General features: G+C 44.8%; 1 protein-coding gene and 1 pseudogene across 2 annotated transcripts; one reads left to right on the top strand and one right to left on the bottom strand.

Moving 5' to 3' along the window:
• LOC125364002 overlaps positions 1-5,039 on the top strand; it is an 11,134-nt pseudogene extending 6,095 nt beyond the window's left edge.
• Positions 5,040-13,494: 8,455 nt separating this feature from the next.
• Gata6 (GATA binding protein 6) lies at positions 13,495-42,493 on the bottom strand. 2 transcript variants are annotated; one of them, XM_048363487.1, is made up of 7 exons: positions 42,249-42,487; positions 39,856-41,003; positions 35,608-35,774; positions 32,021-32,146; positions 31,017-31,104; positions 30,815-30,918; positions 13,495-14,829 (listed from the first exon to the last, which is right to left on the bottom strand). In XM_048363487.1, exons 2-7 carry the CDS (start codon positions 40,964-40,966, stop codon positions 14,662-14,664), a joined length of 1,764 nt encoding a protein of 587 aa, XP_048219444.1. In that variant the 5' UTR covers positions 40,967-41,003; positions 42,249-42,487; the 3' UTR covers positions 13,495-14,661. The 2 variants fall into 2 exon arrangements, with proteins under 2 accessions (XP_048219444.1, XP_048219445.1); XM_048363488.1 differs by lacking the exon at positions 13,495-14,829 and adding an exon at positions 29,192-29,633 and having other exon boundaries at positions 42,249-42,493.
• Positions 42,494-71,883: the final 29,390 nt, after the last annotated feature.

Below are 71,883 nucleotides of genomic sequence, written 5' to 3'. Positions count from 1 at the left end.
AAAATAAATAAATAAATAAAGTACCTAGGGATCAACCTAACCAAGGACATGACGGACCTATTTAATGAGAGCTATAAAAATCTAATGAGGGAAATCAAAGAAGACACAAGGAGATGGAAAGACCTCCCATGCTCATGGGTAGGCAGAATCAATATAGTGAAAATGGCCATATTGCCCAAATTGTTATACAAATTCAATGCAATCCCTATCAAAATCCCAGTTACATTCTTCACTGAAATAGAGAAAGCAACCCATAAATTCATATGGAACAGCAAAAGACCTAGAATAGCCAAAGCAATTCTAGGCAAAAAAAAGCAGTGCAGGAGGTATCACAATACCAGACTTCAAGCTCTACTACAGAGCCATCATAACAAAAACAGCCTGGTATTGGTATAAAAACAGATCGGAAGACCAATGGATTGCAATTGGAGATCCAGAAATAAAACCCCACTCTTACAGTCAGCTGATATTCGACAAAGGAGCTAAAGACATACAATGGAATAAACATAGCCTCTTCAACTACTGGTGCTGGGAGAACTGGGCAGCCATATGCAGAAAACTCAAAGTAGACCCAAGCCTATCACCATGCAACAAGATCAACTCAAAATGGATCAAGGACCTCAATATCAGACCTGAATCCTTGAAACTACTGAAGGACAGAGTAGGAAAGACACTAGAACTTATAGGCACAGGAAGGAAATTCCTGAATAGAGTCCCAGGGGTACAACAAATCGGGGAGAGACTTGACAAATGGGACTACTACAAATTAAAAAGTTTCTGCACAGCTAAGGACATAGCCACCAAAATAGAAAGACAGTCAACCATATGGGAAAGGATCTTTACCAGCACAGCAACAGACAAAGGCCTAATATCTCATCTACAGAGAACTCAAAAAACTAAGCCCCTCCAAGCCCAGTAAACCAATTAAGAAATGGGCAAAGGAGCTAAAGAGAGACTTCACAAGAGAAAAGATAAAAATGGCAAAGAAACTTATGAGGAAATGTTCACCATCCCTGGTAGTAAAGGAAATGCAAATAAAAACAACCCTGAGATACCACCTCACTCCAGTTAGAATGGCCTATACTCTGAACTCAGGAAACAACAAATGCTGGAGGGGGTGTGGGGAAAGAGGAACCCTTCTCCATTGTTGGTGGGAGTGAAAATTAGTACAACTACTTTGGAGAACAGTATGGAGGTTTCTCAAAAAGCTCAATATAGACCTACCCTATGACCCAGCCATACCACTCCTAGGCATCTATCCTGAACAGCAGGTCCCAAGATATCAAAAAGACATTTGCACTTCCATGTTTATCGCTGCACAATTCACAATAGCCAAAATATGGAATCAACCCAGACGCCCCTCCACAGATGAATGGATCCAAAAAATATGGTACCTATACACAATGGAATACTACATAGCCATTAGGAATGGTGAAATATTGGTATTCGCAGGGAAATGGTCAGAACTCGAACAAATAATGTTGAGCGAGACAAGCCTAGAACACAGAAAACAAAGGGGCATGATCTCCCTGTTATATGACTGTTAAGATGGGGTGAAGGGGAAACAGTAGAGACCAGGTCTGTGAAACAAAAAAACTTCTTGTCAAATGGTATTTCCCACAGGATTGGGTCAGCGACCCAACATCATGTAACTAAAACCAAACAACTACTCAACATATAAAGGTCAAAAATTGACCTCTCAGTGGAATACAATAGCTCAAAAGCTATGTATGTACGTTCGTATAAGACTACTGTCAACATATTGTCTAATGTCGACATTACATTTAAATCCATAGGCGAATTTTCTTGGGCGTAGGGCATGTGGCTACTGTATATGTTCTTGGTACATTGTGTATTGTATATATGTCTACCTGACCTAGGGAAGGGAAAGAAAAACAGGGTGTAAGATATCACAAGAAATGTACACACTGCCCTACTATGTAACTGTGCCCTTTTTGCACAACACCTTGCCAAAAAATTTGTGTTTAATTAATAAATAAATTACAAAAAAAATTCTAAGCATGCCCCAAAGCTTGTGCACAATTGTCTGTATGTCTGCCTGTCTATCTGTTGGTAAAACATGTAAAAACTGGCATCATGGTTTCAAAATTACTTGCTTTTGACTACTATTTTAACTTACTTTAAGTCTTCTGTTAAACTTTCCTTTGCAGCCTGTGGGTGGAGTCACAGTGCACCAGACTCCAAGCCAAAAGAAAAAACCCAGGTTTTAAACCCAAACTGATCATGTTCTGGTGCTAGCAAATGTGTCTAAGAAAAACTCCAAAAAGTTCTATGCAGCATATGGTATACAATGATGTAAAACCAGTGTGTTATTCTTTATATTATTCTCTATGCTAAAAGTCAAATGTATATCTGTTCATGACAATTCTTTGGTATAGACTAAGTGGCTGCTAACCTCTATTTTCCTGACCCAGGATTGATATTTTGCTTTATAGGATGCAGGTCGACATGTGTGTTAAATGCGTAGACTGTGGCAGACCGTGGCTACAGGACGTTTCCTCCACAGTCTGCTCCCAACCTGACTGGTTTCACTACCAGTGATTCCTTATTCTCTCTCTCTTGCATGGAAAACTGCTCAGGGAATCTAGGAGTCCTGTAAAGCCCAGAGTGCTCCTGCCCTGGCTCTACCGCCCCCCGCCCCACACCAGATTAGAGTTGGGCTTATTGGAGGCCTATCATTACAAGAGTTGCAACCGAGACTTACTCCAAGGTTAAAAACATCAGAGTTGTGTTTGGTGGCCACAGGGTTGCATTGGGGTAGCATTGGTGTCTTCCCCTTCCATGTCTCAGAAACTGTCGTGGCTGCTGCAGAGAGCAGACTTGGTTAGCCTTTGGTCCGTGTGGATTTTGTGACTAGGAAGATGGTTAAAGGCCCAAGCCTTCTAAAATCTGTTTAAAGTTGTCACCCTGCTTAAACCAGTAGGGCACCAGCCTACAAAAACCAGAGTACTTAGAGTAAACAACCAGGGAATACTGGGAGATTTCAAATGTCTTTAACCAGTCTTGTGTAGAAATTTGCAGGCAACCCAGCAGGACAGCTTCACCCAGATCCAACTCATCTCTCTTGCCTGCCTCCATCACAACCGACTAATGAAGCCTGCTGATTCGGAATGGAAGACACAGCCACTTCGGATCAGCTGAAGCTGGGACTTTTACACTGTCCTGACCCTTTGCCCTCTTGATTGTTAATTCATTTGTGTTCTCTTCCACCTGCCGGTAAGGTTAAATGATATGATTTGATTTGATGTCACATGGATCTCATTCAGTCTGCTCTTCTCTAAGTGTTACATCAGAACTCTAGCAAGTACTTGTTGGTCAATTCTCAACAAGTTACAGGTAAGCTCGACTCCTATTGTTCTCCTGTTGCTTCAATTGGAAATAAAAAGGGCTTTTATGGCTAAGACTCCTTGGATTGCTGTTCAAAGCAAGCCTGGGCAGAAAAAATATCCCTCTAAAACTCCATCTCCCAACTAGCCAGCAAAGAGACAGACTAGAAGCTTAGGTCAAGAGAACCATCCAAATGTTGAAAGCAGCACCGTGCTCAAGTGTTAGAGCACTAGCCTTGAGCAGAAGCGCTCAGGGACAGTGCCCAGGCCTTGAGTTCAAATCCTGTGAATGCCAACTGGGAAAAGCTATCCAAGCAATGAGCACCTAGACCTTCAGGACGAGGTCTATCCTGACAACAAGGAACGATGGAGAGGACTAAGAGGAGATGAAGTCTCATCTTAAATGGAGTCAATTTAAACTTGCCCTTTCAAAATTAATCAGAGCCGGGAGATCAAGCGGAATAGTTGTTTACCTACCTAATGTCCATACCTGTCCATTTTCCATCTGGACAGAAACTTGCATTCTTGCCTTTGTTACTTGCTATTTGTGTATATATAGCTATATAGCCTCTGACTGGTTACTCCCAACCAGTCTACTATCCCTAAACACTTCCTTCCTGCCCCAGTCCAGTTATTTCTCCTTCCTTGCAATGAGCCACAATTGGGTTTATGTTCCAAATGGAACTTTTCTGGCTTGTGACAAGGGTGTGTCCTCCCATGTCGTTCATGTTAACTGGTCCTGTTAACTTGTCAGCCTTTTGCCTGACCTTTTCAAAAGTCTCTTTTAACAGGATAACATCCCTCACCAAGGACACCACCTGGGAACTTGCAGTTCAAGGCCATCCTCTTACTACACTGCTGTGCCCAGCACAGATCTGGACCCTGAAGACCCTAGCCCCAGGGACTCCTTGATGTGCTCAAGCTGCAGGAGGTAGCCAGAGAAGACCATGACACCCATTGGCCCTGATAACCATTCTCATGGAAATGATGAGGACTTTTACTAACCACACTAGATGGTACCAGGCCAAATGACCAATCAGGGACCCCTGACTACTTCGCCCCTTTTCAGCAGGAAGTAGTTCCAGAAGAGACAACCTCTGCCCATACTCCCCGCCTGATACCCCTCTTCTGTTATTAATAAACAACAAATGGGGGAATGTTAGCATTTCCCTAGCCTCAGGTCCTCAGCTCCTCCCACTAGACCCCAGACCCACCCATACCTAATGAGCCACTCCTACTCACTACCTAACTACTTCCCCTTTACCTCCCTAGAGAGAAGCTGCCACCTGGATAAGGTACAGAAGCCATGTAGCTCCCTCTCCCATGGGAACTATGGCCCCACTAATAAACCTCCTCATGAACCTTCTTCTCCTGCCTGTGATTATCTCCACATGGTCCTCTGGGATGGCCAATACCTATGCTTTCATCCAGGATCGGATCCAGGCCCTGGGGCTGCACTTGACAGATCCACCATTAGAGAGTAAGGATGAAGATGAGGAGGGAGCGACAGCACTGAGCAGCCACAGTTCCATTCCCATAAACCCAGAACACATAGAGCTGGTGAAAAGGACGATGGTTGGAGTAAGCCTGCCTGCACCAGGAGTTCCTGCCTGGGCTCAGGAGATATCGGATGCCCAGTGGGAAGATGTGGTACAGAAAGCCCTCCACGCCTGGCAGGCGTCTCCTGCCTGAAAGTGACTGTCTGGAGAGCTGCCTTATCTCCCTACATTCCAGGCCAGAACCAGCACAGGACTGAACACATCTCTGGTTGTAATGTCCATCTCCACCCTCTCCATCTCCTTTCCACATCAAGGCAAATCAGACTTCTCAGAGACCCACTTTATTCAGTTCTGTACATATGGGGACATCGGCCCAAGCCCAACCTACCATAGCATGTATCACTCTGTGGAGAATAAAGCATCCTATGTACACAGCCACAAAAAAAAAAAAAACCTCAAGCAAAAAGAGTCTAAGCTCTAATACCAGTACCGAAACAAACTAACAACAACCAAATAATAATAATTTTTTAAACCCCCTAAGATTAATAAGAACTGATGAACTTTCTAAATATTATATAAAGTATGATAAATAAAGCAATGTGGTTCTAAATCACTAAATAAATGGTTCATTGATGAGAATAGAAACTCTAGGAATAGACTCAACCACAAATGTACTGAAATCTGTATATGTGTGTATCTCCATAAAAGCTTAATTAAGAAAAGATGCACATGAGAATTGATGAATCTTTTCGTTTTTTAGAATTGATACATCTTTAATTCCCATTTTGAAACAGTGGGAGGGAACTGCCTTACTAAGGGAATGATGCCACAATTGGGTTACCATTTGCAAAAACATTTGCCAAGTTGAATATGTATGCTACATGTGGAAGGAAGGAAGGAAGGAAGGAAGGAAGGAAGGAAGGAAGGAAGGAAGGAAGGAAGGAAGGAAGGAAGGAAGGAAGGAAGGAAGGGAGGGAGGGAGGGAGGGAGGGAGGGAGGGAGGGAGAGGAGGGAGGGAGGGAGGGAGGGAGGGAGGGAAGGAAGGAAGGAAGGAAGGAAGGAAGGAAGGAAGGAAGGAAGGAAGGAAGGAAGGAAGGAAGGAAGGGAAGAGAAAAAGAGAAAAAAACATTTTTAAGAAAGAGAAGTGGGTTTTTTTTCTTTGTGGTGTTACTGGAGTGTGGTCTCGTGGTCTCATGGTTTTATGCTTGTTAGGTCCTTTATGATAATTTTTTAAGTACAGACAAAGTCAAACAGAAAATCATAAATGAATATATCTTTAAGGTACATTTCAGACAAAGGTTTACTCTCCTTAATACACAAAGAACTTGACAAGTCAATAAGGTTAATGTCACAAAAGGAAGAAAATGTAGAGAATAGAAAAACAGATGGGCAGATAATCCATGTAAAGGAACTATGTAACTATATGTGGCTGTTAGTCAGAAGAAAAAGTAGTAAACTTCATTCACAATGAAACAAATGCAAAACAAAGCTCAGTGATACAACACTGAGATCACAATATGGGTATCTTTAGGGTTTTTTGGAGGGGGTTATCTTTCTTTTTGGTACTAAGCATCAAACTCAGGACATTCCACTTTCCAGGCAAAGGCTTTGCCACTGAGCCACATCCCAGCCTGATCATGATATTTGATAACCACCAATCTGACTATGAGAAACAGTACATTGCAGGTGGAACACAGATTGGAACCATCTCCATGACAAATGGGAAAGGGACTACCCTTCACTCAATAATGTCTCCTACATTGTAATTTAATTGTAATTTTGTGTGAGTAGCCAAAGAAAAAGACTAGGGCAGTGCTTAAACAATGAATAGGAGCATACCCTAAAATCAGCCATCAATTAAGAAAGAGAACCTAACACAATGCCAAGAAACATTTACAGTACTCACTTCATGCATGCAGCCTATGAAAGAAACTGGTTACACCAGGCAAGGACCTGAGGGGCTGGAGAACAGGGGTGGGGGTGGGGATGAACAATTCCTTTCCATTTTTCATAACTTTTGAGTTTGGAACTAGCCCAAAATATTTAATGGATGCAAAAGCCCAAAAAGTGCATTGGCCTATAGAACCAGATTCTTGAGGAAGGACGGAGGGACTGTGTGATGTAAGAGCCACTGTGTGATTCTCCAGCACAGGGGACTGGGAGAACCCTGGCCCATAGCATCGCTGGGAAAGCACACTTACTTATCAAAGTAATAATAGCAACAGTGATGCAAGCAGCCATGAACACTTACTGAAGAAGATAAAGCCCAAGATGCTGCTGCCAAAGTCTTGTGCAAGCTTTCCTGAAAAATAATTCTTTGGCACCATGAAGCACGGAAAGATTTTGCACCACAAGGTATTTCTTGTTGCTGGTGTTCTGTTTTAAACACTATTAACTATTTCCCGTGTGTGTGTGTGTGTGTGAGAGAGAGAGAGAGAGAGAGAGAGAGAGAGAGAGATGGCATTGCAGTTTGAACTCAGGCCTTGTGCTGGCTGGACATGGGCTCTGCCCTTTAAGCCACATCTCCAGCCCCACCACCTTAGCTCAAGTTTTTAGATTTTGCTGGGTTCCCTTATCTTTTGACCTTGGTAGGGTATATATAACAAGCCTTACTAGAAAATATAAGTAGAAGAAATTGCTTCAAAAATCACAAACTTAGCACTTTGTAGGTAATGATCAGGAACTACTATTCTAACATGAATTGGGCACAGTGGCGCACACCTTTTGCCTCAGCAGTTCTGGAGGCTGAGGAGGGAGGATCAAGGTTTCTGAACCCAGGAGTTTCAGACCTGCCTGAAGAACTTGGTAAAATGTCACTCAAAGGGGAAAAAGTTAGCTGGGTGTCTGTGGCTATCATCCTAGCTATTCAGTAGGCTCGGATCTCAGAATCCAGGTTCAAAGCCAACACAGGGAAGAAAAAACTCACCTGAGAATCTTACCTCCAATTAACCAGCAAAAAGCCAGAAATAGAGGCATGGGACCAGAAGAGTTCAGGCCTTCAGCAAAAAAGCTAAGGGAGAGTGTGAAGCCCTGAGTTCAGGCCCTAGTACCAAAGGGGAAAAAGGAGTGAGGGGGGGAAGATGACAAGACAATATGGTGCAGTGGTTTATACCAGTTTCTCTGGAACCAGACTGTGGGAGCTCATTGTGAAACCTTGGGGAAATTACTTCTCCTCTCTGTGCTTTGGTAAACATATCTGTAAAATGGAAATAAGACCACCTTCTTACTGGGTATGAGGATTAGATAAATTGTACAATGATAAATCAATGTATATGAAGTGGTTTGTATAGCAGCCAGAACATAGAAAGTGTTATCTAAATATTTACAACTATTATCTCAAACTAGTCTTAGAGTGTTAGAGGACTAGAATTCATAAAACATATGGCAAAAACCCATGGGTGGAGACAGGGAGGAAAACTCCGTAAAAGCTAAAAGAAAAGACACAAAAACAGGGGGGAAAAAATGAAAAGCTGGTTATTTCCAAGAAATAAAAAATCCACCATAAGAAACTGAACCAGTGGGCCAAGCAAAGCAAAACTGTTTTTTCCTTGTTCTACAGACTGCTCAGCTGCCAGACTTTTCCATTTTCCGGCTTGGATCACTACACTTGTCTAGCAGGGAGCCCCAAACTAAACAGGGTCAGTGTTGGGGGGCAGTGACACATTGTAGCACACCCTGTGCTTGCACATGTGACAGGACTCTCATCTTCAGGGGACCTGATCTCTACAGATAGGTGCTTGAGGAAGAGAGGCAGGAGGGGAAATAGGAAACCCTAATTCCATTAGCTCCTAGTTGTGCACGTGCCCCCTGCCACCCAGGTGCAGCAATCCAGACTTAGCCACAGACCCACTATCTCCTCAGATGGAATCTGCCCTTGGGACCTTATAATGCAAAGGCAAACGGAAGACATCTTCCAGAATACACTGTCTAATGTTTTATTCCACTGAGACTGAGGCCTACAGAGGGAAATCACCTTATCCCAAAGCTGCCGGAGGTTGGTCTGGTTTCTCAACAGAGGAGCTGACATGGGGCTCTCTACAAGCAGTTTTCTCCATTTATTTATTCTAATTTTCCCGTAAGTGCTATAGTTTAGCCACTATTCACATGCTCAAACTTGCTGGGTGCCGATGACTCATGCCTGTAATCCTAGCTACTTACAAAGCTGAGATCTGAGGATCTTGGCTTAAAGTCAGCCCAACACAGGCAGACAATATGAAACTCTCATCTCCAACTAAACAACAAAATGCTGGAAGTAGAGATGTGGTTCAAATGATAAAAAAGTCACCTTTGAATGGAAAAGCTAAGCAAGAGCATGAGCCCTGAGTTCAAGCCCCAGTACTAAATAGATAGATGGCAAATAGAGATAGATAGATAGATAGATAGATAGATAGATAGATAGATAGATAGATAGATACAGATAGACAGATATTTATTCTTCTAAACAACAACCAAAAAAAAAGCCTCCAAGTTAAATAAATATCCCATGATATTTAAGTCATGGTTTTAGCCATGGACCCCTCACTTCCTGTGACAGTTACTGAGCAGGAAGAACTTGGTGGCAGGTGACAGGCTGGCTCTCTGGAACAGCTGTGGGTGGTGCCACAGATGGGTGAGGGAGTGTGGATACTCATTCTGATGTGTCTTGAGCATTACATGCACACCTACATCTCCTCACTAACCTCTGACAGTTATTTGGGACCATCGACCTGAAAAAATTTATCCTAAGTTGCTATGAACTCAGGCTTTCTGCCTCACCATAGCTTCGAGCTGGACAAACAAAAGCCCTATATTCTATCTTCTGCCTGCTGTCCTACAGTGTTTACCACCTTCTTATAACACACACACACACACACACACACACACACACACACACACACACACACACACTACAAGTCAAGCAGCCTGCTCCATTGAACATGATCACATGAATCTATCATGAGACCTTGAGCAATCAGAACTATACAGGCAAAAGAAAAAGTGCTGTGTGTGTGTGTGTGTGTGTGTGTGTGTGTGTGTGTGTATGTGTGTGTCCTAATCCTAGGGCTTGAACTCTGGGCCTGGATGCTGTTTCTGAACTCCCTTTTGCTCAGAGCTAGTACTCTACTATTTGATACACAGCTTTACTTGCAGATTTTTTTGGTAATTGGAAATAAGGGTCTCCCAGACTTTCCTGCCCTGGCTGGCTTCAAACCGAGATCCTCAGATCTCAGCCTTGAGTAGGCAGGATTACAGATGTGAGCCACCCATGGTTGGCATACAGACTGAATTTTGACCCACAGACTCCGTTCAAAGGATTTAGTTATCAGCTGGGTGCCAGTAGCTCACACTTGCAACCCTAGCTACTCAGGCGGCTTAAGATCTTGGTTCATTTAACCTGGGAAGAAAAGTTCAAGACAGTCTGTCTCCAATTAACTCGTAAAATGTCAGGCTGGCATTGTGGCTCAAGTAGTAGAGCATCAGCTGTGAGCACCGAAGCCAAGCAAGAGCTGGAAGCTGAGTTCAATCCCTCGTACTGGGGCGGGAGGTGGGGGGAAGGAATGGTCTATCAAATTTATTTCTACTTGTTTCTCAGCTAAAATAATCAAACTTCTGGCTGCTAATGAGAGCTACCAAGCAAAACAAAAGGTAACTAGTATTGGCAAATTGATTTATTTCAAGCCAGAAACAAACTGTTGTAATTAGCTGGAACAACCTAATTGGATTAAGTGTCTGCTCACTGTCCCCACTTGCCTCACACTCACTTCCTTCTCAGTCAGAACCCAGTCAGACCCACAGAACACGTGGGCAATGCAGGCACACAGAGCCTAATGCGCCAAAGCACCACACTGCACTGGCTCGGGACCTGGCAAGCCACTGCAGACGTGCTGGGTCGACTCCCAGCAGCTAATTTATCTATGATCTGAAATTACACCAAATTTCCAAAGCCTGGGGAAAACATTTCCCATGAGTTAGAAGTTAATTTATTTGCAGGGGGAAATGAATGGCTGCCTTTTGCTTTCCTGACCCTCCCGTAGGCACCAGGAAGCAACAAAGGAGAGACCCCAGACAGAGCCTTCACTTTATTCAAGATGGCCTAGAATCAGCCAAGGGTGACAGAGGACATAAATTCCACAACCCATCAGAATAGGTCTGAGGATCCTTTAAGCTAAGGGGTACCATCTATGTGAATGCATCCCCTTCTGCTTTTGTATGCTGCCCTAAAGGATGAGGGATGCTGAGATTGTGTAGTATTTGGGACATGTTATTAAACTTCTGTGGCTTAGATGGCCACAAATTAGTGAAGTCGGTTGTTGGGACAGCAGCCAGAGATCATTTCCCTTTCTTCTGCTCTCTGTAATTTATTTCATGGCTACTGAGGTCCTTCTTACTTTGTATTCTAAAAAGAAAAAGGAGGAGGAAGAAGATAAGGTGGAAAATGAGGAAGAGGAAAAAGGGGACTAGCAATTAACTGACATTTTTAGGGCTGGAAGAAACAATATTGAAGACTACTTCCCACTATCCCCCCACACACAAAGATCACTTGGATATAACAGTAACAAAATAAAAATTCATTTTCCAATCACAGTATATTCACTTAAACCACTCTCAATCCTTATAAAAGCACTCAGAATGATAAGAACCAAAGGAGGGGGAAAACTCAGCCAGTAAGGGTCATAATTATTTTTTCCAGCTGGATAAAACAACTCGCCCAAGGCAAACTTGGTATTTCATGCATCCTCCTTCAGTTTCATCTCCTCAGTCTGGTTCAAGAAGTACAAGGGACCCTCAGGACATCAGACTGCTCCCCTCCAAGGTCAAGCTGCCAGGTACAGCTCAGCACTTGGTATGGATTATAGCTCTTGCAGGATTATATGCTACATGCTTTGTCTGCAGATTAGGACCATGAGTGTCAGATAACTTGCCCCACATTGTACAGTCAGACCAGTGCTGAGCAGACACTTGAAGTCCTGTGGTCTACCTCCATTCCACATCACTCTCTACCATGACAGCATGGTGCACATAGGCTTCCACGGATTTTGCATGGACTCATGCAAATGTAACACCACAGCCCTCAGTCACTCCCAGCACTATTTTCTCAAAATTGTCCAATACTAAGAGGTACCCACTACCAAGGAAGGTTGCCCTGATAAGAACATGAAAATTGGGCTGGGGATATGGCCTAGTGGCAAGAGTGCCTGCCTCATATACATGAGGCCCTGGGTTCGATTCCCCAGCACCACATATACAGAAAATGGCCAGAAGTGGCGCTGTGGCTCAAGTGGCAGAGTGCTAGCCTTGAGCAAAAAGAAGCCAGGGACAGTGCTCAGGCCCTGAGTCCAAGCCCCAGGCCTGGCAAAAAAAAAAAAAAAAAAAAGAAAGAAAGAACATGAAAATTCTAAAATGCCACACACGTTCAAGGAACCAAACTTAAATGTTACCCATTTCATATTGTAGAACAGCCTCCTGGAAAAAAAATGATCCTACAGTGAAAAACCAAAACAGAAGAGGCTGTCCATGTCATTTCTGGTGAGTATAAAGGTCTTGCCCCTCAGGTGGGCTTTTGAGACTTTGTGGCATTTTACAAGAGAGGGCAGCTAGAAAGGAAACCCTTCTTGGGACAAAACCTATTTTATTCATGAATAAGCCCTGGACTTGCTGTTTTGTTCTTTGCCAGTCCTGGGGTTTGAACTCAAGGCCGGGGTTCTATCTCTGAGCCTCTCTGTGCTCAAGGCTAGTACTCTACTGCTTGAGCCTCAGCGTCACTTCTGGCTTTTTCTGTTTATCTGGTACTGAGGAATTGACCTAGGGCTTCATGCTTTGCTAGGCAAGCACTCTACCACTAAGCAACATCCCCAGCTCCGGACTTGCTATTTTTAAGCATCAGTCCCAAACAGAACTACCACCTCAGGCAATGCCATTTGGTACTGAGTCCATCTCACTTATTTTTTAAAAAATTGTCACATTGGGGACAGTGACTTATACCTCTAATCCCAGCTGCTCCAGAGGTAGAGAACAACCAGGAGGATTGTAGTTTGAAGGACCAGGGTAAATAGTGAGACCATTATCTCAGGAAGTCTGTGTTAACTGTCCAGCTGCAGGGAAGCACAGGAAGATTAGGGTCTGAAGACATGCTTGGGTGAGGAAAGGGGGATTGAGAGCCAATCCGAAAAATAAAAGTAAAAACAACTGGGACATAACTCATGAGTAAAGTGCCTGCCTCCAAGGCACAGGGTTCTGAGTGCAAACTCTAGTACTCCCCCCCGCCCCCCCCCCCCCAAAAAAAGGCTGTTGCCAATGGAAATAGGAAGTGATAAGTAACTCCAGGAGCCAACTTCCAATAAATCAAAGCCCACAACTCCAAAGGGGGAATTCTTTGAAAGGAAGTCCTTAAGGCAGGTTTTGATCACCACACACATTCTTACTAGATTTACAGCCCCATGCTGCATCCAAATCAGGTTAAAAGGAAAGGAACTCACTATACAGAAGACAAAACAATACCCTTTTTATTTCGTTTAAAACTCTGGTGAAATAGGTTTCCATGACATTCCTTTTTATTTTTTGCCTGTCCTGGGGCTTGAACTCTGGGCCTAGGCACTGTCCCTGAGCTTCATTTGCTCGAGGCTAGCGCTCTACCACTTAAGCCACAGAGCCACTTTGGCTTTTTTTTTCTGAGTAGTTTGTTGGAGTCTCATGGACTTTGCTGCCCGCTGGCTTCAAATTGAGATCCTCAGATCTCAGCCTCCCGAGTAAGCTAGGATTACATGCATGAGCTACTGGCGCCCAGCTAATAACCCTTAAAAAATTTATGTAAACCAACCTATGGTGAGTCACACTATACAGACTTCATCAGAGTGTGTACAGACGCCTAGAGTATTTACAAATGCTATTTGTTAGGTAGTAAAGTTTCTGTTGCAATTTTTCCAGCACATATCCACAGTCAAAGAAAGGGGGTGTATTTGGTATTCTTGTATAAAAAATTCTTAACAAATAGAGAAAGGCAATTTTTCCTGAGAGAGGGATTTGTTCGGACATGAGTTTTCTTCGGACAGTTAGGAAGATAGAAATGGGATGCAGTTGTAAAATCCTAAGAATGTCTAAGTTAACATTTTTTTTCTTTTAAATTATTTTAAGTACCATTAAGTTAAAATGTTTACATTCATTATAAAAAATGCTGTTAAATCGTATGCAAATGATTTAACACTGATTGCTGCAACGCAAATTGCACTTTTTTTAAAAAAATTATTGTGTACATGGAAGAAAAAAAATATCTTGGTTGCTACCCTGTTTACAAATTCTGAGTGAGCTCAGATCCGTCATCCAAGCTGAGCTTGCAGAAGCATCAGTCACAGCTTGGCAGTCTTGAAAACTGACAATTGCGCTTGACAATACACTTCAGAAAGCAATCCTCGCTGCCTTGAGTACCAAACGGCCTCCAATGATCTCCACGAACCGTGAGCTTGGCATGTGGCACAGATATGAAGAACTTCTAGAAAAACCATAATCGATCCAAAGAAGCATATGATTTGGGGCAATACACATTAAACTTAAAAAAAAAAAAATCTCAATTGTCCTGGTCTCAGTTTCTGCCAGCAGTGCAGGGGCCAATGCTGAGGCAGGCTGGCTGGAGGCGGCCCAGCTGCGAGGAGCGGGGGCCATGCGCTGCTGTCCTTGGCCCTTTCCCAGAAGCAAGCCTCTTGGGAAACACATCGCTTTCAAAACAAAGGCACAGAAATCACGCATCGGAGGAATGTTCAGTCTGTCTGGCTGTCACCATAAGGACTGCTGGTTCGAGGCCCTCGGAGGGGGGATCCTCCTTGTCCCCCAGCAGCACTGGCTCAGGCCAAGGCCAGAGCGCACCAGGAATCCTGTCGCACGGAGGATGTGACTTCCGCTGGGGAGGACAGACTGACGCCGATGTAGAGCCCATCCTGAGCTGAGTACTTGAGCTCGCCGTTCTCAGGGGTGGGGCCTTCTCCTGCACTAGGCATCACCGGGGCGCCCGCCTGGAGACCGGGGACAGAGACATGGTTACCCATCACTTCAAGTCAGCCAATCCACTAGTTCAGGGCACCCAGGAGGAAATCATCCAGCCAGCCTTGCTCTGTCCTGTGGCCCTCGAGTGAGAAGCCCTCCCTGGGCTGCACGGAGTCACCCTGTGGCATTAGTCTCATCCTGGCAACTTACTGTGTGGGGGGCTGGGGGCGTGGGGTGTACTACAGCTTGAACTCAGGGCCTGGGTGCTGTCCCTTAGAGCTTTTTTGCTCAAGATTGGCACTACTTGAGCCACACCAACATGTCCAGCTATTTTGGGTGGTGGTAAATTAGAAATAGGAGTCTTGCTCATGGACTTTCCTGTTTATGCTGTCTTCAAATCATGATCCTCAGCCTCCTGAGTAGCTAGATTTTAGTCCTGAGCCTGTTTTGTTTTGCCAGTCCTGGGGCTTGAACTCAGGGCCTGGGCACTTCCCTGAGCTTCTTTTGTTCAAGGCTAGCACTCTACCACTTGAACCACGGAGCCACTTCCAGTTTTTTTCTGTTTATATGGTACTGAGGAATCGAACCCAGGGCTTCTTGAATGCTAGGCAAGCGCTCTGCCACTAAGCCATATTCCCAGCCCCTGTAACTTACTCTTAAAAACACCATCCACTAACCAGAATGCCAGGACCACCCAGCAGGATGCAGCAGACTGGAGGACGCATGTTTTGCTGCTGACTGTGTTTTCTAACATCTATTCATCCCTAACGTGACCATTCTGGAGACAAAATTTCACCTCTCCCCTGTTTCATTCATTCTCTATCCAATTGAGAAAGGCCAAAATAGAAAATATTATGTAATTAAGTAGACTCAAACCAAAGTAAATGGGATCTTTTTAGACTACAGTTTGAGAAAACAATTAAATTTGAAAGACTTTCTCAAAAATCTCGCCACAAGTATGCATTTTTTTACCATACCTTTTTCCTCCCCCGCTTTTTTTTTTCCAGTTGTGAGGCTTGAACTCAGGACCTAGGCCCTGACCCTGAGCTTGTTTGCTCAATGCTGTCTACCACTTTGAGTGAGCTGGAGATAAGAGTCTCAGGAGACTTTTCAGGCTGGCTTTGAGATCCTCAGATCTCAGCCTCCTGAGTAACTAGGATTGTAGGCATGAGCCACCAGAGCCCAGCCCTCCCTGACACTTCTAGCACCCCCTCCCCTAATTTCAGGATTCCACTCCATACATTCCTGGATATCTGTTATTTGTAACAAGACCTGTTTTTCTTTATTTTTCAAGTAGCTTTTCTTTCAACATGATTCCACTAAATCCCCACAGAAACCAGTCGTAGGAACCAGGGTACCCAACACTGACTAAACTGGATAGAAGAGTGCTGTGCTTCCGTGTTCCTGGAAGCACATAGAGCTTTAGCCAACCTGAAATGGGCTGTTTTCTACTCATCACACCTGCCAAAAGCTAAGGGGCAGGGGAGTAGAGGAACACCCCCCCCCCAGCTCTCATCATGTGACTTACTCTCTGCCCTCTCTAACTTCCTCCCAAGCAGCAGACCAAACCAAACTGCCTGTTCCTTTCCTTGCCCAGAAAAACCTGAGAACTCAAGAAAATCCAGGAACAAGACCCCTACAGTTCAGCATAAATAACACACAAAGGCTAAACTCAAGGGTTTTCTATGTACAAGACATCAAACTGTACATAGTCATTGAAATGTCTCACATGTAAGGTGAATTCTTGTGAAACATTCTGAAATACAATAGTCCTGTCAAATGAACTGTATGTTATGGGTCTGGTTACACTAAATGCACATGTGCAGGCATCTGGCTATTCCTGAGAAATCAGAGTGGAGGCATAGCTCAAGTGATACAGTACCAATCTAGCAAACAAGATCCCTGAGTTCAAACCTCAGTACCAGTGAAAGGGAGGGAGAGGGTAGGGAGGGAAAGAAGAAAAGGGAAACAGAAGCAAATGGTACCCTGGCTCAGTGAGCTACAAGAAGCAGTCACCTTCCTCAGCCTCCTCCTTGTACCCTGATCCTCACTTCCTCACGCATGATCCTGACCACTAAATGAATTTATGTTTGTGACAGTGTTGGCAGGATGCTATGCTGCTTTCATTATTCTAGTTTTGAAAGAAGTTATCATTACATTCTGGGGTTGTAGTTCAATATTAGGAGCATGCCTACAAAGTGTGTGTGAAATCCTATGTTCAATACCAAATATTAGGGAAAACAAAAAGGGTGAAGGAGGAAAAGGTGGGAAAGTCTTGCAATACTGACGTCAAGTGTTCACACCAGGGGCTGCAGGGCTGTATTCTGGTTCACACCTTCCAGAAGGCATTTAGCCATAATGTCAGAGCCACAGGTTCATGTCCTATGTGACCCTGTAATTTCACTTCTGAAAATGTATAAGGAAATCATTCAAAAGAAAGGACAGGCTACACAAAGGAAGCCATCCATTTGCGGCGTTACTTATAATAGTGGAAACCATGGAAACAATCTGATATCTAATATGGGAATGGTTTGGAAAAGCAGGGTACATCCGCTCCATGAGCTATTATGCAATTATTAAAAATAAGATTGTGCAGCAAGATGGAAAAAATCCTGTCATGCCATGTTAAGTGAAAAACAGCAGGATATGGATTCTATGTCCCAAACACAAAGGTGTGTATTACCAGGCAACCTCGGAGAGGGTCACAGGAGGGCCAAGCCTGTTTGCCATCTATACCTTTCACTGAGTATTTTGCTTTCAATATTTTAATGCAGTCACATGCACAACCTACTGTGGGGAAAAATAGAAGACACTAGTACCCAAAATTTGAGACATGATCATTTAAGGTCCCAGCTAGCCTGGGCGTAGTTATAAAACAGCTTGAAAAACTAGAGTATCTATCAGGCACTGGTGGCTCATGCCTGAAATCCTAGCTACCTAGGAGGATGAGATCTGAGGTTCATGGGATCAAAACCAGATAAGGCAGAAAAGTGTAAGACTCTTACTCTTATCTCCAACTAATTAGCAAAAAGCTGGCAGTGGAGCTATAGCTAGCCTTAAGTAAAAAAGGTAAGGGATCGAACATGGACTTTATGTTAGTACAAACAAAACAACAGAATGAAGTACCAGGATGAGGATGCCAAAGGAAGAGGCCAGTGTAGATAGGCCCTGTACACACCCCTGGAATTATCACACACACACACCAGCAAAACTAAGACCTGAGCATCCATGAACACAACCCTACTGGAATCAGAACTCTGAGCACACTGAGCCACGTGTGGCAAGAACTTGAATGCTTGGCACGTTTAACTACAGAAAAAGCCTGAGGACTCTCCTAGTTCCTTTCCTTCCTGGGAAAGAATCAGTACTATTAGTGGGGAGAAAGAAAAGATCAGAGAACATTTATGATAACTCTGGAGGCAGTAGCCAGCACAGAAACACAAGGATGAATTTCAGCTGGTAAATGTGTTTTCCTACTTCTAATGAAACCCATCAAAGGTCTCTATCTAGTTCAATGACACATACCACAGTGTAGCAATAGCAGGCGCTCAGACTAAGCTAAACAAGTATACCTGGAGTGGAGAGGAAGAGAAGAGGGCTTTGGAATGCCCACAGCTGACACAGCTAAGCTTCCTCCCTCCCAGTGCCAGGCAGGCAGCCTGGCCAGGCGGAGGTCCTGCTCCTGCTCCCTGATCAAAGTGCAGTGAGGGTGGAGCAGAAATCTGTTCTGTGTTTCTCTTCACAGCTTATCTGCTCTCCACCCTCCAGACAACTGAAAATGGAGGTACTTCCTGTTGAAAGAATGTGTTATCAGTGCCAGACCCAGCCAGGGCTTAGCACTGCAAGGGCCAGGGTAGGTGGGGGATAAGCAGCGCCACCAGGCTGGAAAACTCCCTCCAAAAGGAAGGAATGACTTCAGGGAAAACTCAGGCAGCTGCAAACTGGGACATGGAATCTCTACTAACCAGATCAGCTTTAGATCACTGACATTTCTGGGTTTTCCATGAGAATAAGCCTTTGCTGTTTTGGACATTTTTCTGAAAAGCTAAGACTTCTCTGATCTGACACACTCATATGGTCAAATATCCAGCAGTGTGTCTCTAGGTGGGATCACCAACAATATCGCTCCCTTATTTTCCTTGACTTCCCATCTTCCCTGAAGGAGAGCTAAATTAACCTCCCCCGAAGAGAGGTAAAGAGACACACAGACAAGATGAAAACGGTGAAGAGCTAAGTCTTGTCACACATAATTCAAATTCTGTGGACTCTGAATTATATACATCATTTTGTATTTGGAGCTTTTTTGCTCAAGGCTAGTACTCTGCCCCTTGAGCCACATGTCCACTCTGGCTTTCAAGTGATTAAAAAAGTCTCAGACTTAAGAGAGTCTCTTAGACTTTTCAGTCTGGGCTGGCTTCAAACCTCAATCCTCAGATCTCAGCTTCCTGAGTATCTAGGATTAACAGTCATAGCCACCAGCATGTGGCTGGAATTATACCCTTTTTTTTCCATAAAAAGATCTTACTAAGAAGTAGGCCTCAGTCAAATTTGCCATCCTCTGACCTGTTTCCCTGGTGCTGGGATTATAGGAGTAAACTACCACATAAGGCCATAATTTCATTTCTGAAATCCCCAAAGGAGTCTGCTAGGATATGTGCCAGTCTCTATGCCGCACCTAATGCTGTCTCATTCTTCAGAAGAACCCAGGCAGGTAGCAGGGAGGATATGGTCACATAGAGAGAGACCTGTAACTCTGATGAAGGTCAGGCTGCTCCCAAGCTCCAGGTCAGCCAAGCCTCTTGCCTGTCCTTCCTCATGCATCTAAGCACATTTGTAATCACAGCTCTTTCTTGTCTAAGAAGCCAGTTGTCACTCACTGCCAAACCACTCCTCTGCTTTCATAGCACTTAGGTTAGACCACAGCATTTCACAGCTGTTTTCCCTAAAGAGGGAAAAAAGGTTTATCCATGTATTCCAATGAGCAAAGGGGAAATACTTGCGTGAAAATCTTCACATCCACTATAAAAACAACCATTTGCATGGAGGCAAAATGGAGCCAGACACAAAAGTGACTCTGATATAAGTAGTTTCGAAGGTGACTCAGAAATATCCAAGAGACAGATTCTGTCTCAGCAGCCAGAATGTGTGAGAATCATCCATCACCACCAAAGCCTCCCATGCTCCCACCACAGCAAGAAAACACGAGTCCCTTTTCCCCGAGACTGCTGTTTCTTACCTTAGCTGACTACAACCTGTTTCTAGAAGATTCTTTTCTGGAATTTTACTGGCTGCCCCTGGGCCCAGGGCCAGCCTCTGTCCACACTGTGGGATGCTGTCTTTTTCAGGATGAGTGAAAAACCTCAGTACCCACAATCTGTTCTAAGCAAAGGAGCAAATTTTATGAATGTGTGCACACTCGAACAGCCAGTACACTGCCTGGGAGGGAGTTTATGAGAGTATTCAGTGATTGTATTCTGGCCATGCCAGAAGGAGCTGTAGGGGTGGGGGTGGGGGACTGGATCCACAAACTCAAGTCAAGAAGCATCCAAAAGAAAAGGCTGCTCTCCGCAGAATGAACCCAAACTACTCACTGTAGTTTCATATTGGAAATGGTAAAGGAACCTGGGTAACATTTCAATAATGAAGCTTTTACTTTAATAACAGAACTGGTTTTGTTGTTGTTTTTTGCCAGTCCTGGACTCAGGGTCTGAGCACTGTCCCTGGCTTCTTTTTGCTCAAGGCTAGCACTCTGCCACTTGAGCCACAGTGCCATTTCTGGCCATTGTTTTTGTTTTGTTTTGTTTTCTGTATATGTGGTGCTGGGAAATTGAACCCAGGGCTTCATGTATACGAGGCAAGCACTCTTACCACTAGGCCATATCCCCAGCCCCGAGAACTGGTTTTTGAGGACAGTGGAGGACTGTCCCTCTACCTCAATGAGGTCAAAGGACCAAGCAACTTTCCCCAGTGTCCTTCAACAAAGAGAGCACCCAAGTATGGAGTATCAGAAGAAATAAAAAATAAGTAACTCTGCTATGGAACAAATGAAAATCTTTTCTTTTATATATGTATATACACATTCATATATATAATATATATATATAATATGTTAAGATATCTTTATTGTAAAGGTGATGAACAGGAGAATGAAAATCTTATAAAAAATGATTCTTTTTGTGATACTGGGGTTTGAACTCAGGACCACACGTTTGCCAAAGGCCTACAGTTCTACATTTTGCTGACTGGAGATAGAATCTAGTGAATTTATTTTCTTTCTGCCCCAACTAACTTGGAACCATGATCCTCTGGCTCTCAGCCTTTTGAGTAGATAGGATTCTGGGCAGGTGCCACCAGCACCCAGCTAAAATATGGTTATTTCTACACACAGTAACTCTACTTCTGTAAACCTCCCCTTTAAGAAAGGAAGGATTTATTTCAACTGTCTTTAGATGAAACAACAAACAAACAAAAACCAGAAATGGCCATGCAAATAAAGTGCATTACTATCATCTTCCAGGATTATATTTAAGTGCTGTTATTTTTCTTGAGCTTCAAAGGGGTCTGTGAGCATCCTCCAGTTTCCCTATGCAATATTCACAAGGACCAGATGGTAGGAATTACTTCTGTCCATTAGCAGGAGGAGGAGAACGTGGGAGACATTTTACAAAACATGAACAGTTCATGATAGTCACACAGACAAATCTGGAGCTAGCGCCTGGCTACCCAAATCTTTCTTCCCCAGCTGCTGAGCCACGAACCCCAGAATAAGCTTCAGACCCATTCAGGCTTCATTACAAATCAAACAACCAACATTGAATGGGAGCTTTTGTTGAAAAGTCTTTGTGCTTATTGTGCTTACTTTAATAAGAGAAAAACAGGATTGTATGCCCCAATTCAGGGAAAACTACTGCGACAACTCCACCAGAAACTGGCCATAGAATCTTATCACAATGACAGTGGCTCAGCACACTCACAAGATCCGAACAGGACACTGAAATCCCTGCCTTGTTTATTTGTTGGAGTGTGCTTGTTAAAATCTGAGATCTATAAAACAACTTGTTTGTGCTGTCTCCCAATTTTCTAAGTGTCTGTCTGGTGTTTATAAAACCTGAGATGATAGGTAGCTGAATTATGAGTTGTCACATTGACTGTGCTTATCTTTGATGGCGTCTTTTTAAATTATTGACATTTCAGAGAAAAATTAACAGGTGAGCCTGCACACGAACAGAGCTGCCAGATTGCATTTAATTCGTATCCCTTACATTTTCATATTGCTAAGTAAATTCTTTTGGCAGACACCCATGAGAGACATAATAAATTACTTTGGTTCCAGTAAAAAGAATCCATTTTCTTCAAAGACTCATTTAGCATTTTAAGCCAGATTTCTTAAATGTAGCCATGTTTTCCCGTAACATTATTTTATGTTTTGTGACAATGTTCTGTATCCTTAATACAGCCAGGAGGGAAAAAAAAAACTTCAGTAGTTCTGTAATTTTCAAAGAAAAGCTGTGTCCTAAGTAAGTTTGAGGCCACAAGAAAAGACAAACAACTTCTGCCTGTCCTTGTTTACCAGGTACTCGGCTTTCAGAGTACTGAGAAACAGTCACTTATTAAATAAACCATAAAGCTGGGAATGTGGCTTAGTTGTAGAGTGCTTGCCTAGCATGCATGAAGCCCTGGGTTCTATTCCTTGTCATATAAACAGAAAAGGCTGGAAGTGGCACTGTGCGTCAAGTGGGAGAGTGCTAGCCTTGAGCACAAAGAGGCTCAGGGACAACACATAGGCCCTGAGTTCAATCCCCACAACTGACAATAAAATAATTCTAGCCAGGCTTGGGTAGCTTGTGCTTATAATCCTAGCTACTCAGGAGGCTGAGATCAAGCTTCAAAGCCAGCCTAGATAAAAAAGTCCATGAGACTCATTTCTAGTGAACCGCCAAAATACCAGAAGTGAAGCTGTAGCTCAAGTGGCAGAGTGCTAACCTTGAGCAAAAAAAAGATCAGTGTCCAAACCCTGAGTTCAAGCCCCAGGAATGGCCTAAAACACACAAACAAAAAAACTTTAATTCTATTATAAATTGGGTGGGCACCTATATTACAACCTATTTAAAGAGCAATGTAGTTTTAGTGTTTCCTAATACACATATAAAGCTGTTAGCTATGCATCTGCTACAACCTATTCTTACTATGCTTTACACCATGTCCCCATCTCTGTCTGTCTCTCTCGCTCGCTCGCGCACACACACACGCACGCGCGCGCGCACGCACACACACACACACACACACACACACACACACACACACACACACTGAAATCCAAACAAGTGTAGAAAAAGCCTTAAGAGATGTGAACTTGGGCTACGCTACATTCCCTGCCGAGCCACATGTGACTTTCCTGAGAAGGCCCATGTGGTCAGTCAGGAACGTGAGTTATTAGAAGGGGCTGTGAGGGAAGAGAAAGGGAGCCTGGCACACAGCGAGCCTGAAGATAAAATGCCAACAAAATATTTATACTCATGGCTTGGAGCATGTGGCAAGTGGGATATTAATAACAGTGATGATTGGTCAGCTCCCAGAGAGGGGGAGCCGCCCTCCATGGGGAGCCAGGAGACGTTGGTTCCAGTCCCCGCTTCAACATGGGCTTGGTCTGTGACCTTATGCATCGCTCTGGATCCTGGCTAACAAATAAGGTAATAATAAAATCTAACCGCAACCCTCTTACAGACCTATGTGGGAGATTAATGATTATTTAACTCATTATTCGTTTAGAAAAGAGGGTTTTGGACTATAAACCCTGGGGCGGGGAGGGGAATGGGCACTTGCCTATTAAGGAATGACTTCATAAAAATTAATTGTAGGCAATTGGAACGGTCTAAAAAAAATTTACTCATGTTAGCACTCACTGCTTATGGAGTAAAGTACACCATTATAATATAAGGATTTTAGTATTGCAATGTCCTGTTTGATATTTTCAAAGAACTTTGTTTCATATCACTATATTAATTTTTTTTGCCAGTTCTGGGGCTTGAACTCAGGGCCTGAGTACTGTCCCTGGCTTCTTTCTGCTCAGGTTAGCACTCTACCACTTGAGCCACAGTGCCACTTCTGGTTTTTTCTATATATGTGGTGCTGAGGAATTGAATCCAGAGCTTCATGTATATGAGGCAAGCACTCTACCACTAGGCCATATTCCCAGCCCCTAAAGTAATTTTTATAAAGCATAATTTTTACTATTTGGTAATACTTTTACTAATTTTATGAATAGTAACATTATTTTTCTTCCTAATATTATATCCACCTGCTATATTTTTAGTACCATAATACATTTCTAAATACAATGTTTTGTATGCTAGTACTAAGACTTGAATTCAGGGTTTCATGCTCTTGTTTGACGCAAGGATGCTGTACAACCTGATTCACACTTCTTCTCACTTTTTTTTTTTTTTGGCCAGTCCTGGGGCTTGTACTCAGGGCCTGAGCCCTGTCCCTGGCTTCTTTTTGCTCAAGGCTAGCACTCTGCCACTTGAGCCACAGCGCCGCTTCTGGCCGTTTTCTGTATATGTGGTGCTGGGGAATCGCACCCAGGGCCTCATGTATACGAGGCAGGCACTCTTGCCACTAGGCCATATCCCCAGCCCCTTCTCACTTTTTGCTGGTAAAAATCTCCTGGACTTTTTCCTGCTCCGGCTGGCTTCAAACCATGATCTTAGCCTCCAGCACAGCTAGGATTATAGGAGCAGGCCATCAGCAACCAAGTATAACATAGTTTGGTACCTACTTGGTCTCTGGCTTTCCACCTGTTTTATTTAGCAGAAGGATAATTGATGCTTACAATTTAGTCAATCCTAAGAAAACTCTTTATTCTCTCTACAGATCTTAAAGAAATTAATATAGTATGATAAAGTGGTAATATTGCTGCACACATCAGCCAGACTGGGTCTATTCAAAGCCCTTCTGTTAATTTGACACTCGATCTTGGATCTATTACTCACTTTCTGCACTTTCCTTGGGAGGAGAATTAAGAGAAAGCACCTGGCACAGACATAAAAGGTACTTGATGGAAGCTAGATTTTCTCCTCTGTCCACTACCTTATTTAAGAAAGTAAAGGATAAAACCCAAGACTCATCCCTGAGGGTTTTTATGTGAATGCTTTTGTAGATTATCAAATTAGGAGTTGGGCGGGGCAGGAGTGATGTCAGGATCCCCCCAAAATGGGACTAACATTCAGGTCCCTGCTGTCAGAATCTGGACTACAGAGTATCTTGCAGAATAATAATTTTCTCCCCACCAAAGAAACAATGAAAGAAAAAAGACACACTGGTAAAGGTTGTAAAAATACCAGCAAAAGTTTTCTAAAAGTTGTGATGACCAAGAAAAAGTTATGATAACAATTTTGTTCACAATGTAGTACAAAATGGCAGGTGAGAGCACCAAGAATATTCACAACCATCCCATATTACAAAAAAGTACAAACACATATATGGAAAAAATGAGGCACTTATTACATATACACACACACATACACACACACATGCAAGCACGCGCACAAACACTGGGGAGAATACTGATAGTGAAGAAAGGAATAACATTGTCCAAAAAGAAATGTACTCATTACCTGACTTATGTAAGTATAACATCTCTGTATATCACCTTTATAATAACAATAAAGCCTGCACCAGTGGGTCAAGCCTGTGTTCCTACCTACTCAGGAGGCTGAGATCTAAGGATCGTGGTTCAAAGCCAGCCCAAGCAGGAAAGTTCGTGAGACTCCTATCTCCAATTAACCACCAGAAAACTGGAAGTGGTGCTGTGGCTCAAGTGGTAGAGCACCCACCTTCAGCTGAAGAGCTCAAGGACAGTGCCAGGCCCAGAGTTCAAACCCCAAACCCAAAAAATAAAAAAATTAAAATAAGATAAATAAAAGTTGTTACAGTGGCTTATGTCTGCAAACCTAGCTACTCAAGAGACTGAGATCTGAGGATCAAGGTTTGAAGCCCGCCCAGGCAGGAAAATCTGTGAGACTCTTATCTCTAACCCCCCCAAAACAGGAAGTAGATCTGTGACTCAACTGCTAAAGGCACTAGGCCTTTAGAAAAGAGCTCAGGGACAACGCCCTGGCCCTGAGTTCAAGTCCCAGGACTGTCATAAATTAATTAATTAATTAATTAATAGATACACTGTTTCCCTGGTAAACAATCACCACTCTGGTCCTGAGGCAGATCACACACCTCAGTGTTTACTTTTCTGATAGGGAGGAATCGGGGATGATTTCTGTCATATGGGTTAAAATAATTTCCACTCTTAAGTCCTTCCTGAACAACACATCTTTCACTTCTTTAGCAGGACCAACCACGTGCCAAATTGTGGAGAAAGACAGTAAGGTAAAACTCTGCTAATAAAAAAGTATTTTCCACCAGTGAATCATGTCTGGAATCCTAGCTACTGAGAGGCTGAGATCTGGGGATCACATTTGAAGCCAGCCCAGGCAGGAAATCCCCATGAGACTCTTTTCTCCAATTAACCACTCAAAAAACAGAAAAAGTGGAGCTCTGGAATACAAGAGCTCAGGAACAGTGCCCAGGCCCTGACTTCAAGCCCCATAACCAAAAAAAAAAAAAAAAACAAGTATTTTCCCCACAAAAAAGAAATGAACAGTGAGCTAGAAATTGTTGCCTAATTCCTACTACAGGATGCAAAGATCCACACATGAAACAAAATCTATAGGAAAGATTTTAAGTATTAACCTGCCTAAGCTCCTATAAGCTTTCTTCAGATGGCCTCATAAATCACATTGCAGTGGATCCTAGCAAGTGTCAGTCCCTAAATGGCTGCTGCTGGCCATAAGCACTTTGGGGTAACTTAGGGTTGACTGCAGTAGTTAGTGGGGGGACAGAGCATCCCCAAATGATACATAAAACAGAAATGATTCCTTTTAACATCAAGGAACAGATAGAAGACTAGTACATGAAAGAGAAGACACAAAAAATTCGTTAAAGAAATGAAGTTTCAGACAGGAGTAAAAATTATTTTTGGCTTCCCTAACTAAAAACAAGCTTTATAATGCTAGGGATCCTTCCCAAATCTTTGCCTCTGGGTGCTGAACGCTGGAGCCCAGGCCCAAGGCCAACAGGCAACTAGAATAACCAGCCTCCAGGAGAGGGTCCTCAGCTCCTGTTAGTCCCTTTGCCAGGTCAAGAGAACTGAGGAACCTGATGCTGTATGAGCAGTGCACACACAAGAAGCACTGGGAATCTCCTGCAACTGATTTCTCAAAGCAAGACTAAATTACAGTGAACAGCAAGCTAGGCACTGATGGGCTCACACCTGTAATCCCAAGCTTTTCAGGAGGCTGAGATTTGAGGATTGCAGTTTGAGGCAAGCTTTGGCAAAAGTCCAGGCGTCTCCAATGGACCAGCAAAAATGTCGGAAGTGGAGGTGTGAGGCAAGTGGTCTAGTGTCAGTCCTGGGCACAAAGAGCTGAGGAACAGGACTCAGTTTCTGAGTTCAAGCCCCAGCCTCAGCATAAAGCAAAAAAATACGTAACCGGGCTCAATGTGGACTTTGAGGACAATGACTCAGCCTCCATTCTCCATTGTCCCAGCTTACTAGAGCCTCCCTTCCTGGCACTGCTGATTTCTACCTCCACACTCACAAAAGCAGTGGAATTCAGGAGAGGGGGAGGGGTCTGTTAGTTTAGCTTAAACCTAAGTCACAGCGGCACTTTGCATCATGACAGCTCTCTAAACAGCTGGGATCTGACTTGTTCAGTTGGCCATCAAAGCCACCTGCCCGCCAACATTACACACTGACCAAAATGGGAAAATGACACACCTTTGTCAACATAAGAGCCTTTTAAAATCGCTTCTGCCAGCTGCTCACAGCTGACCCTCCAGCATCCACTTCAGAGCTACTCAGCTGCCACATTGGCCACGCAGGAAGAAGACTCAGCCCACCCAGAGAAAGTACTGGAAACAGGTAAGGGGTCAAAAGGCCCTCTCAGTCACTCCTTGGTAACAACCTAGAGAAACTACAATTCTTAAAGAGGGGGCAAAATGTCCAAAGCAGCCAGCAAATGAGTTTCTGCCAGGTAAGGCCTGGTTCTCCTCAGCTATAGCTAGGCAAGGAAAAAACCCTTATTGCTCCCCACCCTGGCAAAGGGGTCTGTTTTTGTCTTCTGAAGGGCACTAGGCTGGCAGGCAAGCTTCCTCTACCCAAAGTGACAGAGCCAAGCCACCAACACACCCAGGACAAACCTAGGCCCACCAGGGCCCTCCCTCCCTAGACCCTTTGGATTTTGGGGGGTTGTTTTTGTCCTTGTCTTTCTTTGCTGACAATGCTGGGGCTTTGAACTCAGGACCTCACTTAACTGATCTCACTTAACTGGCTCATGGTTGGTGCTCTACCACTTAAGCCTCAGTTCCATTTCAGGCTTTTCGGTGGTTAATTCAAGACCAGAGTCTCAAGGACTTCCTGGGCTGGCTTCAAACCTCCATCATTAGATCTCAGCCTCCCAAAGAATTACAGGCATGATCATCTGGGCCCAGCCCTTTGAATGGCTTTCCTTCCTTCTTTGCCTGAAGGGCAATGGATTTAACTTAGTTTTCAAACCATAAAAGCAAATCTGACTCCATCTACCTGAAAGTACTCAGACCTAAAAAAAAAACAAAAAACAAAAAAACCACAGTGGTTGGATAAATGTCCCTTTTCTCCATTTGTCTCAAATTAGGCTCTTGCCACACTGAAGCTAGATACATGCCCATAACAATAACTTGAAGCTAGAATCCGGGCCATGAAGACAAAGGCTAGAAAACCTAGCCTCTCCCTCAATGCACTGAAAAACCAGACATGGCTTTAGCCTCAATTTCCTACAGAATTGCTTTTGAGGCCTTAGGACAGAAGAACTTGAACAATTTTGACCTTTTTCATTTCCCTAGTAATATGTTTTATTTACCACCTTAGATCCTTACTTAAAGTTACAGGCAACCCTCAGTTTTTATTTATTTATTTTTTTTTTTTGCCAGTCCTAGGCTGTGAACTCAGGGCCTGAGCACTGTGCCTGGCTTCTTTTTTTTTTTTTTTTTTTTTTTTTTGCTCAAGGCTAGCACTTTGCCATTTGAGCCACAGTGCCACTTCTGGACATTTTCTGTATATGTGGTGCTGAGGAATCGAACCCAGGGCCTCATGTATACAAGGCAAGCACTCTTGCCACTAGGCCATATTCCCAGCCCCAACCCTCAGTTTTTAAAACACCATCTTTTTTTACAACCCACAGTCTACCTTTATACGAGGCAAGCACTCTACCACTAGACCATATTCCCAGCCAACAGTCTGCCTTTAACATGCAACCTTTGTTAAAAATATAACCAAAGATTTTTTCCCTTGTTAAATTGAATCACATATTTCATTAAAAAAAAAAGTTCCAAAGAATTGAGAAAGAGATATATGCAATGATTTTCACCAGTTGAAATATTTTGCTTTGACTATTTAATGTTTGATTGTGTACATCCAGTTCTGTGGTTCCTCACACCTCAGGGCATCATTTCAGCTTCACCTAGGGCCCCTTCTGCAAAAACACAAATTTTCCTGCTCTGCATTTAAGAGATGGACTCCAGGGAGGGGCCATGGAATCTGTAGCCACCTCAAGCAATCCCAAGACAAAACAAGATGTAACATACAATTACTAAGTAAATAGGGACTGAAATACCAGTGTTTGGTCCTAAACTAGTCTTAGCATAAAGCTAAGTAGGACTTGGAAACACAGTCCTCCCTGAGGGATGGGTGTAATGCTCAGTAAGGGAACATCTCAGGATTCCATCCCTGGCAAGATAAAACCTAAGCTTAAAAAAAACAAAACAAACAAACAAGGGGCTGGGAATGTGGCTTAGTGGTAGAGTGTTTGCCTCATATACATGAAGTCATGGGTTCAATTCCTCAGCACCACATAAACAGAAAAGGCTGGAAGTGGTACTGTGGTTCAAGAGGTAGAGTGCTAGCCTTGAGCACAACAAAAGAAGCCAGGGACAGATCTCAGGCCCTGAGTCCAACCCCCCACGCACCCCAGGAATGGCCAAAAAGGGGGGATGGGGCTGTTGGATGATAGTAATCTTAGCTACTCAGGAGGCTGAGATCTGATTATCATAGTTCCTCACCAGCCCCTGGCTGTAAGAGTCTGTGAGACTCTCCTCTCCAATTAATCACACACACACACACACACACACACACACACACACACACACACACACACACGAAAACAGAAGTGGAGCTGTGGCTCAAGTGAGTGTTGGCCTTGATCACAAAAGCTTAGAAACAATACCCAGGCCCTGAGTTCAAGCCCCAGGACCAGCACAAAAATAGACTGGTAAACATTAAGAAATGTTCCTTAACTAAAGAAAAAGTTTTAGTTGCCACTTCACAGAAACTATGCAATCTTCACAAAAACTTTGTATCTCCTTCTGAGGCAACATACACGACCCTCAAATTTGCCATGTGACAGAAATAAGCCTGGGTATAATAATGGTGGCACAAGGTTTCCCAGAAAGTATTCATCTGACTGAATGCAGAATAGCCCAGAATACATTAGGAAACAGAGTTCTACAATAAGCAGAGCAGCTTCAGCAGGGCCTGGGGACCTCCTGAGCCAGGCACCTCTGCAAGATTTCCTGAACCTTCCTGAATATATATATATATATATATATATATATATATATATATATATATACATATATATGTATATATATATATATTTCTCTCTCAGTCACACACACACACAATCTAAAGCTCTTCAAATCGTCTTTCCTGGGGTTAATTTAACCACAAAAATTGGAGTGTTCTTAATTAAGAGATTGGTGATGTACTTAAATTTGTCATTTGGTTGAGTATAAATGTAATTTCCCCTAAAAACTATTCTTGGGTCACAACTAGATTGCTGTACTGCCAGATAAGATAAAATTTCAGATAACTCCTAGAAAGCATAAGATAACTCCTAGAACCCATCAATTGGTTTGGACACTCACCCCTGAGGCTGTTGGTTGTGTTGAAGGGGAAGTATTTTTGCTGCAGTCGTCTGAGTTAGAAGAGGTGGAAGTTGGAGTCATGGGAACAGGATTGTTGCTATTACCTGAAAAATCAAAGAGAATTGTGTAACTATGTGTATCTACTGTTAAAGTTGGCAAAAAAAATTCTTACAATCAAATGGCATTTTATTATTACATTTACCAGAGCAAGTCTTGGACTTATTTATGTTTTTAGGTTTTCGTTTTCTGGTTTGAATTCCCTCTTTTTTCATAGCAAGTGGTCGAGGCACCTAAAAAATGTTCGAAGGACAAATGTTTAGTAAATACTGTACAAAGCAAAACCAAACCAAAGACACTGATACTGAAGCTCCTCATTTAGCACTGCTTGGAGACAGGTATGGTAGCACACACACAGAATCCCAGCACTGAAGCTGAAAAATTTTGAGTCTTACACACTCTGGGCTTAGAGATAGGGTAAATAAATAGTTTGCCTCAAACAAAAGAACTGGACATGAATTTTAGACCTATTTCTATGAATATTTAATAGATTCTGCATATACAAAGACTATACTTTCCCCATCAAGTAAGTGCAGATTCCTTCAGAGAATAATTGATTTCCCAAAGAAATTTTTTTTTCACTTAAGGCTCATTGTTTGAAATAAACATTTACTGGGTGGTTGGATTATTATTGCTGGATGAAGTCTTTAGTCAAAAGAGATCATGTGTTCTTCCTGGAACACAATTATGTTTTTTGTAAGATCTAGATGTTTATATAATATTTTATGCAATCTTTTATACTAAGGTACAGAATTTTTTGAGCTAAAACTACCCAATGTCTCACTCCTTTGTACAAATAAACTGGCATTCAAAAAACTTTAATCTCTATAGTAGTTAATGTACATTTTCCAGTTGGTTTCTTTTTTTAATGGTTGTCAGTTCCAAGATGCTCATTTCCACACTTCTAAAACTGGAATGTGTCTTAACCGTGGGCATTTATGATCGTTTCTCCAGGCAATAGTTGTGTTTATTACTGATTTGTAACCATTTTGTATATGAAGAACATCTTTGGTTGAATAAGATAATATACCATCTTCCAGTTCTTCACTTCCATATGCTTGGCATTTGCTGGGTGGTTTTGTAACAGAAATTGTACCAGCCGGATCCTAAACGTCTACATTATACTCATGAATAGAGTAAGAGACGCACCCCATGGAGTTTCATGTACAGTCCACAAGCGTTGCACACGGGTTCACCCTCCGAGTTTCTGCGCCACAAGGTGGTGGTTGTGGTGTGACAGTTGGCACAGGACAATCCAAGCCGCCGTGATGAAGGCTAGGAAAATCCATAAGTGAATGATTACCGATTTGGGTCATGTGATATGCTACACATATAAGATATCACGTCCCCATCCTCAATAAAACATGTTGCTGGTTTGCCATAAATAAGATGTCCCTTAAGAAAAACATCTGAAGTCTAATTAGGTTGACTTTCCTGGACCCAGAAACTTCCTGAGGACCTTATTACATGCTAGATCCCACACATTTGATTTACATCATAGCCTGTTACTGTAGAATACAGAATGCTCTAGAAGCATGCTTGTAGAGTTTCCACTTTGGTTTCTTCTCAAGAAATTAGTTTCACATTTACTGATCTTACCCTTTTAGGGGAAAATTAGACTTTCTTAAATCTAGACACATAGTTACAGTCTGAAACATAGCAGAATAACCTACCAGACACTTAAGCGTCTCTCTAATCTAATCCCCTGTTCTGCTGTCTTACACGGAGTCAAGAAATAGTCACACACCATCAATGTGCCACATGGCTTTGCAGTCTCTACCTGAAAACTGAAGATAGCCAGGTCTATTTCTCAGGTGTATGTAGGGAAATCACCCCAGAACACTTAGGGGCTCGTGAAGAGGAGCAGCAACAAAAGAGCTCGCCCACAATTATCAGTCCTAGTGACTGCTGCCTGGATTTGTGCTTAGCCCTTTTATGACAGACAAGCAAATTCCTTCAACACTAGCTAGCATGCATGGCTTTATACACCAATACTCATTTTATTTGCCCTGTTGGTATGATAGCTCAAGTTTTCTACATATCAATGGTTAGCTGAAATTATGGCTAATTCCATAGGACAGGTTACTTCATTTGGTAATATTTCTATTTCTATCTTCCTTAACACCTATAACATCCTTTAAATCAATGCATATGAACTTTTAAAACAGTAATTTTTTTTCCTCAAAATGGCATAACATTCATTTTTAAATGACCAATTGAAATTCTTTTTTAGATTACTTTAAAAATTGTTCCATGATATCCATTTTAAAAGAAAAAGTACTAGGAAAAAATCAGAGGACAAAGACAATTTTATAAAATACGGAATAAGAAATGATTTAAAAATGGAGAAAATACAAACTGGGCATATGTTGGTTATTTGATTATCAGGACAGATTTCCAAATGCTTTGGTGAAAATCTAAATGATGAAATCCAGATTTTACATTTATGTTCACATCCAGCTAGCATCATTCTCTAGAAGCAAGTTGTAAAGGCAAGGTAAGCCTTTTAACATCATTTCTGAGAAGTCAGGCGCTAACTTAGCACCCGACCCAAATGCTTAGAATGATGAAAATGAATATGCTTGGCTGATAGGTGAACTCTTTAAGGAAGTGCTTTGCTAAAATGACTTTTTAAAGAATTAGCAAAACCTTATACATCAAGGCTTTCCCTCTCCCTCCTTCCCCTTTTCTGTGGCTAAAAGATAATAATTTTCTAGGCAAGCACTCTTTTGTCTCCACAAGCATTAAATCAATCTAGGAGAGACAGGAAGATTCATTTCATAAACAGGACATTTATGACAGTTTCCAGTGGAATTTGAAGCCAATACGAAGCAAACTTGTTATCAGAAGTTGCCATTATAACAAAGAACTTTATGACTGCCAACTTCGGATCATAAGTGAAGCCAGTCCTCATAAACATGTGAAATGAAGGTGAACGAGTTATAAAAGTTGCCTATAACAAGTGATCTCAGTTATATTCCTCACTGACAAGGACTTCAATAAGTCTAAATTCACATTGATTGGTTCTGTACTGCTGGCTAAACAAACTGGAGTTCAATATTCTGTTTCTGAAAACCAAGCCAGATTCATCAAAACCATAAATAAGAAGCCCACAAGAACTAATTGTCAGTGACACACCCTATAATTGGTACAATTTATAATTCATTTACAAAGCATACTGGCTGACCTTGGTTACAGCCAAGACACCTGCCACACAAACAGAACTAATGAATTCAAAAACGTAAAGAAAAAAATGGCTTTCTTGATACCAACAACTATTTTCACTGTACAAAATGTACAAAATAAATGTCAATGTACAAAATAAATGGCAGTATCTAAATATAAATAAACGTAAGTAGACATTATTTATAATTCAATTAGAACCCAAATTGCTACTAATACAGCACATTTTTGCTTAGTACTGAGGGAAGATGTTACTTTTCAAATCTCAGCACTGCACTCAAAGTGCTTTTCAAAAATAATAATTCCATTGTTCAAACATTGTCTGCTTCATGAAAACAAGAAACTCCCTTGGAATATTTTCTAACTACTCTTTTTTTAGTATGATACATATAAGAATACTGAAAAACAGTTGGATGTAGTGGGCATTCTCCTGTTGTCCATCCACTCAGGTAAAGAATACCCAAGAGTTCAAGGCCAGCCTGAGCTACTCAACCAGACTGGGTCTCAATGAACGAAAAAGAATAATGAAAACCACAGGGAGTCACACACTGTAGTTAAAGGTATCTAAAGAGAATTCAAAGCTGTGGGGGATTCTAACAAGTTTAAGGCACAAACATCCATTAAATTAACCTCACTCTCCCCCTCCCCATTTTAAATGCATTAAAAACAAAACAACCATAAAACTAATTGCTTCTCTTTAAGGTGTCAGACTTACATTGTGATGCAATTATTTCACTTTAATCTACTTAACACAATTATGTGCATAGCATTTGTTCTGCTAATTGGAGTGAAACAAATAAATTACTTGAATACTTAAGATGTCTGGCATCTAACTGTAAAACCTTTTGCATTAAAAGGTATGTAGAGTATGAGTGTTTTGGCTAAACAAATGTTAGCCTAGAAGTGGAGTCCCTGAGAGCTTCGATGCAATGAGCAGGCAAAAATAATCCCAGAATAAAATCAGAACTCCTCTCCATATACTTAAAAACCATGGCAAAAATGTGTTTGAATTGATGAAAGTCCTTGATAGGAAACCATTCAGACGCCACATTTTCTCAAACTCTGTGGTTCTCTGAACTCAACAGATTTCAAAATAAAATCGAGGTTAGAGCACATTAATTTTCACCAGACTCAAGGGCAAATCAAAAGGCACTGGGGTCTAAAAACTGTTTCTCTGGTAGGGTAAATGAGTGAAGGAGGAGTACAGAGAAGTAAGGAGGATGACGCCAACCAAAGGAAGCCTGAGCCAGGCTGTGGGGTAGTAGAGGGAGCTTGGTGGTGCGCCCACAATGGAGCCTGGTTTCTTCTTTACTAAATTCTTGTGCATCCTTCCAGAACCTTTTCAGTGCACAAGCTAAGCCCATGTAGAGGTATGTAAATATAGACTTGCACGTTAACATCAGAAGCTCCTACTGCTTTATTCTGGGTCCCTTAAGGTGGCCCCTGCGCGGGGGTCAAGTTTGGGGAGAGAGGTGGAGAGGCTGTGTGGCCGGCCTCCCGCCCTGTGTGCCTTGGTGGCCTCCTCCCCGGTGGGGCACGGCGATCACACTCACCACGCGCTTCGGTGGCTTGATGAGGGGCCGGCTGAGGCCGTTCATCTTGCTGTAGAGGCCGCAGGCATTGCACAGGTAGTGGCCAGTGCCGTCCCGCCGCCATAGCGGCGTCTGGATGGAGCCGCAGTTCACGCACTCGCGGCTCTCGGGCAGGTCCTCCAGCAGGTCTGTGGTGGCAACCGGGAGGCAGACAGGGTAAGGCCCAGGTGCAGAAACCGGTACCTTTCCCAGAACCTCCTGCAGAGCTGGAGGCGCGCCCCAAGGAGCCCTTGCCCGTGCCCCTCAGACTGTGCTCCTCCCCACGCATCTGCCGCCATTTGTCTCCCACTCCCGCACCCCGGGTACCCCCAGAAGGCCCAGGGGAGCCGTGGGCAGTGCTGGAAGGGAATCTGAATCTTGGGTGAGCTCTGGGAAGGGAGTCAGCTCTGTCCCCTGGGCTTCGGACTATCTCCATCTTAATTACAATGTGCCACTTGCCAACCAGGCGCAGCGCACGAAATCATTAACCTGACTACCGACGCACAGGATGCCTTTTTTCAAACCCTTACCAAGTCGTTCTAGAGGGGTTTCTTTCCTTTTTACTATATAACTTTCCAATAAAACAAACAAAATAACCCCAGACAACCGAGAAACCAAAATTACCGTGTTTAAACACTTATCTAGCAAGAAGAAACTAGAGAAAAAAATTGTTCAGGTTTTCTTAAGAAAACGCTAAGCAGTATTAAACAGATGAAGTTTTGTTTGCATGCAGCAAGGATCTAACACTAAAATATTACGATCTCTTATCTGCAATCTTTCCTTACCAAATGTCCATGTTTTGTAGATTAACGAAATTACCAAGTCCTGTCCAAAAATAAAGCCATCTTCAGCTTTCCCATACAAAAAGTCTAATTCATGCTTTCAACTTTAAATGTGTTTAGCTGACACCATTCTAATTATTTGGTTCGTTTTTTTGAAATTCACAACTTCACAATTTTAAATAAAAGTAAAAGCTTAAAACAGTTATTTCCCCTCAAAGTTAAATATAAAATAAATGTAATCTCCCAAATTATTTAAGTACTATTAACCATAGACTAGGGGTGTGTGTCTCTATTTAGGGCTCTTTCTAGAGTATCTAAGTATTGTAATTTAGCATATTTTAAAGTAAATAAACATCACGCCTTAGGCTTTATTTGAACTTTAAAGTGTGACACAAACCTTCCTATTCTTTCTCCTCCTGCAGGCAATAGTTTGTGTCTACCATCAATAGCATGTTAGAGAGATTTACATAAAACTTTAGGGTTAAAATGCTTTTTAGTCCTTTAGAGACTTTAGTCACTAAGCAAAACATGTGTCCTTCCTAGTGTGTGTGTGGGGGGGGTTGTTTTATTTATTTATAGGTTTAAAAGAAACTAGCATCCTACTCAGGCTGGGTTCAAAGTTGTCAAGGGTATAATGCAGCTTACAACACATCACAAAGATTTATTCTTCTCTTCCCTAAAAGCTACTATTTATTGACCATGGTAAAGAAAAAATGCTCAGGACTTCAAGGACACTGAAGTTAAACAAGGTATTTGTCTTTGTTGTTGACTTTTAAAATGTTACCTATCAGAGCCCCTCTCCTCAGGGAGTGGGGCATTCCCTGGAAATCCCTGCCCTGAGACTGGCCTCCAAGCCTCCTTAACCTCAGTGGGAACAATAAACCAGGCTCCTGGGGGAACTGGAGTGAAAGCCCCATGTGGAAACTCCTTAGACCTCTGAAAGCCCAAAGGCAAAATTGGAAGTCCAATGTGAATGAAAAAATCTAGGAAATTTTGTTTCTTCAAGATAAAATTTCTTATTCTTTTTTTTAATCTCAGCATACCTACCAAGCAGCACGAAATCTAAACTCACAAATGAAAAAAATGTCTAGTGTTTTATTAAAATGATACATTTGACGGTGAGGGCTACAAACACCTACTACCCTAAGTGGCTAATCGGGGTGTCACTGGGGAGTGACAGGTTCCATCCAGGGTCCTAGTCCACTGAATGGAGAATGCTTAAGTGGGCATAAGGCCAGAGAATGAGGGGCTCTGAGGACCAGAGCTCATTTCAGGGTGAGACCATCCCACCCATATACCCGCATTCAATCAAAGAGAGGGTCAGAAAATGAGCTTGCAGAAGTCTTAATAAAGACGTTAATAAAGCACAGCATTTGAATTTCAGTTCCTGTGTTTGCTCACATCAATTAATTTGCTTCCCCCAAAAAAAGGGTTTGCTAAAAAATAGTATTATTATTACTAAAGCGAGAGGGAAGGAGTGACATTGTCCCAAAAAAGTACTCTACCTAACTTATGTAACTGTAACCCCTCTGTGCTTCACCTTTATAAACAATTTAGAAATTAAAAATGAAAATGAAAACAGATCTAGCTAGCAGCTGTCATTAGAACCTCTACGGGTCCTTTGAGCTCTTGCCCCAAATATTCATTTAGTGTTATAATTTCTGTTCCTTTACCACCTGCCCTATTTTTTTTTAACTTTGACTCTACAGTTTGTTCGTGTCATGCTCAGATGGTGTGAAAATAATTCGGCAAAAAGAGCAGACTAAATTTAAAACAAAGAGCAATTTTGACCCAGTCTCATCCTCTCCTCTAAAGATTTCTCTAACAGAATCTATCCCTAGCTTGCAATCCTGAGACAAGCTTCAAACCTAGGGGGCAAGGAATTTTGAAGTCAAGCAGAACTTAGGGGTCTCAAACCACACACATACATACACACACACACACACACACACACACACACACATCACAGCCTTTGACATTTCCCACTGGACCCCCAAACTAACAAAGGCCTTACACCCAACCACCAACTCCTTCTCCTTTTAAGATTCCTAGTCTGTCTCCCAGGCTTGAGACTCAAACCTAGGTCACTAAGCAATAGGCTAAGTGACAACCCATTGCTCTCAAGTCTCCCCCTCAATGATTACAAACAAGCTCCTTGCCCCAAGAAGGAAGATAAAGATATAACAGAGTGGGCTCAAAAGGGAGGAAATCTGTGAGGTAAGGCTAAGAACCCTTTATAGAAATGAAGTAGGACTGTTCTCCAGTCAGTGCCCTTTCCCTAGGTCACTAGCAAGGAGCCTTTTAAAATCACTTTTCTCACTTCTGGGCCACTGAGACTTCCAGTGTATCTAAACACATTTTACCTAACTCATCTAAGACTTGTGGCTCATGTCTCTGAATGGTATCTGGACTAATACTGGCAGGATCTAAGTTTCCAGTATCTAGGATCCCAGGAGACCCAGGAGAACCAACAGTGCTCCCTTCTTTCTCCCAGCCACTTCTGTGAGTCTGGGGTCTCTTTCAACCCCCCCTCCTCAAAATGAACAACAAAATTTTGTTTGTCCTTAGGGTAAGTTGCCTAATTGGGTGAAATATCAGAGAGACCTGCGAATGCACTCAACTCTAAAGCACACACAGCCCATACCTTCCCATCACAGCAGAAGCAAGAACTTCCCAAAATGAGATATTTTCAAGTAGTTAACCATTCTGTCTTCCCAGTGGACTCCAGAATGAAAGCATGGAAACTGGGCAAAAGCAGGAAGGACATAATGTGCACAGCTCCCAGACCTGGCCAGAAAGCAGCAGCCTCGACCTCTGCTAGCTCATGCCAAGCCCAAAGACCCCCACACCAGATGCCCTTTGGGCTAAATTCACTAAACTTACCAATCTAAATGTCTTTCTTTCATCTTTCCTTTCCATGTCTCCCTTGAGGGGAGACAACCGGATCCCTGGGTCTCACTCAGGCCCTTTACTGTCCTGTAATCTCTCCCAAGAAAACATACAACTCATCCTCGGAGAGTGAAGGTGGTTGAGCTTGTGTGTGCACGTGTGCACACCTGGGAAGAGGCTGGATCACGTGCTCCACATTCTGCCAAACTTACCCAAGAACAACCTCACTTTTCAACTCATCCATACCAGGGCCTGCGCTTGAGATCAGGCCCTGACAGCTCCCTTCCAACCTCATCTTTTTTCCCAGTTGCCTACCCTAGTTAATATTCATCAAGTCCCCCCGCGCGCACCCCCAAACTCCCTTCCCTCATTTACTCTTTCCTGGACAGTAACCTGAGACAGTTCACACGAGACAATCACGGCACTAATGCTGTGACTGGTGCCACCAACCCCCCAAAATCCATCATGAAAAACCTGAGAACACCGCCCGAGTTCAGTGGCTGCTCCATAGCCCCCCTGCACCACCCAAGGCATCTCCACCTTGCGGCGTGACTCTTACCTGCGCTGGGACCCCGAGGCACCGGGAGCGGGGCTCCCGCGCGGCTCTGGAGACTGTGCAGCACCGGGTTTTCGAAGGGCCCAGCAGGCCAGGCCGGCGTCAGAGGGGCACCCATGTAGGGCGGGTAAGGACTCGAGTGGTGGTGGTGGTGATGGTGGTACGTCCCGTTCAGCGGCCGCGCCGCCGTCAGCGAGCTGTACTGGTGCTCCCGGGCGCCCATGGCCGCTAGGCTGCCGCCGCTGCCGGCACCGCTGCTGCTTGCCGCCGCGTAGCCCCCGGGCTCCCGCGCCGCGCCGTTGGCCATAGGCGGGCTGGGTGAGTACGGGAACCGGGCCGAGGCGTGCGCCGCGGCCGACCCGGCCCCGCTAGGCCCCGCGGCCCCGCTGCCAGCCGCGCCGCCTCCGCCGCCGTACGGGGGACTGTCGGCCGAGGCCTGGGGCCAACCGGGGTGCGAGGCCGCGCCCCCCGCGTGGTTGGTGGGCGCGCCGCCTGCCCCCTGCAGGTACGGCAGGCCGGGCAACATGGAGCCCACGCGGGTGGTGGGCACGTAGACCGGGGAGCTGGCGGCCGCCGCAGCCGCGGCAGCGGCGGCCGCGGAGTGCACGAAGCCGCTGGGCGCGCCGTCGTACGCGGCTGGGCCCTGGCTGGAGAGGGCGGCGAGGGTCTGGTACATCTCCTCGGGCTGCTCCGGGGCGAAGGGACTCAGCTTGGCGCCCCGGCTGGACCACAGCAACTTGCTGGCGGTGGAGGCCTGGTCGATGTCACTGAAGAGCAAAAGGTCCTCCCAGCTCGACAGAGTGCTGCCGGGGCCCGCGACCCCGGGCACCGCGGGTCCGTGAGGAGCCCCGAAGGGGTGCGACGCGTAGGGGCTGAGGAGCAGCGAGCGGGCCGGGGGTCCCGCCACCGCCTCGCCGTCGTCCTGCGGCGTCCTGCAGAGACCGGCGGCGCAGGGCCCGAGTTCGGCACCCCGGGAGCCGGGAGACGACGTGGAGGAGAGGGGGGAAGGTGGCGTGGAGGGCTCCTGCGCAGCAAAGGGCCCCGAGTCTCCGGCGTCCGCAACCGCGAACCCGAAGCGCTTCGGCAGGCAGCAGCCGCTGTCAGTCAAGGCCATCCACCGTCCCGGGCCGCAGCAAGCAGACGTCTAACTCCTGAGACGGATGGGAAGAGAAAACAGAGACCTTTTAAGATGGGGAGAATTGAGTCCATCAAGAAGCCCCGGGGTCCTCGAAGGACCTGGACACCTTCCCTCTTGCCCTTCAGCCGCCTGCACAGCCCAGGTTCCCGCGCCCTTCCCGACCCACCCCGCGACAGCATCCTTCCTCCGCAGATCCCAGGGGCGACGGCGGAGCCGCCCCGGAGAGCCCCCTCCAGGCCCACGGCGCACAAAAGAGCAGCCCTCCCCACAGGCACTGTCGCCCCCTGCCCGTCCCCCATGGGTGCCCCTCTCCCGGAGCATGGCCTTCAGCGGAGGTCCCCCTCGCATGGGAATCGCAGCTTATCCCTGAAAACGAAACCGCAGCTTTTCATTAAAAAAAAAAAAAAAAAAAAAACTCCAAAGCGTTCTGGACGGGGCGTAACCAGATGGAATAAAAGCCCCCGAAGGTAATGCTGCTCAGCCCAAGGAAAGTGGGGGTGGCAAGGGATCAGAGATGGCAGCTCCGACCTGCTGCGTAGAGGTAGTGAGGGAAGCCGGCAGGGGCTGGAGTCCCCCTCCCGAAGGCTCGCCCGCGGGACGCACACCTAAGCCAAGGTCCGCGTCGGTAAGCCACCAGCACGCACGCCGGCCGGTCCACCCCGGCGCACCCCGCGGTCATCCCCAGCCACAGAAAGGCCGGACCGTTCCGGAATCCGACGTATCGGGGTGGAGCGGAGCGCAGCGCATAGGAGGGGGAAATGCAGGGGGGCGGGGGGGGGGGCGTGAGGCCACCCCAAAGGGGAGAGCAGGAAGAATGACAGGGAGACTTAGAGGGGGTGGGGAGGCAGCCAAATGCAGTGCACAGAGCCCCTTCGGGGTGGCTTTTCCAGATCGCCCCGGTTCATCGGAGATAACCACGCTAAAACGAATGCCCACACAGAGAGCGGGGCAAGATAGCGAGGAAGAAGTTTCTCCGCAGGCTGGACGATCGGCTCCCGCCCCTTGACGCCGAGATAACTCGGAGATAAGGCTGTGCACAGATAAGCACTTCGGGGAGAGGAAAAGGCACCAGAAGTGGCTATCCCGGGGAGTCGGGAGCCGCTGCTGCGCTCCGGGATACGAAAAAGGGAGGGCCACCCTGGGAGCCGGCCGAGGCCGGGAACGGGCCGGAAAGCCGGAGGCCGAGGGGGCCCGGGACGGGTTAGGAGTGCGAGGGAGGAGGCGGAGAGAGCAAGCACAGGGTGGAAAGCAGCCGAACCTCGGGCGAGCGCTGTGCCTGGAGAAGGGCCGTGGCGACGGGTGGGTGCTCCCGGGCGCGGAGAGAGGCCGAGGGCGCCGGCGGGAGAGCGGGAGTCCGGGGTCTGCGCTGCACGGCTGGTGAATAAAAAGGAGAGAGGAGGCGCCTCTTACTGCCCTGCCGGAAAACTGCAGCCTGCGCTCCTGATTGGACTCACCGAGCGCTAAACAAACAGCGCTAGCCGAAGGGTGCCAGGCTGTGGGTCGGAACTGCGCGGTGCGAGCTGCAGGGCGCGGAGGTGAAGAGAAGGAGGAGGGGGGAGGAGGGAGCGAGGGGAGGAGAGAAAAGAGGGTGGGGAGGGTACGGGTGGGGGAGGGGAGCGCGTCGCCAAGGCAGACAATGAGCTCCGAACAGACTGCGGGCGTGGGCCGAGCGGCTAGCGCCCTCCGGGGAGTGGGGTCGAATCCACCCAGGGGGCACGTCTAGCTCGGAGAAGTGGAGGGGAGGGACAAAGGCGACCGGACGCCCCACCTGGCTGGCGATCCACACCTATCCCAGCTGCGGGGCTCCCTCTCGCGCCCCCGGTTACGCACTGGCACACACAAACACGTACTGGGGAAGGCAAGAGCCGGCGCCCGGGAGGTGTGGAATAGCCACAGCCCCGTGCGCCCGCCCCCGGCTGAGGAGGGACGCCCCCAAAATGAAAAGGAAAAGTGCAGCCTGGCCTTCCCCGTTGCCTCCCTCCACGTTCATCGAGGCTTCCAAGTTGTACGTAACCGACCTTAAACTTTATCGAATCCCATGTCGGGACGCTAGGGGCTCGGGTCATAGGTGCTGTTGGGGATCGGGGTTCCTACGATCGGGGCAAGGAGCCCCGGAACCCAGGCCTTACCTCTCTCCTGATCTTTAAATACATAAAGTTCCTGGGCAGTTTGAGGAAAGTTCCCGATGGCACGCCCCACCAAACCTTTGAGATCGTTAAACTCGGTCGGATGGCCGCGGCCGGGAAAAGAATCTGGGTCCCGGGACGGGTCGTGTCCAGGGACGCTTTGCGTTTTGTTGTCGCGTTTGAGCTCTGCCTAAACTCCCGGTGAATCGCTGCTAAGTCCTTGCAAAGGGAAGGGAGGGGGTTCCTTTTCTGGACCCAGTGCGAAATGCCGTGCCCCAACCCCCACTCTCAGGCACACACCCCTCTTCTCTCCCTCCAAACGATTATCACACTGTGTACAAACTGATACGGTCCACAGCGGGCCAAGAGACTGGAAATGAACATCGCGGGTTATCAGCGCCGATCTGTCAGCAGCGAGGCGCGCGCGGCTCGTCCGCCACAGGAGCTGTGATATATTGTCTCGCTCCCTTTCGCTCACAAAAAGGATTTCTTCCGACAGGCGTGACCCCAGAAGGCTGGCCCAGGGAAGATTTAACTAGGGCAGGAAGAGAGCTAGCTTTGAAACTGGATTTTAACATTTTTTCTCCCCAGGTAAATCGAAGTCAATTGATTTTTCTAAACATTAGTCTCCCTGAAAGCGTTTGTAACTCTGTGGGTGTTTTTTTTGGGGGGGGGGATTTGTGTGCGTGTGGCTTTCTAGTTGGAGAACAGAGAAACCTTAACAGAACGGAACGAGGGAGGGTGGCTACATTGTAAACTGTAATTTCGAGGGACTGGAGACCTTGTGGCAAAGGCGTGTTAACTGGCAATCTCGCCGGGAGGGGCAAACCTGTCAGACCCCGAGGCAGAAGGGGAAAGGGCTTGGCCTTGCGGGGGGGGGGGGGGGGGTGGAGGGGTGGGGAGGGGATGAATCCAGGAACTTGGCAAGAATTCACCCCCCCTTTTTTTCTTTTTCGTTCTTCGTTGTAAATTGCTGCTAAACACTTCTGAATTTTAAATTGCTACTGAGTAGGTCTATAAACCGTTCTCGTCCAATTTAGTCATTTTTATTACATTCCTCTCCCCCCCCCCCACCACCACTGTGGGGCTCTCAACTTCTGCGTGGCTTCGTTTTGCGAAAGGCTGAAACAAGGAAAACTCTGGAATGGAGACACTAGAGACTGGAGCAGGATCCAGAGGCTTTAAATTTTAACTTGAGTTCGCTCGATCGAATGCCACAACCGGAGGAGGTAGCTGGAGTTGGCCTGCCCTTCGATTCCCACCCTGACATCAAATATCTTGCTTTTTTGCGGGGTGTGTGTGTGTGTGTGTGTGTGTGTGTGTGTGTGTATTATTTGGTAAATTGCGGTCACATCGTGAAGTGGACTGGATTCCACAAGTCATTTGCAAGCAGCTACATTGATGTTCTGGATATTTCCTTTTCTTTCAGTCCAATTGTTTTGGAATGTTTCTTAGTGTTGCTATAAAAAGAAAAAAATTAAAGTTTGTATTTGCTAGAGGAATTAAAACTAAGAAAAATAAATAATGCTAGCTGTGTGTCCAGGCTGTGTTCGGCCTTTAAACCCGAGCCCTTAGAAGATCGAGTCCTGGTGCGAGCTTGATTTCAGTCCCGTGGTTTGTTTATATGTAATATATGTATAATATATGTATATATTTTTTTCAAATAAGAGGGTGTCCGCTTTCCTGAGTCAACCCCTCACCCCCATTTGACCTGCTTTCCCTACGCGGGGTTGTTTGGGCTGTTGCTTTGCAAGGGCTCGCTGACCCTCGCCGCTCGGACAGTGGTGAGCGACTGATTCGACAACATTCGGGCTCTAGAGTTCGGCCAGGGACCCCCTCATTTTAACCTATAGACTCGTTGTGATAGTGCCAAAAACAATGGGGGAAAAATGGGTCACCGTTCCTGCCCAGTGCCACAAATTGTACTTTATATTTTCGATATACTTTTAGATTATTTTTCCCAGCCAAAAGAAGCGATGTGTAGAGAAACGTTGCTCTTGTTAACTATTAAAAATAAAACAAAACCGTTTAACCTGTACGGTTAATTAGGACAGAAAGCAAGGCTGCCAGACCGCTCGGATCTGCTTTTTTTCCCGACTCATGGAGTCTGGCCCGAAGGGCGACTCCCCAAGAAACTGCGGCAGGTTTTTCCAACCACCCCCCAGGGCCCTAGGCCCCGCGTTGGCCCGCAAGCCAACAGGTCTGGGTGCTGAGGAGAGAGGTGCACTCCAAAGTGGGGAGAAACCTGAGAGCTGCAGAAGACTCCCCATCGACATTCAGGTAGACAGACTCTTAGAACCTGCCTACTTTTTGTTTGTGATTTTTTTCTTTTAATTTTCTTTGTTTTCCTGTCCTTTTCTTTCACGCCTCCCCTCCCCCCGTCTTTTGGGAATGGCTAATCTTGAACGAAACCATTTCTCTCCGGATTTATTTAGACCCAGGGAGCGACCCCTCAGAAGGAGCTGTCTCCCTCTCACCCTTGAAGAGGGCTGGTTCCGGGGCGCGGCTTGTCCCCAGGGCTGATTTACGTGGTCCGCGCCACCCCGCGATTCGAATCCAGCCGGGAGCCCGCAGCCAATTGCGCGAGGGGCGGGGGCTCCGCTGTCCAACGGAAGGGGTGCTGGGGAGTCCGGTGGGGCCCGCGCTTCCGGAGAGGCCGCAACGCCGGTCACCGCACACCTTTACGCCCACAGCTCCCGAGCACTGTGGAGTCCCCGCCGTTTCTCAAAGCCCCGGCCGCTCCAGCCACAATTCGGGGGCCGGGCGGGGGTGGGGGGAGGGACGCAAGGGAACAATTTCTGGCGTAAAGCAGTTTTAAGTTCGAATTATTTTTAAGAACAGATTTATGGAACCTTCTCCCTTGTACCACATTTCTCCCTGTCTCGCAGTGGCTCTTACCCAAGGACACAGGGTTACTTTGGCGTTCCCTATGCACACCAAGGTCCCATCTCAAGAGGGGGGTCTGGGAGACGGGTTCCCCGCTCAGCGAACGCGAGCAGCCAGTGCTGGCTTGCTAGCCTTTCGCTTCCTTCCTCCTCTCCTTCCTTCTTTCTTACGTCCTTCCTTTCTTCCCTTTTTCTTTTTCCTTTTTCTCTCTTTCCTTTCCCATCACCCTTCCTTTCCTTCTCTTCTGCCTTTTTCCCCTTTTTATTCTTCCTTTTCTTTCTTTCCTTCCCCTCCTCCCTTTCCATTTTTAATTCTCAGAAAAGCAAGCCTACTCTAGAAAAGTCAGATGGCGGGGGAGGGGGGGGAGGCGAGGTGGCCCTGTCGCCCAGGCCGGGGGTCCCCGGGGAGACCGACCCCGCACGCCTCCCGCACGGAGCGAGAGGTCGCCGCGGTGCCCTTGAGGGAGCGTTGTTTATGAGATTTAATGTACTGCGTCCACCGCGGGAAAGTCGGGGCGGCGGCAAGGGGGAGGGGGGCGGGAAAGGGCCACGCCGGGCGCCCCTGGCCCACCCTCGTCCATTAGCCACTTAAAAAAAAAAAAAAAAACAACTTTCTTCTCCCATCTCTCTTTTAAAGTTTGTTATCTGGGCCACCCATTGACCGACGAAAGGCTTTCCCTCCCCGAGTCTCCCACTGCCGCTTTAAACCAAATAAATCGAGCAATTAAGGGCCAAGATGCCTTCGGATGGATCCGAAGGTGTCTTTGCAGGGATCACTCGGAGAAGCGCGGGAGCAGCCTGGCGGCTCTCTAATCCCGATAAAGACATTCCCCGCCGGCGCCGGCCTCCCTCCTCCCGGGCCTGCGCCCCGACACCCCGAGAAGGCTTCCGCGGATCTCCCTCAAGCCAGGGGGACCTGAGACCGCCCGTGGCAAGTGGACATTAGGGTTCCTGGGAGCTGTGTCACTTCAGAAATGAGCTGGGAGACAAAATGTGCCGGGCCTGCCCTTGGCCAGGTGCTGCCAGCTCACTAAATCAAGGCCAGCGGGGCCTGATTGTTTTCTAATACTAAGTAGTAAAGACTAAGCCGAACCATCTCTACACAGCCCGCTCCCTATCCCCTCCCCCTCCCCCTTCCTCTTCTACCTAGGGACTGACAGGCTTCCCACTGCCTCCAGGGGGTCTTGAGCCAAAGCTTGCTTTGAACCCCTGGCTGAATGTGGTGGGTGGAACCTTGTGGTGGGAGGGTGTGGACTCGAACTAACCACGTGCAGGTGGGAGGCATGGCTCCAGTCCCTCAGTCATCCCCAGCTTGGGTTCAGTGGTGAAGTGTGGTGTTTGTTATCATTATTAATTACTACTGGCATCACTACACAAACCTAGGGCTGCCAGCTGGGCGGAGTCCCTGCTCCTGGGAGAGCGATCTTCCCTCAGCCAGGTCAGGGCTGAGAAGAGAATGGGAAAACTCAAAAAGGCCTAGGGAGTTGAGGCCAGCGTTTTTCTCTTCCCTTTGGAACATCCCTGCCTATTCAGGAGGAAATTCAGTCTCCATTGTACCTCTTTGAAATAGACTAAGAAGGGGGCTGGGAATGTGTCTTAGAGGTAGAGTGCTTGCCCAGCATGCACAAAGCCCTAGGTTCAATTCCTCAGCACCACATAAACCGAAAAAGCCGGAAGTGGCACTGTGGCTCAAGAGGTAGAATGCTAGCCTTGAGCAAAAAGAAGCCTAGGAAAATTGCTCTGGCCCTGAGTCCAAGCCCCAGGACTGGCAACAAAAACAAAACAAACAAATAAAATTTTAAAAAGACCAAGAAGCTGGGGGAGGAGAGAGTTACAGATGAACACGCCTCTGCCTGAGGGTTCCCCCCCTTGGTGGGTGGGTCACTTCTGCATCTGCTCATTTGCTGTTTGGCAAATGTTTGGAGCCAGGACTCTCCATTCCAAAAGGCACTCCGAGAGAACTGTCTGTCACCTTATGCTAGCTAGAACAGGAAGTTGAAGACACCACTCTTTTCTCATCCCCAAGTAAAGTGATCTCAAAAAAAAAAAATCCACCTTAATCTAATCTTCACCTCAAACTCAGCCTTTGGGGATGGGAACAATCAGGGTGTCAGAAGAAACAGAATCACTGTTGCTCCCAAGAAGGTGAAAGAGCCTCAGAGGTTTTCCGTGCCCTAGAAGGGCAGGACCTAGGCTCTTTTTTATTTTGGTTTTGCTGGTATCATTGGGTGTAAGGAGCCATGACAATTCTAAGCCCCAAATCTGTGTCAGCTCAGAGACCTTTCCCCCTGACTGTACAAGTAGCGCTTGCTTTTATTTTCTCAAGAGAAGCTAAAGGGAAGGAAGCTAGAAGATGGAGGGATTGGGCTTTGAGAGATAGGCTGTTACACATGTCTCTCCTTGAGTCCATGAAAGCAGTGAGGTGAGTGCCTATGACATTTTAAAATGTTCTATATTGGGCACTCAGAAACATGACCTCTCCATTCAGCTATGCTGCAAATATGCAGAGAATTAGGACCCAAGGATGTGTGTACCACGGGACAGCCCTCCACATCCTGCTACTTGCCTGGCACCATATGTACTGAGTGCACAGAGAAGAAATAGAAGGCAGCTTGGGGTCTGAAGTGTTTACAGTCTAGAAGGTTAGTACCTCTGTAAAGCTGGCTAGGCAAAATCCCATGGGCAGCTTTCTTCCAACAGGGAAGATGACAGAACCTTTTTAATCTCTCTAGAGAAGTATTCCAGCTCTGATTCAACTCTACTCTGGCAGGATAAGATAGGAGTCATGGCCTGAGATCTGAGGATCATGACTCCAAGCCAGCCAGGAAAGAAAAGCATATGAGACCTTCAGCTCTAACCAGCAAAAAGCTAGAAATAACTGTGGCTCAAGTGGTAGAACACCATCCTTGAATGAAAAAAAAAAGTGAGGTTGGAGCTATGGCTTGCTTGGTAGAGTATCAGCCAATGAATGAAAGCTTCAGGTACTGAATTTGAGTCTGGATGGGGGGGGAGAAAAAAGAAAAGCTAAAAAGCCAAGCAAGAGTGGAAGATCCTGAGTTCAATCACCAAAAACAAGCAAACAAATAAAATGCACAGCAAAGCCATAAAGCTTCCCAACAACAAATAGATGCTATAAGTTTTTTCTTGGTAATGCATTTAGCTCAATTTTTCTCTTGGAAATGCCTTTAACTCTGAAGACAGTTCATCTAAGAAACAGGTTCAATGTAATATGTGCAGGACTGTTAGTGGTAACAGCTTACACTTATCGAGTTCTTACTGTGTGCCAGGTACTATTAGCAATTTATATCCAAAATCTTCTTTTCTTTTTTGTTCTCTGAGTTTTGAACTCAGGGCCTCACTCTCATCAGGCAGGTTCTCTATCATTTGAGCCAAGCCCAAAGATCTTTCTGGTTTAGTTATTATTATTATTTTTTTTTTAGATAAGGTCTCTTACATTGTGTCTGGGGGTTGCTCTGACTGCTATCTTCCTATCCATGTCTCCTGAGTAGGCAGGATTACAAATATGTAATAGGCCCAGTTTGCTGATTCAAATATCTTTCTTGTTAACTTTTTCTAGGGCTGACATTATTTATTTATTTATTTATTTATTTATTTATTTATTTATTTATTTATTTTTGCCAGTCCTGGGGCTTTGACTCAGGGCCTGAGCACTGTCCCTGGCTTCTTTCTGCTCAAGGCTAGCGCTCTACCTCTTGAGCCACAGTGTCACTTCCAGCCTTTTCTGTTTATGTGGTGCTGAGGAATCAAACCCAGGGCTTCATGAATGCTAGGCAAGCGCTCTGCCACTAAGTCACATTCCCAGCCCCAACTTTACAGTACTCTTATGCTACTTATCTTTCAATTTGGTATTGCTATGCAGTCAGGAGAATTAATCCACTTGAATAACTTCTTTTTTTGGGGGGGTGGGGAAGGTACAACTGGAAACTGAGCCCAGAGTCTCACACACGCTATGCAAAATGGTTTACCACTGAGCCATACCCTCAGTCCCTGCAACACATTGACAGAGAAAAATCTATTTCTTTTATCCTTTCCTTTCACCTCCTCCTCTTCCTCCTCCTCCTCCCTTGACTCTGTTTCTAAAACAAGATCTCGCTAGGTGCTAGTGGCTTATGTTTATAATCCTAGCTACTCAGGAGACTCTCTCTCTCTCTCTCTCTCTCTCTCTCTCTCTCTCTCTATATATATATATATATATATATATATTTTAAAAACCTGTGGAATGTAACAGAGAATATTGTTCTTTAGATTCAATGACAGTGGAAGATTTGTTTTGCAGAAGGCAAAGTCTGGGAGAACATGAAAGTCTTCCCGGCCTGCCAGTTAGCAGAGGCTCCTGCCCAGAGCCTGGTCTCTGGTCTCTGGCAATCCTGATTGCCTCTGCCTTTGATTTACTGAGTGTGGTCATTCCTCTGCTCTTTACTTTCACAATCACACATTCAAACCTGATAAAGTTCAAGACCCTGAGTACTTGTAGCTCACCCAGATTTACAGTCCTCCTGCCCCCCACCCCCACCCCATCTAGGCAGCTGGAAGCTGATTGAATCCTCATGGACTGAAGCCACTGAGCATCAGCAGAGAGCTGGCTGTCCAAGAGAGTGGGACCCCTAGGGCTGAGAAATGTGAGTCCATCCTCACTCTGCTACCCAGGGCAAGCCATAGTACCTTCTTACTCCTCAACAGACAGTAGACATTCACTGACTTTGCTTCTAACCTCTAGCCTTAACCTGACTGTGCATAGCTGAGAGAACTGTAACTTGCAACTTGTCTGTGAGTGCATGCCTATGTGTATGTTTGTATTAGAACAGGACCTTAGCTTTTTCACTTAAGGCCGGTGCTCTGCTACTTGAGCCACACCTACATCTCCAGCTTTTTGCTGGTCAACTGGATATCAGAGTCTCCTGGACTTTCCTGCCAGGACTAGCTTCAAATCTTGATCCTCACATCTCAGCCTCCTGAGTAGCTAGGATTACAGTGATGAGCCACAGGGCACCTGGATAACTTGTAATACTTAGATCTGCATAGAATGGAGTACAAAATCTTCAACAATGTATATGAGTGCTGGAGTTTCTAGAATCTACTAAGCAGTCTTAGGACCAAGGACAGGATACTTAAGCTCTTGATGCCTCAGTTGCTTCATCCATAAAATGGTAGAGGTATTACCTTCTACAACCATTAATCACAAACAAATGAGTTAGGTCTTGTGCACATGCCTTCTTCCCAGGGCTCCTGGACAGCCATGTGTGATGTCTGGTCTGGCTCTTGGGTTTCTGTTAGGTGGAAACACAGACTTAGACATTAATCTAAATACACCAGCAGAGAAGCAAAGAAAAGGGACAATTCATTTCCCAAGGCCCCAATCTTCATTTATTCTTTGCTTCTAAATAAAAGTTCATAAAGTGACAGAACCTGGACCACAGGTAATTATCAAGGAGGGATAACCTTACTCTCTCTCAATATGGATGGATACTATGTGACAATTTCTTATTTACTGGAGGTCATTCTTTTACATGAACTTGTGTTTTTGTTTATTTAGAACTACCAGAATGTTCTAGGTTGTGTGATAGCTCAGTGGTAAAACACATAGTTCACAAACTTTAGGTACTAGCTTTGATCCCCCCTGGCTGTAGGTACTGGCACTACCAATTTTTTAAAAACCATGTTTTTTTCTTTTTTCTTTTTGCCAGTCCTGGGGCTGGAACTCAGGGCCTGAGCACTGTCTTGGCTTCTTTTTGCTCAAGGCTAGCACTCTGCCACGTGAGTCATAGCCATTTCTGGCCCTTTCTATATATGTGGTACTGAGGAATCAAACCCAGGGCTTCATGTATACAAGGCAAGCACTCTACCACTAGGCCATATTGCTAGCCCCATTTTTTTTTCTTATTAAGACAAACTATATTAGCAGTTTAAGAAGGCCTTTTTAAGGAGGAAATCCCTGCTTAAGACTATAATTAAAGCTGGATGCCTGTAATCCTAGCTACTCAGGTGGCTGAAATCTAAAGATCATGGTTCTAAGCCAGCCTGGTCAAAAAAGCCCATGAGACACTTATCTCCAATTAACTACCAAAAGAGGCAGAAATGGACCTGTGGCGCAAATGGCAGAGTACTAGCCTTGAGCAAAAAAGGTCAGGGATAGCACTCGGCCCTGAGTTCAAGGACTAGCAAGGAAGTCAGGGAAGATATAGCTGCATCACCAGTAGTTCACACATATAATCTAAGCTACTCTGGAGGCTGAGATCTGAGGATAATGGTTTCAAAGCCAGCCTGAACAGGCAAGTTTGTGTGAGACTCTTGTTGTGCCAAGTCACGAGACAACCACCAAGAAGGCCACCGAGACTCAGACATTCTGAAATGCAAAAGCAAGGCAAGGCTTTATTCAAGCGATCTGCAACACGGGCCTCATCCTACCCACCGACACAGCGGAGGTTAGGAGGGAGCCCCGAGCTGTGATTACACAGGGCTTATAAAGGCAAAAAGCAAAGTTACAACAATCAGGTGTTCAAGCAAGCAAGATTAGGACACAGGTACAAATCTGATTGGCTCAGGGCTCGAGGCACTCTGGGGACAGTCAGAGGTAAGCATTCCCAGTGGTTAGAGTTCTAGACCCACTTGGCCCTAATAGGCTTGTCCTGGGTTTGCTCACAGGGCCTGCTTATCTCAGGTTCGTGTGGTAAAGTTGGGTTCGCATGGTAAAGTGGGGCCTGACTTCAAAGTCTGGCACTTCACTCTAATCTCCAATTACCTACCGAGAAGCAAGAGGTATGTGTCTCAAGTGGTAGAGCACTAGTCTTGAGCAAAAAGAGCTCAAGGAACAGTTTCCAAGCCCTGTATTCAAGTCCCAGTAAAGGGGGGAATGAAGAGTTAAAGTAAACCCCATTTTCAGGCAGCCCCCGTTTTGTTGTCTGTTTAAACTATGAGCAAACCCAGGGCAAGCTTTTGTTTATTTGTTTTGTTTTTGTTGCCAGTCCTAGGGCATGGACTCAGGGCCTGAGCACTACTATCCCTGGCTTCTTTTTGCTCAAGGCTTGCACTCTACCTCTTGAGCCACAGTGCCACTTCTGGCTTTTTTCTATATATGTGGTGCTGAGGAATCGAACCCAGAGCTTCATGTATACGAGGCGAGCACTTTATCACTAGGCCATATTCCCAGCCCCCCAGGGCAAGCTTATTAGGGCCCAGCCAGTCAAGAACTCTAACTGCCTGGGCCTGGGAATGCTTAACTCTAACCGCCCCCAGAATGCCTCGCGCCCTGAGCCAATCAGATTTGTACACATAATCTTGCTTGCTTGAACACCTGATTGCTGTCACTTTGTTTTTTGCCTTTATAAGCTCTGTGCCATCGCAGCTCGGGGCTTCCACCTAACCTCCTCTGTGTCAGTGGGTAGGATGAGGCCCGGGCTGCGGCCCACTTCTTGCTATTGCATTTTGAAACATCTGGCTCTCGGTGGCCTTCTTGGTGGTCGTTTCGCGAGTTGGCATAACACCAGGACCAGCACAAGAAAGAAAAGAAAAGGTATAATCCTTTAATATTTATCTCTTAAAGAAAGCTAAATTGGCTAGGAATGTAGCTTAGTGGTAGAATGCTTGCCTAGCATACATAAAGCCCTGGGTTTGATTCCTTAGCACCACATAAGCAGAAAAGGCCATAAATGGTGCTGTGGCTCAAGTGGTAGATTTCTAGCCTTGAGCAAAAGACAGGGCCCAGGCCCTGAGTTCAAGCCCCAGGACTGGCAAAAGATAAAAATAAAAAAGAGAGCTAAATTGTCATATCTAGGTCCTTGACATTGCCTTGCTAGAAGATGATTTTTCCCTTTCACCTGTCCAGTCAGAAGACATATTTAGAATATCTCATGGAATTACTTTTTCCTGATCCTAGTAATATTCACCTATGCTGAAGTGACTGAGGACAGACTTAATGGATATCACATGATACTCCCTGAGCCAGACTACTATCCTGTTTATAATACCACACATTAAGGGCATGCAATTATCCAACAAAAACAGTGTGGGTATGACACCATTTTAAAAGACTTCATAGCGGATGTCCAGCAAGGTCCAGCCAAAAACCACAGTGTGGATCCACAAATAAAGCTGTCAGCCTTTGCATTTCAAAGACATCTCTCTGTCAAGAGCTGGGCATGCTCCCATGCTAGGGGCTGCAGTGGAAGGGCCAAGGAAAGAGAAGAGCCTGCCTAGTAACCAACAGGAGCTGACCTCAGTCCTAGATGCCACACTCAGTTTCTAGCATGGAGGTTCAAAGCCTGGAAGTCTGAGTTCAAATCCCATCAGCATAGCCCAGCTTCTGCTAGCTAGATGCCCTTAGCAAAAACTTTGTAAGAGCTAATATTTATATGTAATTTTAGCTACTCAAGAGGCTGAATTCTGAAGATCCTAGTTTAGAGCCAGCCCAGGAAGGAAAGTTCATAATACTATGATCTTCAATTAACCAGCAAAAAGCTGGAAGTGGAGCTGTGGCTCAAGTGATAGAGTGGTCGCCTTGAGCAAAAAAGCTAAGGAACAGTGCCCTGGCCCTGAGTTCAAGCCCCAGTACCATGACAATAACAACAAAAAATTTACAAACTTCTTAGAAGGTTGCCTGCTTCACTAAGCAAGCTATTGGGATGATTGACAGCTAAAAGTAGGAATTTCTATTTCAGACCCTTCTTGAGGGGAAGGAATATGAGAGGACAAGGGAAGACATGAAGGGCTCAAAGAAGGTTAAAAAAGTGATTAAAGGGTTGGGAATATGGCTTAGTTGTAGAGTGCTTGCCTAACCTGCATAAAGCCCTGGGTTCAATTTCTCAGTACCACATACACAGAAAAAGCCAAAAATGGCACTGTAGCTCAAGTGGTATAGCACTAGCCTTGAGCTCAAGGACAGTGCTCAGGCTCTGAATTCAAGCCCTGGGACTGGCAAAAAAAAAAAAGTGATCAAAGGCACACAGAACCAATGTGGTACACTCCTTTAATCCCAGCTACTCAGTCAGCAGAGACAGGATGATCATGGGTAAAGGCCAATCTGGAGAAACTTTGAGAGCTTATCTCATAAATAAATCAAGGGGCTGGGGATGTGGCTGAGTGGTAGAGCACTTACCTAGCATGCATGAAGCCCTGGGTTCAATTCCTCAATACCACATACACAGAAAAAGCCAAAAGTGGGGCTGTGGCTCAAGTTGTAGAGCACTAGCCTTGAGCTGAAAAGCTCAGGGACAGTGCCTCTTGTTCAAGTGGTAGAGTGCTTGCCTAGCAAGCTTGAAGCCCTCTAATTCCCAGCACTGGGAGACAGAGGAGGGAGGAGGGGGAAGACATGGAAGAAAACCCTTTGAGACTATCAGATATTTCCCACTGGGAATTATTTAAAACTATAAACTCATCCTGTCTGTAAATAGCTCAGTGCAAAAAGATTTTTATTTGTTTGTTTGGGTATTGGTACTGAGGCTTGAACTTAGGGCCTGGACACTGTCCCTGAACTTTTTCATTCAAGGCTGATGCTCTTACTACTTGAACCACATCTCTACTTCCAGGTTTTTGGTGGCTTCAAACCATGATCCTCAGATTCCAACCTCCTGAGTAGCTGGGATTCTAAGCCTGAGTCACTGATGCCTGATGAAACAGGGGAGGGAGGGCTTTTGCCTCGTCTGTTCACCAGTTTCCCTATGGCCTGGCACACAGTAAGCCTGCCAAACATATTCAAGAAATGAATGGCACAGGATGAAATACGAAGCTCCTCCTATACGCTCCTCTGAGGCAGAGACTCCACTATGCGTGCCAGATGCACAATTCAGTGTGTTCCTGGGACTCAACCAAATGCTGATGGGGTTTGGAGGTGGCACTTACCAGAGGTAATTAGAATCAGATGAGATCTTGAGGGCAGGGCTCTAGATAGTATTACTGAAGAGGAAAAGCAACCCGAAATACAGGCTTGCTCCACCTCACCAGGGGAAATCTGCTATACATTCCTCCTGGATACCAGCACCATGCACTTGGCCTTCTTAACCTCCAGAACCATGAGCTAAATGACCTGTTCTTTATAATTCACTTCATCTCAGGCATCTTCTCATAGCAACAGAAAATGGACTAAGACACATGTGCCAGTGTGCCAGTGTCTCTTGCTGAACACAGTAACTGACTGCCAAATTCTAAGTCATTATTGATCACTTTCATTCACAATCTTAGTCACCTATCTGTACCAGATCCTGGCCATCTCTCACCTGGGCCACTGAAGGCCTCTTAGGAAGCAGGAACCTGTGTGCTGGGTCTTGGAATTGGAAAACCCTACCTGGCACTCAGACTCTAGTTATTAGTCTACCTTATCTTCTTTCCACATCCTTCCTTACACCAGTCCTTATTCTCGGCCTCACCTCAGCCAGCTCACCATCTATCTGTGGCTCCCCCCTCTTTCCTATCCTTCCCCTGCCCCTCCCCGATCCTTGATCTTCTCCTCCTTGGAGAGGTCTCCTTGCATCACAAGAACTCTCCTTCATGGATCAGTTCCTCCTTTCCAGGGCACCAGTACCCATCCATACTCCAGGCAGGACAGAACCCCCACTTGTACAAGGTCTCCACTGCTCTGATTGTATGGTTGAATCTCTGAGAATCTCTTATTTTTAAAATTTGTTTTTTTATTGCTATCATAAAGGTGATATACAGAGGGGTTACAGTTATATATATATGTGTGTCAGGTAAAGGGTACTTTTCTTTTTGGACAATGTAACCCCTTCCCTCACTCTCATTCATATTATTCTTTTTTATTATTAATTTATTTATTGTCAAAGTGATGTACAGAGGGATCACAGTTTCATACATAAGGCAGTGCATACATTTCTTATGAAACTTGTTACCTCCTCCCTCATTTTTCTCCCACCTTCCTCCATCCCCAATTCCTCCCCCCACCCCCAGATGTACAGTTGGTTTACAGCACCTCTCATTCATTTTTGAAGTTTAAAATATTTTCTGGTTGGGCACCAGTGGCTCATACCAGTAATCCTAGCTACTCAGGAGGCTGAGATCTGAGGATCACTGTTCGAAGTTAGCCTTAGCTGAGAAGTCCCTGTGAGATGCTTATCTCCAATTAACCACCAGAAAACTGAAAGTGGTGCTGTGGTTCAAAGTGGTAGAGCACTAGCCTTGACCAAAAGAGCTCAAGGACAGTGTTCAGGCCCTGAGTTCAAGCCCTACAACAGACAAATAATAAACAAACAAAGTTTCTAGTTGAGTTAGTCTAAAGTTGTTCATTTTTTTGTGTGTGGGGGGCTTGTGCGCACACCGGCGCGCGTGTGTTGGTCCTGTGGTCCTGGGGCTTGAGCTCAGGGTTTGGGTACTGTCCCTAAGCTTCTTTTACTCAAGGATAGCACTCTGCCACTTGAATCACAGCCCTACTTCTGGATTTTTTTTTTTTCAGTAGTTTGCTGCCAGGCTCGCTTTGAACTTCAGTCCTCAGATCACCAGCACCCAGCATGAGTTGTTCATTTTTTAAGTCAGAGTGGTTATCAATCAACAGTAAACCCCAACATTGTGACTTTGACTTCTCTATTACCCAGTGCTGTCTTATCCCAGTGGGTGTTTTTTTTGTTGTTTTGTTTTGTTTTGTTTTAAGTGCTTAATTAATACTGACAACTTCTTAGCTACTGTATTGGGAAATATAGAATGTAGTATATAGAAAATAGCAAATTTTACCTACAGCTCTTTAAATTAATTACTTATACATTTTTATGTATTTGTGGCACATGCCGCTCTTTAGTCCTCAGTATTTATTCTTGTTTTTTTTTTCTATAGCAATAAGCATTTTACAGACCCCACTAAAGACTACATTTCCCAGAATTCCTTGCATTTCCAGGGATTGCTGAGAGGTAGGTTCTGGACAAAGGATGTGATATCTGAATCCAGCCCTTAAAAGTAAAAGAAAATGCTCATTCTACTTTCTTTTCTCACATTTCTGGCTGGAATTTAGATAGGAGGGCCAGCACTGGAGCAGTGATATTGTCCTATGAGGAAACAAAAACATGTTACACAAAAACAGCAGAGCAGAAGGTTTGGGTTGAGGACACTGTCAAGCCTTCGCCAAGTCACTAGAACAATTTCAACATTACTTCTCAAGCAACAGGCTGAAACTATATTCTAATATGCATGAATATAAACACACAATGTCTGAAGTATATGTGAATGGAGGTGTCTCTTAGATAATGCTAAAACAAGGAGCAATGTGGCCATCATTCTGCTTAAGAAATAAGCTATTCTCTTTCTCTCTCTCTCTCTCTCTCTCTCTCTCTCTCTCTCTCTCTCTCTCTCTCTCTCTCACTCTCTCGCTTCCCCCTCTCTCTGCCAGTACTGTCCTTGGCTTCTTTTTGCTCAAGGCTAGCACTCTACCACTTGAGCCACAGCACCACTTCCAGCCTTTTCTTTTTATGTGGTGCTGAGGAATCGAACCCAGCACTTAGTGCGTGCTAGGCAAGCCCTCTACCGCTAAGCCACACCCCCAGCCCCTATCATCTACATTTACAGACCTCCATGTTCTCCTCTCTGAACACCCCCTCCCCCTTCTTCCTTCACCCACAGCCAGCCACATCAATACCACGACCCCTTCACCACTTCCCCATAAATGGCTGGGAAGTCTGGTGGGCAGCACTTGGCCCAGCGCCCTGGACATGTCCACAGTTAGTATGAGTTTGTGGTGATGGAATTAGTACTATTGCTGCGGTCTTAGAGGCTGGGTCTGCCCTCTCAGAAGCCCTAGACAGAGCACTTCCAGCCCTGCAGGGTTCTTGGTGCCCTGTGCCCCAGTTGGGTGCCTAGTCCTGGCTTCTCTTTTCACACAAGCAACAGAAACCAATTCAGAAGCTCCAGCCAACCATCAGTTACATGTAGAATGGAAGCAGTAAGAGGCTGAAGAAGCCAGTCTTTCATGTAATGGCAGAGCTGAAGCATGGCTTTAGGGGTAGAACACCTGTACATCAAACCCATAACTGAATGCAAACCTAGTACTAGAAAAAGAAAATCTCATGTTGAGTTCCTCTTTTTTCTCTTTCCCATTGTTTTCTGTTTTCTGAACTTCCAAAGTTTGTACAAGGGGATTACAATTTAACAAGTCAATTTAAGTGTCCATTGCTTTCTATTCAGAGTCACCCCTTTCATCATACGCCCCCATCCTAGCTGCCCCTTCCCCCCCAACTTCCTCCTAACGCAAATACTTAAGAAGAAGATAGTGAAAAGATAATCCATACTGAAAGTAACTTTATACAATATCTCTATATGATTTTAAATAATCTTCTTATACATGTGCTTATTTATTTGCTTATTTACAGACATGAGCCATCCCCGCCCCCTGATCTATTAAACCTTTCTCCTCAATTTAGGTTCTGATTTCAAGGCATGTTTTCCAAATGATCTCCTCACCCACTGCTCACTCTCACTTTGCCCTTTGCTTTCCAGAAGCCTCATTTCATGTGACCGTTGTCCCTTTGCTTTTTCTGCTTAAGGCTGGTGCTCTACCACTTGAGCCGCACCTCCACTTTTGACTCTTTGCTGGTTAACTGAAGATGACAGTCTCATGATTTGTCTGTCTGAGCCAATTTCAAACCATAATCCTCAGATTTCAGCCTCCTGCATAGTTAGGTTTACAGGAGTGAGCCACCAGCACCCAGGCCAATATACGTTTTAGAGGAAAATGCTCCTCTGTGGCATAAATGTCTCTAGGGCTAGAAATTTATTTTCTTTGCTTTATATGTGTGTGTGTTTCCTTTGCTTTTATTTTTATTTATTTATTTTGCCAGTCCTGGGGCTTGAACTCAGGGCCTAGGCACTGTCTATGAGCTTCTCTTGCTCAAGGCTAGCTAGCACTCTACCACTTGATCCACAGAGCTACTTCTGTCCTTTTCTGTGTAAGTGGTACTGAAGAATTGAATCCAGAGCTTCATTCCCAGCCCCTCCTTTGATTATTTGTTTTGTTTTGTTTGGGGGAGGATGTTAGAATTGAACCAAGGGCCTCACACGTATACTAATCATGTGTTCTACTACTGAATCACAATCCTGGCTCAGATTTTCTCTGTAGTCTTTACTAGGAGCACATATTATATTTTGAAAACAATTCCAGGAATTCAGGAATCCTAGCCTGGGCCCCTGTCTTAGGAGTGAAGTTGATCTGGCTGTCAGTGGGTCAGCAGGTTAGTCAGCAAATATTTATCTAGTGCCTACTTAGTACCAGGCACAGGCACAGACACAGAGAGCAAAATGACTCGTAAAGCAACACTCAGGACACTTGTGACAATTTATACTTCAAAAGTTCAAAATGGGGCTGGGAATGTGACTTAGGGGTATAGTGCTTGCCTAGCATGCACAAAGTCCTGGGCTTGATTCCTCACTACCACATAAACAGAAAAAACTGAATGTAGCTCTGTGGCGCAAGTGGTAGAGTGGTAGCCTTGAGCAAAAGAAGCTCAGGGACAGTGCCCAGGCCCTGAGTTCAAGCCCCAGGACAGGCAAGAAAAGAAAGTTCAAAATGAGTCTGGTCTGTTTGGAAGTATGATTCTTACAGTCCCCACTGAACTAGAATCTGAATGAATATAACAATTTAAACAACAGGTATAGCCAGGTATAGTGGCATGTGCTTATAACTGCAGCACTAAGGAGGCTGAAGCAGGAGGATCATGAGTTGGAGTCTAGCCTGGGCTACATGGTAAGTTCTAGGTCAGCCTGGACTAAGTAGTGAAATACCATCTCAAAATAAAACAACAAAAAGAAACTCACTAAGATTGTATAATAGCATTTTAGATCCATGATATCAACCACTAGAAAACCCAAGTAACTTAATGTTTTTTTCTCCTACATACAGTGTTGGGATTCTAGGGCGCATAGAGGACCAGAAAGCAAGGTAATATAAGAGATGAATTTATGAACATCAGTGAAGCTACATCCTTTTACAATGCCTTGGCATTCATACCGATGTAAAACATTGTCTAGTTTTAATGAGGTGAATACTTTTCCTTCGGTTAAGCCTTTGGATTCCCAGAAGACTGATGATCTTGCTATATATGGTAATGTTCTATGACCAGACCTAGTAACCACTGGGATATATTGGAGATTCCATATTTAAGATGTAAGATTGTCATTAAGAACTTTAAAATGAAGACTCAGCTTGAGGCAAAAATGATTTTTTGGAATTTATATGTGCAAGAGACATCTTGTGGCTGGGGATATGGCCTAGTGGCGAGAGAGCTTGCCTCGTATACATGAGGCCCTGGGTTCGATTCCCCAGCACCACATATACAGAAAACGGCCAGAAGTGGCGCTGTGGCTCAAGTGGCAGAGTGCTAGCCTTGAGCAAAAAGGAAGCCAGGGACAGTGCTCAGGCCCTGAGTCCAAGGCCCAGGACTGGCCAAAAAAAAAAAAAAAAAAGAGACATCTTGTGGCTTGTGGAATGTGGGTGCCAATGGCTCCCACCTGTCATGCTAGCTGCTCAGGAACCTGAGGTCTGAGGATTGAGGTCTGTAGTCAGCCAGGCAGGAAAGTCTGTGAGACTCTTATCTTCAGTTAACCAGCAATATGCCAGAAGTGGAATTGTGGCTTAAGTGGTAAAGTACCAGCCTTGAGTGGAAAAAAATCTAAAGGACAGTGCCCAGGCCCTGAATTTGAGCCTCAATACTGGCATAGAAAAAGAGAGGAAAAAGGAAGGAAGGAAGAAAAGAAGGAAGGGAGGGAGGGAGGGAATTACGTGAAGCTCTTTTCCTTTTAATTCCCTGAATTTACTATTGCATTTTCTATTGCAGGTAATTTTACAAAGAAAAATGAAAGTTTTTCTAATTATGAGTCAAAATTTCAAAATGTATCCCACATAGTAAGGACAGGAGGGGAAAATCAATAGGGAGCAAGGGAAGGGGTAACATCGTCCAAAAAGAAATGTACTCACTACCTGACTTACATAACTGTAAACCCCTCTGTACATCACCTTTATAACAACGATAAAATTAAAACAAAAACTTATCTCACATAAGCTCCTCACTCACACGTTTGCCACAGCTTCGCCGGGATGGCCTCACCCATACCAGCCCCACCCAGCCCCCCAGCCACTTCCGCTGGAGGTATGGGACCAGCCTTCCCGAGCGCTTGTTGCCCTCCATTTGGTGTAAGAACTTAGTAGTTTGGGAGGAGCATCCAGGTTTCTGGAGTTGGCCTTGAATTCACTAGGCTTTGCCATGGTTCCTGTTTTTGAGTTCCATTCCCCCCAGGACTGAGACTTTTACTCTCAAATAGCTCTGGGTGGAACCTGGGGCCTGCGCTTGCCAGACAAGCGCTCTACCATTGGGCCACCTATCCAGCCCTTGAATGCCTAACGAAGATACTAGTTGTGACACTGGGGCCTGCTAGAATCCAGGGCATTGTTATTACATCAGTAAGGACCTTAATTCCAAACAAGGTCACACTCTCAAGTACAGAGGATCAGAGGAATAAGTGAATAGATTCGGGAGAGACACAGTTCAACTCCATTACACCCACAGCCACAGTTACTGACAGAGAATTGCCCCCTCAGTGTGGTAGACCTCTAAGACATCTGTTTTGACTGCTGTTGATTTTTTTTTTTTTTTTTTTTTTTGTCAGTCATGGGGTTTCAACTCCAAGCCTGGGCGCTGTCTCTGAGCTCTTTTGCTCAAGGCTAGAGCTCTACCACTTTGAGCCACAGTGTCGCTTCTGGTTTTCTGGTGGTTAATAGGAGTTAAGAATCTCATAGACTTTCCTGCCCAGGCTGGCCTTGAACTTAATCTTCAGATCTCAGGATTATAGACATGAGCCACCAGCATCTGGCTTGAATTTTTTTAATCAGGTTTGGGTTCTTTTTTTTGTACTGTTTCTTGGTCCTTGAGCATAGGGCATTATTAATCTTGCCCAAGAGTCCCCTACTGATGAGATTCAGATGTCCTCCATCATAAAGGGCATATCTGCCTATCACATGAATTTCAATGTAACATTTGTCCATACAAAAGTAAATACTGTTAGTTTCTCTGTATTTCAACTGTTATATGCTTTAAAATCTCTATAAATTTTTTTAAAGGCTGGCTCATGGCTCAAGTGGTAGAGCACCTGCCTACCAAGAACCAGTCTCAGGGCCTGGGCACTGTCCCTGAGCTTCTTTTGTTCAAAGCTACTACTCTACCACTTAAGCCACAGATCCACTTCTGGCCTTTTCAGTGTATATGGTACTGAGGAATCGAACCCAGGGCTTCATGCATGTTAACCAAGCACTCTACCACTAAGTCACATTCCCAGTCCTACCAAAATTTTTTGATGTATGAAAGTGTCTCAGTATGTGTCCAGGTTGATCTCACAGGTGTTGGTTCAAGTGATCTTCCTACCTCGGCTTCCTGAGCAGACAGGATCACAGACTAGAGACTTGCAGTGCTGAAAATGCTTGCTTGTTTGTCTGATTTTGTGTGTCTCCCGGGGATTGAACTCTGAGCCTAGATACTGTTTCTGGACTTTTGTACTCAAGGCTAGTGCTCTACCACTTAAGCCATAGCTCCACTTCTGGCTCTTTGGTGGTTAATTGGAGATAAGAATCTCACAGACTTTTGTGCCCAACCTGGCTTCAAATGGAGATTCTCAGATCTTAGGCTCCCGATTAGTTAGGGTTACAGATGTGAGCCACTGGTACACAACTGTCTGTTTTTTATTAGTATATATTAGTTGTATAAGTGGGACTTTAGTTGTGATATTTCCAGATATGTATAAATGTATTTTACTCAATGAATCTCCCCATTACGCTCCTTTACCATTTTCTCTCCTTAAAACAATCTCAGTAGATCTTATTTTAATTTTTATACATGCAAACAAGCTATTGAGCTCTCTCTCTCTCTCTCTCTCTCTCTCTCTCTCTCTCTCTCTCTCTCTCTCTCTCTCAGACCTGAGGACTGAACTCAGGGCCTTGAACTTGGCCAGGCAAGTGCTCTTACATTGAGCTAAATCCCCAGCCCTAAAAATGTTTGTTTAATCATTTTATGCTAGAAACTGTTTATACTGATGGATACCATTAAGAATTTTAGTAACTCAAGTGGTAAAGCATTAATCTTGAGCAAAACACGATCAGGAATAGCACCCAAGCCCTGAGTTCAAGTTCCAGAACCAGCCAATTTTTAAAAAAAAATTGCCAGGTGGCAGTGGCTCATGCCTGTAATCCTCACTACTCAGGAGGCTCAGATCTGAAGACCACAATTTAAAGCCAGTCTGGGCAGAATAGTCCCTGTGAGACTCTTATCTCTATCAACAGCTCAAAAACCAGAAGTGGCACTGTGTATCAAAGTGGTAGAGCACTAGACTTGAGCAAAAGAGCTCAGGGACAGTGCCCCAGGCATTTAATTCAAGCCCTATAACCAACAAAAAAAATAGGATTTTAGGAAATTTATTTCTTTATCCATTCATTCATTTTTGTGCCAGTACTAGTGCTTAAATTCAGGGCCTCGTGCTCTTGGTTGGCTTTTTGCTCACTGGGGCTCTGTCACTTTAGCCATGACTCCACATTCATCTTTTTGTTTCTTAATTGGAGATAAGAGTCTCACAGACTTTTCTTCCCAAGGTGGCTTAGATCTATATTCCTTAGATCTCAGCCTACTGAGTAGCTAAGATTACAGATGTAAGCCACCAGTTCCAGGGTAAGAGGTTATTTTTTAAATGTCTTGATCAGGAAGTACATGAAGCTCTTTTAAGTGCAAAACAATGAGCATAAAGGTGTTGTAGACATGATATCAAATGTACTTCTCCGGAAAATTTTGAAAGAATTATACTTGTATGTGTCTTGAATTCTTAGACCATCCTCTGGCCACGTGCTATGTGATCGTTGCTGGGATGTTCTGATCTTCCCTTCAGCATTAGTCTTTGGGCCCCTCATGGGCTTCTATTTGACTTCAGCATACACCAATGTCCTTCCCTACCCCACAGGTGTGCTGCTTTGGAACAGGATAGACATTCAGTGTCTAGCTCCATGGTGGCCTTTGGTTTCATTGCACAAAGTTCCAGTGTGATGATCATGTGCAGCATCTGGAGTCATAGTCCCAGGTTTACTTTGCTCTTACCTATACCCTATGTGTTTGTCCAGAGCATCCAAGCCATATGCATTGTGTCTGGCCTCCTCCCAGCTGTGAGTCACCAGGTACCTCCCTCTCCACTCCCTCATTCCTTCTACATGGGCCTGCTCTCCAGAGTGGACAAATTCATAGGTCAACCTGGCTATTTTCCTTTCCTTCCTCTGTGTGTGTGTGTGTGTGTGTGTGTGTGTGTGTACTGAGAGTTGAACTCAGGGTCTGGGTACTGTCCTTGTGTCCTTGAGCACTATAACTCTACCACTTGAGCCACAGCTCCTACGTCTAGCTTTTTTGCTGGTCAATTGGAGATGAGAATCTCATGGACTTTCAAATTACCATCCTCAAATCAGCCTCCTGAGTAGCTAGGATTACAGGCATAAACTACTGGCATCCATCATCATCATCATCTCACCTATTCTATGGTCTCACTCTCAGCATACAGACATACTGATGGAGGAGGCCTAGTCTCAAGAATCTTCTCCTTCCTTTTGTCTCTCTCTTTATCTTCCTCTCCTCTTTGTCTTTCTCCCTCATTTCTTTCTTCCTTCCTTCCTTTCTTCTCTTCTTCCTCTTTCTTTTCCTTTCTTTCTTTTTTTTTTTTTTTGTTTGCCAGTCCTGGGGCTTGAATGCAGGGCCTGGGCACTGTCCCTGAGCTTCTTTTAGCTCAAGGCTAGCACTCTACCACTTGAGCCACAGCGCCACTTCTGTTTTTTCTGCTTATGTGGTTCTGAGGAATGGAACCCAGGGCTTCATGTGTGCTAGGCAAGCACTCTACCACGAAGCAACATTCCTAGACTACTTTTTTCCCCTGTCTCTTTCCCATGTTTCCCAAGCTAGTCTTGAAGTCAAGCAGCCCTCTTGAGTGCTAGGCTGCAGGAACGCCCACCACACTAACTAGAATTCATTCCTGTTTAAAGACCCATATTTCCCATAGAACTGACCTAAAAAAAGTCAATGATAATTTGTTGCTCTCCAACTTGCTAGGAACTATTCCATTGCCATCTGATTTGTAAGTAGCCATGGAAGTACGGAAATATTATGGTTAACTATGTTTATATGAAAAGGGCAACCTCATCCTTTTCAAGAGACTATAGTGCCAGAGTTGGAAAATTAAAGTCATTTGTTCATGATACTGGAGGGGTGGGCAGTTGGCTTTGAGCTTCTTTGTGTCACATTCCAGCCCACAATCCAAGTTTTGAACTGTGAGCATATCTTAGAAACAACCTATTCCACTCTTGTAGCCAGGAAGCCAAGCAGTACAGGAGAGCCATTTCTGGCTCTCTGAAAACATTCTAATGCTAAGAATGCATTCCATGCCAAGCAGCCTTCTCTGGGGGGAAGGAGGGGACTGCCATCTGACTAAGACACACAGCATGAGACCCTCAGCTGGGCACTCACATTTCAGAGGTCATGTCAAACTACAGGTGAATGACTCCAGAAGCAGAACATGAGCTTTTCTACCTATAACCCCTGCCCTACTCTCTGGGTACACCCCACCTGCCATGAGACTGCCACACCCTCTCAGGTGAAGCACACAGAGAAAAAGGCCCCCAGCATGTTCAAACAAACCAAGCCATGGAAAAGAGCCCTTTCTGCAGTGAGATTATAAAATAGCCATCTCTAAGCGCAGATCATGGAGGTCACAGCTTTTTAACCTTCTGAGTTGTTTTCTTAAGGGTGATATTGAAGAAGTTAAAGCAAATATGGTTTGGGAAGGGAGAACTTAGTCCCCTCCCTGTGAGGTGGGAGAAGTGACACGTAGCTGCAGGTTTGTATACTACCCTGAACCCGCCGCCACTCCTGAGCCATTTGGGAAAATGGAGCCTTGACAGAGGAGTTGTGTCCTGGATTCTAACTATCTCCCTTGCATCACTGGTCCTCCTTTGCAGAGAACTACCTCCCTCACATTCAAACCTTGCTCTAACCAGTCAGCAATTGTGCTTTGGGGCTCAATGCTTATGGGGAAGTTGGTTATTTTTTCAAGAAAGGGCCCCAAGGACTCACTAAAGTCTGGTGCCTCTGCATGCACATTGTAAATGCTAACACACCAGAGGGACTCTAACTGAACAAGCTTGAGTTTCTCAACCCCTCAACTTTAGACAAGATGGTTGATGGCCACCTGGCTGGAAAACACTTATTTTTCTTACCAGAAAGAGTAGAGACAAACTCTATCTGACTCCAGAGATTTGGGGTCAGCTTCAGAAGCTCTAAAGTCAGGGACACTGTCTGTCATTGTGGTGTATCATTTCCAGTCCCATGCTTCCCAACTCAGGGCCTTGAAGATCCTGTTGAAGGCAGGTTGCTGGGGCTTATAGGGAACAGGGACTCTTCTGAGTCATTTTGCTGAACGGAAACTCCTGACTCCCCAGGCCTTGTCAAATCCCTTGTCTTCACCCACCCTGGTCCCTTGGCTCAAAATCCACTTACCTGGAATACCACTGTCCCTATAGGCACTCTCGGATCCAATCAGAAGATTCCCCCTGTTCCCACAGTACTTTATGCCTTCAGTAATAAAACATTATCAGCAATATTGTAGCTTTTTTAAATTTTATGATGACTCAGTTCTGATAAGCCATGAGCAGCTTGAGCTCTGGAACTGGAATTCATTCCTTCATGTATCCACAAAGACTACACAGCACCAAGCCATAGAGATATGTCACTTGACTCTGGGCATGATGATACATTCCTGTACTCCCAGCACTTGGGAAGCTAAAATAAAAGGTTCATGAGTTCTAAGTTCCAAACCAGCATTGAAAGAACCTGCCTCAGAGAGAAGAGAAAGTGAGAAAGAAAGAGGAGGGAAGGAGGGAAGGACAAAGGGAAGAAAGAGGGGTAGGGACAAAAAAACAAAAACAGTAAAAGCACTGGGGAAGGATGTTGTGGTATCCAGTGTACTCTTTCAACTCTGATGTAAGCTTACTTTTTTTTTTTAAAGAAGGTTGAAGAAAAGCCTCAGTTGAAAGAAGATCTCCCCGAAAGCAAAAGAAAGGAAGGTTGCAAGGTGCTAGATTCCTGGTCATGGAGGTTGGGATGTTGAAGCTAATAAGGTTGATCCTTCCCAAAGGACAACAGTCCTGCCCAGGACTGAGATCCTGCCCAGGACTGACAGCATGCTCTCTCTGGTGCACTGATCACTGGTTCTGTCTGTGTGAGAGCCTGGGCTGGTGTGTGTGCCTGTGATTCCTAGGCACAGCACCCCAGCTGCAGCTTCCTCCAGCCTAGAGGATTCTCCTGGCCTTGGATCTGCACAATGCACCTGGCCTGTCTGCTTAAGGAAGCCCTGAATGGGGACACAGTGAATGAAAACTCTAAGACCCACAATTCTACACATGGCCAGCAAGTGTGTGAATTGCACTTGGGGCTGTGGCTGCCAGTGTGACTTTAGCACCAGAGCACCTGTTAGCTGCAGGAGTGTGGCTCTGCACAGCACTCTAGAGGCCATTTTCCCAGACTCCTCAGCCACCACGCGGGGCCTCCTAATCAGAGTCCAGACCTTTGTCCCTCCCTGAGGCCTGGATCTGATCTTCCCATTCTACTACCCTTGCCATGCCCCTGCCAACCTGCTCCCCGGCTCCCCAAGACTGGAAGCACTTGAATTGTTTGTCATTTGAGAAACTAAGAAAATCACAGTGTACCTTGGCCCACACCTTGGAAATTCTCAGTGCTAGAACTCAATCTCTTCTCTGGCATTTAATGTCAAAGGGTAACCTTGTCACGTGCAGTCCAATTCCCTTACCACACCTTCCAGCAAATTCCTAATAGCATTCCCTTCTCTAAAGAGTGGGCTTGTTTTGTTTAATGTCAACAGCCATGGAGAAGCCCTGGAGAATTCTTATCAAATACTAGGATTATCTATCATCTATTAAGTTCAGAGACCAAAATTCTGTTAAGTACCAAGAGTAATAATAGCATTTGGTAGTTATAAGCCCTCTCTGTGTTTCCTGCTGTCTAAATTTCCTCCTTGAATCTAGTAGGGTTATCTCTATGAAACACCTGGGAAGGCTAAAACACCAAGGAACCAATGAGCTATATAGAACAAGAACTGGGGGCTGGGAATATGGCCTACTGGTAAAATTCTCGCCTTGTATACATGAAGCCCTGGTTTCAGTTCCTCAGCACCACACATGTAGAAAAAGCTGGAAGTGGCGCTGTGGCTCAAGTGTTAGAGCCTTGAGCAAATAGAAGCCAGGGACAGTGCTCAGGCCCTGAGTTCAAGCCCCAGGGCTGGCAAAGAAAAAAACAAAGAACAAGAACTGGTCTCTCTCCAAAACAATGTCTTCCATACACCTAAATAATTTCATCTGTGACAGAATGAGTAATTTGAGCTCTAACATAGTTTTGAAGACTGGGCAACTTTTTTTTTTTTATCACTCTCAAGGAGTAGCTTTTGTGTTTATTCTCAGTGGCACACATTTTATTCCTTTGTCATTGGTGTTGTTTGTTTGTTTTGCCATGTCCTGAGAGGGTTAAGCAGTTATTTGGCCAAGAAGTGCCAGGACTATGGAATGCTGTTATAGCTAAAGGTAAACCCAGCAATTTTTTTGCCTAGGGCTTTGGGTGAAAGTCTGAGCCTCACTAATGGATCTGAGAATTAAATTACTCAAGGTTTCCATTCAGCCTTGAGGGTTTCTTTGAAACTAGCTTAAATACTTTGCTTTGCTTTATCACAGGGCCCTAGTATTTCTTTCATTCTTTCTTTCTTCAATGTCAGGGGTTGAACCTAGTATTTTGTGTGTCTTTCATTGAGCCACCTCTGTAGCCTTCTCTTGCTACTGTCTCTTTCTCTTTTTTTTTAAGGGATTTTTTTTTTGGTTGGGATATATATATATATATATACACATATACACATACATACATACATACATACATATATACATATATACATATATATTTTATTATCAAACTGAATTATAGAGAGGTTACAGTTTCATACATTAGGCATTGGATACATTTCTTGTACTGTTTGTTACCTCATCCCTCATTCCCTCCTCCCTCTTTCCCTGCCCCCTCCCCCGGTTGGGTTTTTTGTTTTTTGTTTGTTTTGTTTTGTTTTGTTGCCAGTCCTGGGCCTTGGACTCAGGGCCTGAGCACTGTCCCTGGCTTCTTTTTGCTCAAGGCTAGCACTCTGCCACTTGAGCCCACAGCACCACTTCTGGCGGTTTTCCATATATGTGGTACTAGGGAATTGAACCCAGGGCTTCATGTATACGAGGCAGGCTCTCTTGCCACTAGGCCATATTCCCAGCCCCTGTTTTGTTTTTTTGTGTTTTTTTTTTTTAACTGTATTTTTTTTGTCTTTTCTTTTTTTTTTTTTTTTTTTTTTTGGTACTGGGGATCGAACCCAGGACATTGTACTTGCTAGGCAAGCACTTTGCCACTGAGCTACATCCCAGCCCTCTTGCTACTATTTCTGTCTTTCTCACCTGTATTTTCTATTCCTTAGCTTCCACTTTAGAAAAAGGCTTCTTTCCACTTGTGTTATGCATTTTGCTAGTCATACGGAGGATATTAAAACTATAATAAATAGAAAAGTTGTTTTTTTTTTTCAGTTTTAGGGCTTGAACTCTGGGCCTGGGCTCTTTTGCTCAGGGCTAGCACTATACTTACTACTTTGAGCCATAGCTCCACTCCCAGTTTTGGAGTGGTTAATTGGTGTTTGCTTTTTTTGTTTGTTTGTTTGCCAGTCCTGGGGCTTGGACTCAGGGCCTGAGCACTGTCTTGGCTCCTTTTTGCTCAAGGCTAGCTAGCACTCTGCCACTTGAGCCACAGTGCCACTTCTGGCCGTTTTCTACATATGTGGTGCTGAGGAATCGAACCCAGGGCTTCATGTATACGAGGCAAGCACTCTTGCCACTCGACCATATTCCCAGCCCCTGGAGTGGTTAATTGGAATAAAAGTCTCACAAGGACTTTTCTGTCCTTTTTACCCAGGCTAGCTTTGAACCACAATCCTCAGATCTCAGCCTCCTGAATAGCTACGATTACAGGCATGAGCCACCAGTTCCCCACAATATAAAAGTATTTTGAGACTAAAAATAACAATATGATCTTAAAATATATACATAGAAATTCTCACATAAATATCATATTCACCCATAATCTGAATGTATGTTTATATGTATGTAGAACAAGTCACTAGACAGACATATGGCATGTAGGGACTGGGTATGGTTCTGGGAATGAGTCTATACTATGTAGCTCTTCTCAATTTAGTTATATTAATACTAAAATAAGTAATGAAACGTATGTCTTTAAAAGAAAAAAGTTATTTGTTTCCAAAATACAGACTAGTAAGGAAGATAGTCTGACTAATTAGGAAGGGATGGAGATTACTTTCAAAACACATACACTAGAACTTTTTTCTTTTCTTTTTTTTTTTTTTTTTGTCTGTTTGTGCCAATACTGGGTCTTGAACTCAGGGTCCAGCCACTGTCCCTTATCTTTTTCTGCTCAATGCTAGTGTTCTACCATTTCACTTTCAGCTTTTTACAGATCAATTAGAGGTAAGAATCTCTCAGATTTTCCTGCACTGGTAGGCTTAAAATTGCAATTCTCTGATCTTAGCCTCCTGAGTTAGAATTATAATAAGGGTAAGACACTAGCCCCAGGTTAGAATGTTATTTATTTATTTATTTATTCATTCATTCATTCATTTAATTTGGTGCTGGTCCTGGGGCTTGAACTCAAGGCCTGGGCGCTGTCTCTGAACTTCTTTTGCTCAAGGCTAGCATTCTACCACTTGAGCCACAGTTCCACTTTTTTGGTGCTTAATTGGAAATGAATCTCTAGGGCTTTTCTTG

This window comes from Perognathus longimembris, chromosome 15 (assembly GCF_023159225.1).
Source record: "Perognathus longimembris pacificus isolate PPM17 chromosome 15, ASM2315922v1, whole genome shotgun sequence".
Lineage (NCBI taxonomy): Eukaryota > Metazoa > Chordata > Mammalia > Rodentia > Heteromyidae > Perognathus > Perognathus longimembris.
The sequence above is the reverse complement of the archived record's forward strand: the minus strand, read 5'-3'. Positions and strand labels throughout refer to the sequence as shown.

Coding starts and splice junctions, on each gene's coding strand:
- Gata6 (XM_048363487.1), bottom strand. CDS start 40,966: ATGGCCTTGACTGACAGCGGCTGCTGCCTGCCGAAGCGCTTCGGGTTC. Junction 31,105..32,020: donor TGTACATGAAACTCCATGGG/GTGCGTCTCTTA, acceptor AACATTTTTTAG/GTGCCTCGACCACTTGCTAT. Junction 14,830..30,814: donor CACAACCAACAGCCTCAGGG/GTGAGTGTCCAA, acceptor CCCGGTCTCCAG/GCGGGCGCCCCGGTGATGCC.